Here is a 72,089-nt window from a genome sequence, read left to right as displayed (position 1 = left end):
GATTGTTTGGGGAAGCAAATATGAGTGATCAACCCAAAGATTTTCCTTTAAAGTAAACTATCTCCACATTCAAGTGAAGTTTACCTTCCTCTCTTCTTGGGTGCTGGGGAGACATGAGTCCTAATGACATCCTGTTAGCTCTGAACCAAGCCAACTTGAAGACTACAGTTAGGTGGCCCATTATGTCTACTTGCTAAAGCTCATCTGGAAAGGTAATGACAGCACCTATCTTCTTCCAACTATGCCTCACTGTGTTACTTCTCTTTGGTTAGGAGAGCATAGACAATGTTCAGGATAAATAACCGTTAGGGAAAACTGTGCGGCTGCAAAACCCTTGCTTAGTCACCCGGATGCATTATCTATAAACTGTCAGGAAGTTACATGCTTGGAAATATATGAGCCAGGAACCAAATCTGACCATGTCCTGGTTCTGTCATTCACTAGCCATGAAGCTGAGGCCAGTTTCTTTTCCTCTAAAGCCCTCAGTATCTTCACCTGCAAAATGGAGGTTTTTACCATTGTAAAAACATACATTCAAGTTCATATCCTCTCTTGAATTGCAAAACTTTTCTGAATATCTTCATTGTAAATTTTTCTTAAAAGAGAATTCATAGCTTTCATATGACTCTCAAATTTGGGGATTGTGACTTTAGACTTAAACTCCAGAATCTGGACTTTTCATTCTCTCACTACATCAACAAATGTTTTGGAAATTTATAGACAATAACAGAGTCCCATTTTTTCCCCATGTATAATGTTGAATATGTTTTTTAAAGAAAAATTTCTTTAATTCTCTTAAAGTTTTATTAGTGCTTGGTCCTTTTTGGTAAGTTTTCTGGGGGGAGTGGGTTATAGGGAAAGTCAGGGTGCTTGGGTAGCAGGGAAAGTCCAACTGTGCCTTGTAGGGGAGTGGCATCTGACTGACTCCTTCACAGCACTCAGTGAGAATGTGAGGCTGAAATCAAAGATAGTTAGGAGGGCCCCAGATTTCCAGAATGCTTGTGAATGAGTGGGGTTTTTTTTTTTTAAAGTGGAAACCTTCAGCAAAAACTCAGATGGGTGCTGTGTTGTCCTTTACCCTTCTGGTAATGGGTAGCCCAGGGTGAATTCTGTGCACATGAAATCCGGTGTCTTAAGAACATGCTCAGTGATATTTGCAGCTCTGATCACAGCATCTGCTCCAGAGCTGAGAGATATATCATGAGAGTTGGGTCAGGGTTTTTCTGCTGAAATCTTTACCTAGGTATGGCCAAACCAGCCAACTCTAGGAAAGAGGATATCTTTTATTTGTAATTTTATAACTTTCCAAAAGGGGGTAGATACTTATAGAATCACCCTAATTTTATCTTTTCTCCTGAAGCTCCTCCTTATTACTGGCTATAAGACTAGGGGGTGGGGTGGGGAAGGAGGTGAGAGAGAACACGAAAGAGCACACTCACTTATCAAGAGGTTTGGACCATGGCCGATTTGAAATATTACTAACCTTGCATTTTCAAATTTGATGCACAACAACCAAGATGCTAATACTTTCCTTAGTTTAGAAAAAAAATCCTTTCACCCATCTCTTCTAGCCGAAGATTAGGAAAGAGGCTTTAAGAAGATTTAAAAAAAAAAACCCAACTTCTGAGCAGCGGAAAAAATGGTTTGTGATTCAGGGGCTTCGGGCAATTCATCATGGAAATTGGGTTTCTTAGCAGACATCGTGTGAATCCTTTCGTCCCTGTCAACTTTTTAATACATTACATTGAGAATGTAAATCGTGTTGGTGAGGGGGAGCGGAGAAAAAAAGAGAGCAAGAGAAAAGAGAAAGCTTCCTTATTTTGGATTTAGAAGGGAGGAAGCATGAGGCCTGTAATTCATATTAACTAAATAATAAAAAAAAACCTGTATAAATATATAGATGCAGGCATATCTGGGGAAGAAGTGGGGAGAAGTGAGTGAGACAGAGTAAAATTGAAACCATTTTATCCTCTTTAAGGGTCTTTAATGGGTGCTCCTTATAATTTATTTCCTTTAGTTTTTATTGATTTAGATTTGTTTCTTTAGCTATATGAATCAACTTATTCCCCTCCCCTGCTCCCAAAGCAGAGGACAAAGGCTTGAGGTCAGGGGTTTCATAATTGGAGAAAAGAGGAAAAAAAAGAACAGAATTATTGGGGGTCATTAGCATCATTAATAGGGAATATTGCTGAGAGAGCTGGAGCTTCTGCCCTATTTCTGTCACCATCAGGACTGGCAGAGCCCTTGGTTGGCCTCCTTACTACACAAGTGTTGTCCAACTTCATTGCTTATTCTGAAGGTGTTTCATTCCCTCTAACTCAGTGGTTCACATCCACTCAGGGCTGTTGGTGGATAAGATTAACAGATACATTGCTTGCTGGCTCTATAGAATGTTCTTCTGTCTTTCCCTCAGTATAATTTGCAATCATTTTGGTCCCCATATGTGTTGGTCACTAAAATTCATTGTGGAAGTCCTTTTGTGTTCTTAGTTTTCCTGGGTGATGACATGACTGTTTGGTCTTCTGGAGGCTGAGGAAGATTCAGTCCAATAAATTTCTTCTATGGATGCAAAGGTTCAGCAATATAGTCCAACCAGAGTGGGAACTGGGGTCTTCTAGGGCCATTTCCCTATTGGCATTCCTGGCAAGGGGAGAGATGAGAGAAAGGAGGTGAAGTTTGATTCTGTGGCTTCTTTCTTTCTATGTTCCCATCAGCAGTTCAGTCTCATACATATAGGCAATCATGCATTATTTAGTCAGAAGTCTAGTCAACTCTTGAAATAGGGTTGAAGATTAGTTTCCTGTTGATTGTGTTGTATATAATCAGGTAGGAAGATGGGGTAGAGGCCTGGAATCTCACTTTTGATTTAGACCTCACACGTTTCAACTAATATTCCTTTGCCTCTTACCACTGAAAAAAAGGCAAAAAAAAAAAAAAAAAAAAAAAAAAGTTCTTCCCAGAAACCCGTAAAGAATCCTATAGGGTGACTTATCAGAAACTTGTGAAAAGGAGTGGTACCACCTCCTTTGTTGATGTTCAGGGATCATAATAGAATTAAATGGAGACTTTTAATCATTCTTATGTGTATGAAAATGGACTGATGTTTGAATTTACTTTACAAAGTTAATTTAGATTTCATTTTTATTGGTATAATATAGTTACATATTACTAAATAGTGGAAAAAAGTCTCCTACATATCCCCCAGTCCCTCTCCATTCTTGAAAATGTTTCTTATATGTAAAGATGTGATTATTCTCATCTTTCTTCATTAATCCATTTTGCACAGTATCTACTCACTCCTGTTTTGGTAGTTGAAGACCTAGCTCTCTTAATTTGCTCCGTCTATCACCACCCCTCACCCTTCCAAAATAGCTATAACATATTTTATAACATATAGCAGTATGTTATGATGAATATGTAGATACTGTTCACAGCTGAGCAAAGTAGGGTGCCAATGCTATTGGTTCCTCTGTCCTCTTTTTTCATTCATTATTTTATTTGTTTTAAAAAATTCAAGTATAATTAACATACAGTGTTATATTAGTTTCAAGTATGCAATATAATGATTCAACACTTTTATACATTACTCAGTGTTTATCACAATAAGTGTACTCTTAACCCCGTTCACCTATTTACTCCTCCCTCCTCCCCTCTGGCAACCACCAGTTCTCTATATTGAGGAGTATGTTCTTTTGTTTTTCTCTGTTTTACTTTGTTCATTTGTTTTCTTTTTTCTTAAAAATTTTTTTTATTTTAATGTTTATTTTTGAGAGAGAGAGAGAGAGAGAGAGAGCAAGCTCCAGCGGGGGAGGGGCAGAGAGAGAGGGAGACACAGAATCTGAAGCAGGCTCCGGGTTCTGAGCTGTCAGCACAGCCCGACAATGGGGCTCGAACCCACAAGTTGTGAGATCATGACCTGAGCCAAAGTCAGACACGTAACCAACTGAGCCACCCAGGCACCCCTTTTTGTTTTGTTTTGTTTTGTTTTGTTTAGTAAATTCTATACACCTCAACTTAATAAAGTCCATATATGAAAAACCCTTGTATTCAGTGGTGAAAAACTGAGAGATTTTCCCCTAAGGTCAGGGATAAGGCAAGGATGTCCACTCTCACCACTTTTATTCAACATAGTACTAGAAACCCTAGCCATAGCAGTCAGACAGCAAAAAGAAATAAAAGACATCCAAATTGGCAAAGAAGAAGTAAAACTTTCACTATCTGCAGATGACATGAAAGTATATATAGAAAACCCTCGACTTCACCCAAATGATAGATGAATTCAGTAAAGTTGCAGCATACAAAATTAATATACAGAATTTGTTACATTCCTTATACACTAATAATGAAGTAGCTGAAAGGGAAATTAAGGAAACAATTCCACTTATAATTGCACCAAAAAGAATGAAATGCCTAGGAGTAAACCTAACCAAGGAGGTGAAAGACATGTACTCTGAAAACTATAAAATGCTGATGAAAGAAATTGAAGATAACACAAGCAAATGGAAAGATATCCCATGCTCATGGATTGGGAAATCCTCAGTCCACTCTTCTGCTCAATCAGGACTCAAGTCTGCTGAAGGAGACTGTTTTGGGATTTTTATTTCCCCTTACTCCTGGGCTGGATCCCCTCTTCTCTGGATCTCCATGTCTTACCTTTTTGGTTTTATATTTTGGTTTCCTCCTGTAATTAGCCGAAACATATTCTCTAGTAGCTTTCTAAGAGAAATTGTTTAAATGAGAAAAAAAATTGGGAGCTCTGTGTCTGACAGTTCTATCTTACCCTTGTGATTCATTGATAATTTAGTTATTTATAGAATTCTATGTTGAAGACCTTTCCCTTCAGATTTTGAACACATTGCCCCACTGTTCTCTAGCATCTAGTTGTGTGGTTGGGAAGTAGGATGTCTTTTGAATTTATTCTTCTGAGTGTGATTTTTCTTTTTTTAAGGATGTTCCATTTAACCCAGTATTCTAAAATGTCATGATGAGGTGTGCTCTTTATTCACTCATTGTACTGGGTCCCCAGTGGACTGTTTTAATCTGGAAACTCAAGTCCTTCATTTCTTATATACTTTCTCTGAAAATATCTTCTGTTGTTTTTATTTTGTTCTGTCTGGATATCCTGTCTGGATATACTTCTCAAGTTTTCTTATTAGTTCTCTTTTAAATTCTTTATCTTTTGCTCTATTTTCTGGTAGAGTTTCTTGATTTTATATCTATTCTTGTGCTGATTTTTAAATTTTTGTTGTCATATAATTCCCCCCTGCTGCCACCCCCCCCCCCCGCCAAACCCTCACTAGTTCTTTGTCTCTTCATAACTTTTATGTCTATGAGATTACTTTTTTCAAGTTTTCATTTGTGCCAGTGCTGTTATTATTTTAGTTTGGAGGTTTTTGTTTTTCTCTGCCCAGAGCTGTAATGAAAAACAAACATACAACAACAACAACAAACCCTGACATTGGAGACCTTTTTATTCAATACAAATAATTCAAGGCTTCACATGAAAAACTTAAAAACTGTCACAGTTTTCAGTCTAAAAGCATTCTACATACCCTCCCTCCATACGACTCCAACTGGGAAAGTGAATATGGGAGAGAAGGAACCCATGAAGGAGAAAAGTAAGGGAAGAAGGGATTGTGTTAGCTCCCAGCAGCAGCCATCCAGAATAGCATCTTGATTTCATAAACACCATTTTAGCATAAATTATCTCATTTTTAGCTTGTCAATTTGGATAATCTTGGCCCCAGAATGGATTCAGGGGGTCTTAAATGATCTGGTTTGGCTCTTCACGGATTCTGAATTTGCAGATAATTGCCACAGCTCTTTTGGCTGGGTAAACTTGTTATCAGTTGCCTTTTTAAAAGTCAGCCCTAAAATAATCATTCCTGTGAGCAAAACCCATTACAAACCTTAAGTTTGGAGCATAAACACATTTCAGGCTAGGGAACAAATGTGTAAGATTTCATCATTGCTACATCAGGAAAGGCTTGTGAGAAGTTGGACATGCATCAGGAGAGTCCCTGTGGGGCTGAGCCTTAGGCCTGGGCTGGTGATCAGACACTCTCAGGGGGCTCTGAAGTGGAGCCACTGAGTGACACTCGTGTGCCACACCCTGTGCCTGCTGGGCAGAGATGCAGTGACCTTATGAGTCACCATCAGCTCAAGGGCATCCCTGTCCTATCTGCCACAGTATTGCCCCAAGTCAATTCCTTCCTGTGCCAGTCAGCCCCATCCTCTTTGGCAGGGACCCTCATTTATAAGAGAAGAACCTCAAGATCGGACTGAAAAAGCAGTTAGTTGGTTAGTGGAAAACAGTGGCCAAACAGGCTGGATAGAGCCTGGGTTCTGGCTCCTGTCACTGACCTTAGGCAATTCAACTGCTCTAATACCCTACGAGAGGGGTGTTAATACCTGTTCAGTGCCTGTGTTATAAAAAACTTTATAAGTTTATATGTATTTAACATTTACATTATAAAAATATTAATGTATTTTTATATAAAAGGACCATATTAATTGTTATTTTCACAGGACAATTATAGGAGTCTCCATTCTGGTTCTCACTTCTAAGCATTATACTATAAAACATTTATAATACTTACAAATGTAAATTATTATGTCAAGATGGGAATGGGCCTAATCCCATACCAAAATTTGATTTCTTGAGTCTTAAGGCTACCTAGAATATGTGTAATTAATATGTATATCAAACTTTTGAAGTCAACTTAATTTCTTATGCTAAAGTTTATGTCCATGTTTTTGGCTTTGGCCCCAGTATTTGTGGGCAATGGGTAATTTCTCATACCTTAGTATAACTTGATTTGAATGTAAAGGCAGCCCATGTTATTGTCTTTATGCTTTTCTCTGAGAGGAGATGAGGTATTTCTTGTGTTCCCTATGTTTATCATTTAGTAGCATCTGAGAGAGATCCCACCAGCTCCCTCTCTCATTCTTAATGCAACTCTTCCAGAACCCCACCTTCACCCCTTCCTCATGGCCATTAGCCTTCAATCTTCCAAAATACTCTGAGAAGATGATCCATTTCTTACCTCTCAGGGAAACAGGGGCCTCCAAGAGGAAATTCCCTCAACTCCCCTCCCATCTGCAAAGGTCCCAGGGAGGAGCAGTGAGGAGGCAACATGATGGAATGGACTAGAGAAGGGAGGTCACACAGTAAAGACTGTGGTTACAACTCAGTGTGATAGGAACCTTTGGGAAGTTCTGAGCAGAGAAGTGCCATATTCCAACTCATGTTTTATCAAATCACACTGGCTGTTCTGCTGAGACCCGAACTGGTAGGAGATCAGAGGCAGAAACAGTGGATCCCTTAGGAGGCTAATACAATAATCCAGCTGGGCTATGGTGGTGGATATCTCTAGCATAGTCCATATATCCACCTGCTCACTGCACATGTCCACTTGAATGTCCCACAGATAACTCAAAACACCATATCCCAAACAAGACTGTTCCTGAAACTGCGCTGTTTTGTGTTGCCTGTTTCAGAGGGGGGAGGCTTTGTTCTCTGGGTTCCCTGGATGCATCTTTAGTTCCTTCCCCTTAACTCTTACATCTGGTTAGCAACAAGATCTGTTGGCTTCCATTTCCTAGATAACATTCAGTTCTGCTCCTTTCTATTCTCATGGCCACTCCCTTAAGTCTTTTCACAGGACAACTGTAGGAGTCTCTATTCTGCTTTCCTCATTTCCAATCTCAGACTGCCATCTGCTCCAGTCCATCCTCCAGGCTTTCACCTGAGTGATCTTTATATAATCTGAAAGTAACTGAGTTTTCAGGCTCCATCAAATGCCAACCTTGCAGTGAAACTCTTCTTTGCATATTGTCACATCTGCTCCCCAAAGGCAAGCCTTCTGAAAGCCTTGATGGACAATATAACATTTACAGGAGATTTCATGGGGAGGCGGGGAGAGGGTTACGTCACACTTAGCTGAGCAAATATTCCTGAAATCCTGTAAACACCTAGGTCTGTTGCAACATTCCTTTCCCAATCTGTAGCAGCTGTCTCAAATACCCTCTAAGCTGGTAACAAATAAAAGCTAACTTAAAAACCAGAGCACAAGCATGGTCCCTTTCCCAACTCAATCCTCCCACCTAACCTGCAGATAAGCTGTGTCTCTGCATCACAAATCTGATCAGCTCAAAACAAAACAAAATACTTTGCAGTTTTCCTTTTGCCCTATGGGTAAATACCCAACAGCCTGGCTCAGGAGATCCTGTCTGGCCTGCTCTGCCCTTTCCTCTTGTTCCCTACACACCAGAAGTCCTGGGTGAGGAAGCACCTAAATCCCCAGAAGCAAGCCAAGTTCTCCCTAGTCTATACCCTATGTGTTGCTGCTATTTTCCCAGAACGTTCTTTCCCCCTGCTTGTTCTTCAAAACTCTGTTCAGGTATCCTCTCATCCAGTATGTCTTTTTCTCCCCCTGCCTGGGTTAGGGTCTGTACTATTGTCTTCGACCTGTACTTGTGGGTTGTTTTAGCTCCTTCATGAGCTGTGTGAGAAGTAGTGTCACCCTCATTCCTGGGACCTCTGCACCTGGCACAGGACAGGCCACAGATTGAGTGAATTACTGATATGGTCCCCTAGTGGTTGATGATAGCTCATCCAGGAGTCTAGCCCCTGACATACTCAAACAAAGACGCTTTTCTAAAGGGGCTTAAATGGCCCCACATTTTAAAAAGTCCTTAATGTCATTGTAAACAGTGAAGCGTAGTTTGCTCCATTAGCAACTTGTGACAGTGTGGTGGGCAGAAATGCAAAACCAGAAGTGACTGGTTTGTGAAGTTGCAACTATTGACCCCAGCAAGGAAAGGTGTGGACTAAGGCAGCCAGTCTCAGTGCTGCTGAGAATTCTGGTTCTGATGTGGAATGCCTGGTAATACAGGAGCTGTGATGATTTGGGGTCATGTGTTTTGAGAGGAAGTGATGATTTTAAAGTATTGATTTGTGATTGTGAAACTATGTGTATTATGATTGTCGTTTCCTTAGTCAGTATAATAGAGAGCAAAATCAGGAGACAGCATCTAGAAAATGACGTTATTGAATTGGCTTTTCTTCCCTATTATTTTGGTCTTTTAGAGTCAAGACTTTGTAACTCCGGAAATATTATTGATTAAGAACAGGTTGGGTCCCAGACATTTTTGGTAAATATCTCTCCAATATATGGCAAATGTGGGGACTGATGAAACCTCAGGATGTGAACAGTTGCTGGATCCACTGAAGGCTATTGTATTCTGGAGAGGAAATACTTGGTGAGAAAATACACCATAATTCTTAATAGCCTCTCTGCAGATTTCTTGTCTCTCCAAATTATTCCTACTTTAGTTTCCTCCTTTCATCTTCCTTATAACCGTATCCTCTCAGAACCAGCTACATAATTTGTGGGGCCCTGAGCAAGTGAAAATGTGGAGTCCCTTGTTCAAAAATTAAGAATTTCAAGATGGCCACAGCAAAGCCTGGCACCCTTCTAAGCCTGGCACCCTTCTAAGCACAGGGCCCTGGTGACTCCACAAGTTGCATGTCCCTGAAGCCAGCCCTGCCCTCAATCATTCCATACATTTACGAAAGAATTTTATATGTCCGGCTCTGTGCTCAGCACTGGAGATTGAATAGGAATGAGACACGGTCCTGCTCTCTAATAATAATAATAACAATAAATATAGTGATGAGAATGGCAATGAGGACAAAACTAGCAAACATTTATTGAGCACTTATGTATTAGGTACTGCACTAAGTGCTTTATATGAATCACCTCTGTTATTCTCCACACTGTTTTATAGATGTGGAAACTGACTGAGAGGCTAAGTGACCATTTTTTTTCCTTCTATTTCTAGGAATTTGTTTAACTTAGGTTATCCAATTTGTTAGCATACTATTATTCATAGTATTCTCATAATTTTTTTTTATTTCTATATGATCAATAGTAATGCTACCTCTTTCATTTATTTTTTTTTAAAATGTTTATTTAAATTCCGGTTAGTTAACATACCATGTAATACTAGTTTCAGGTGTACAAGTTAGTGATTCAGTGCTTACATACAATGCCCAGTGCTCATTACAAGTGCACTCCTTATAATCCCCATCACCTGTTTCACCCATCCTCCCACCTATCTCCCTTCTGGTAACCCTCAGCTTGTTCTCTGTAGTTAAGAGTCTGTTTCTTGGTTTTTCTTCTTTCTCTCTTTTCCCCCGCTATACTTGTTTGTTTTGTTTCTTAAATTCCACATATGTGTGAAATCACATGGTATTTGTCTTTCTCTGACTGATGTGTTTTGCTTAGCATAATACTCTGTAGCTCCATCCATGTTGTTGCAAATGGCAAGATTTCATTCTTTTTTGTGGTTGGATAATATTCTTGTGTGTGTGTGTGTGTGTGTGTGTGTGTGTGTGTGTGTGTATTTCACATCTTCTTTACCCATTTATCATTTGAAAGATACAGGCTATTTCCATAGTTTGGCTATTGTAGATAATGCTGCTATAAACATTGGGGTGCATGTATCCCTTTAAATTAGTATTTTTGTATTTTGTGTTTTGTATATTAGTATTTTGTACCTAGTAGTGCAGTTAGTGGATCATAGGTAGTTCTATTTTTAACTCTTTGAGGACTCTCTATACTGTTTTCCAGAGAGGCTGTACCAGTTTGCATTCCCACCAGCAGTGCAAGAGGGTTCCCATTTCTCCACATCCTCACCAACACCTGTTGTTTCTTGTGTTGTTGGTTTTAGCCATTCTGACAGGTGCAAGGTGATAGTTCATTGTAGTTTTGATTTGTATTTCCATGATGATCGGTGATGTTGAGTATCTTTTCATGTGTCAGTTTGCTGTCTGTACATCTTCTTTGGAAAAGTGTCTGTTCATGTCTTCTGCCCATTTGTTGATTGTTTCCTTCGCTGTGCACAAGTGTTTTATTTTGATGAAGTGTCAATAGGTTATTTTTGCTTTTGTTTCCCTTGCCTCAGGAGGTATATTTAGTAAGATATACCGATGTCAACTGCCTGTGTTCTCCTCTAGGATTTTTATGGTTTCAGGTCTCCCAGTATTTAATCCATTTTGAGTTTATTTTTGTGTGTGGTGTAAGAAAGTGGTCCAGCTTCATTCTTCTGCATGTTGCTGTTCAGTTTTCCCAACACCATTTGTTGAAGAGACTTTTTCCCATTGGATATTCTTCCCTGCTTTGTCAAAGATTAATTGATCATACAGTTGTGAGTTCATTTCTGGATTTTCTGTTCTGTTCTATTGATCTATGTGTCTATTTTTGTGCCAGTACCACACTGTTTAAATTACTGCAGCTTTGTAATATAACTTGCAGTCTAGAATTGTGATACCTCAAAAAAAAAAAAAAAAAAAAAAGAAAGAAAGAAAGGAAGAAAGAAAAGAAAAGCTTTCTTTTTCTTTTTCAAGTTTGCTTTGGCTATTTGGGGTCTTTTGTGGTTTCATACAAATTTTAGGATTGTTCTAGCTGTTGGTGGTATTTTGATAAGGATTGCATTAAATGTATGGATTGCTTTGGGTAGTGTAGACATTTTAACAATATTTGTTCTTCCAATCCATGAACATGGAATGTCTTTCTGTTTCTTTGTGTCTTCTTCAGTTTCTTTCATCAGGGTTTTATACTTTTCAGAATACAGGTCTTTCACTTCTTTGGTTAAGTTTACTCCTTGGTATCTTATGGATTCTGGTGCAATAATAAATGGTATTGATTCCTTAATTTCTCTTTCTGCTGCTTTATTATTAATCTATAGAAATGTAATAGATTTTTGTACGTTGCTTTTGTATCCTGTGACTTTACTGAATTCGTGTATCACTTCTAGCAATTTTTTGTCCTGCAGTCCTTCAGGTTTTTTTTTTTTTTTATATATATATATATATAGTTATCATGTCATCTGCAAATAATGAAAGTTTGGCTTATGGGATGCCTTTTATTTCTTTTTGTTGTCTGATTGCTATGACTAGGACTTCCATAATAATAATAATAATTGAATAATTATTATTCAATAATAGTGGTGAGAGTGGACATCTCTCTCTTCTTGCTGACTGTAGCGGAAAAGCTTTTAGGTTTTCCCATTATGGATGATATTAACTGTGGATTTTTCATGTATGGCCTTTATTATGTTGAGGTATGTTCCCTGTAAGCTTACCTTGTTGAAGGTTTTTATCATGAACGGATTTTGTACTTTGTCAAATGCTTTTTCTTCACTTATTGAAATGATCATATGATTCTTATCCTTTCTTTTATTATTGCGTTGTATCACATGGGTTGATTTGCAAATGTTGAACAACTCTTGCATCCCAATTGGTCATTGTGGATGATTCTTTTAGTGTATTGTTGGATTTGGTTTGCTGGTATTTTGTTGAGGATTTTTGCATCTATGTTGATCAGGGATACTCGCCTGTAGTTCTCTGTTTTAGTGGAGTCTTTATCTGGTTTTGGTATCAGGGCAATGCTAGCCTTATAGAATGAATTTGGAAGTTTCCCTTCCTTTTCTATTTTTTTTGGAATAATTTGAGAATAAGTATTAACTCTTCTTTAAATGTTTGTTTGGTAGAGTTTGCCTGCAAAGTCACCTGGCCTTGGACTTTGGTTTGTTGGGAGAATTTTTATTACTGATTCAGTTTCCTTGCTGGTTATTGGTCTGTTCAAGTTTTCTATTTCTTCCTGTTTCAGTTTTGGTAGTTTATATATTTCTAGGGACTTATCCATTTCTTTCAGTTTGTCCAATTTGTTGGCTGTAGATTTTCATAATAAATTACCTGTTTTATGTTAGCAATTTGGCAGTGGAGTTGGGTCTTAAACCCAGGCCTGTCTCTCTTCTAGAGTTTTGGCCTTTATTCCCTTCCCTTGCCTTCACCTAAACTTTCCCTTCACTCTGGTTATCTGGATTTCCCTGGAGGATTCTGGATATTTTCTTTTGAGGGTGTCCTCTTTCATTTATAGCTCTCTGCTTCAGAGAACACCTGGCCTGGTCAACGTTAATGCCTTGCAGCTACTACCCCTGGTCCCATGTGTTGCCCTTTTTCAGATTCTGGGTGCTTTGTAACTGTGGCTTTACCAGGTTGAGTCTGAGAATAGCTGTTGCATCATTCACACCATTCACATCATCTTAGGATCTTTTCTTAAGCCATGCCCAAACTTCTTAAAAACTCTATCTACGTTCAGAGTCTGGTGAAGTCCAGCTGATGCATGCTCCCAGCACTGTGCCTTCTGGTCCCTATTCATCCCCCCATTCTTTCTTGCACACTCCCAGAATGTGTCTGTGTGAAGAGATTGCTTTACATTTATACTGTAAAATCCATGTTTAAATGTTGGGACAAAATATTCCATGGTAAGAGATACAGATGCTTTATAAAAGATTTTTGGGAACCACTTATGTCAGAAACAGCTTAAAACATGTAGGTTGTGTGGGTGGCAAAGAATGCAAATTTCAAATAATACCTATCCAGCAGCTACTGTGGGAAACACCTAACTGGAGGGAAGATGTCTCTAGGAGTTGAGAAGAAAGCTACTTTCATTGAAGAATAGCATGAGTCATGGAATTTTCACACTTCAGCAGCATAATTTTTCCTCTTTCTCTGCTTCTGCCAAATGAAAGAAAGAGAAGAAGAATGAGAGGGAAGTAGAGAGGACACAATTCTCCATCCTTCTGATGGTTCCTTCTCATGGCTGACAAAGAAGCCTCAATTGCAGAGAAGTTACCAGCAACTATAGGACCTGGATTAGAGAGGCATTTGATGTTACACTGTTCTATATTCTTAGGGATGTTTCCCAGGCCTTAATGGGACTTGACACCATGGTAAAATATAAGGTGAATTATAAAGGGGCTGCCAGTATATCTTCTGTGGTTGTAGCTTTACCACCCCTTCCTCAAGTGTAGTCACCTGGTTTTACCTAAGGACTCTGTGCTGCTTATACCCTTGGCTTTGTCCACCCGCAACAGGAAGTATATAAGAACCTTCAGGTTAGGTCATACATTTTCTTTATGATCTTCTTGGTCTGTGCATCTTCTGTGTGATGACCAACAGTTCTGACTTGCTGCCTGTTTTGATCTCCTGCTTGTTCCTTAATCCCTGCTGGACATATCTGGATCTCTATTTGCTTTGACCTCCAGTGCTCATTGCAGTGCCAAGGGTCAGGCTCTGCCTTAGTCAATGGCAGAGTTGACCCAGAAATGCACTGGAAGACATTGGAATTGATTTATTAACTATTTTAAGCAATGATCATGCCACCAATATGTGCTATATTCAGCTCTTCATTATGTGTACTTAAATAAAGGAGAATGGAAAATTTGTTGTCCAGTTCTTGATCTCAGTAAGACTTGTGATAAAAGTACCCTACTAGAGGATGTTAAGAGGCCAAAGACCAGCCTTTTGAATAATTCATTACACAACCAGTATTTGGAAATGTGGTTGACATTGTTTTCACCTCCTGTCCAAGACACTTCCTCCACATACCCCTTCCAGCCAGTGCTTTCTTCTATGTTCTTCATGTCTTCAGTCTTTCCTCTATTGTATACCCACAGGTCAGAGTAACTAAAATACTTTACCCCCAATTATCCCTCATGAACATCAGCTTCTGGATGTCCCTGCTTAAGGGATGGGGCTGAGCTTTCCAGGCTGTGACCAGGCCTTGTTGTGTGTCCAAATAGATGCAATTTCTGGTATAGACACCCAGGCCCCAAGAGCTTCAAGGAACCTCAGGATTTCACTAGGTCCTGCTGTTTGTTCTTCTGCATCCATGGGCTCCAAGACTTTTTTTTTTTTTTTTAACAGAATGAAGCCCAGGAGGTTGAGTGACTTGTTCAGTTGAGCAGGGCACGGTATGGGCAGGGCTTGGAGGTTCTCTCCAAAGGAGGCTCAATGCTCACACATCACAAATTCATAGTTACTAGGGTGTCTGTGTTCTCCTACATTCAGTGCTTTGGGACTTACCATCAGGATTCTGCCTCTGGCAAATGCCATCAACAGATGAAAGGGGTCCCATTTGTCCTGACGTCAATCTCAAAGCATTAGGAATACTCTGAAGGTGCCAGCTTTCTTCATGAGATCTGTGGAATCTCTTGGAGTCACTGCTGTGGTCTGGCCAGTTGTATTCACCTACCATAACATATAAATTCTACCACTCCTACCTTCCTGCCTTGGTTCTGCAATTACTGTTTGTGGTCCAAATGTCTATTCTCAACTCAGCAAATTCAGATCTGACAGGTCTGGCTCAAGCTCTACCTGAGAATGTCTCCCCAAACAGGTTAGGCTGCACTGTTTACTCCTAGCTCCAAATTCCTGTAGCATATTAGTCTGTGCTGTAGGATCAATATGCTGGGTGAGAGGGTTCTGGGGGAGCAAAGGAAAGGGCCACTAGTTTCCTTCTGCTGCTGTAACAAATTACTACAAACTTAGAAGCTTAAAACAACACAAATTTATTCTATTAGAGTTCTGGAGGTTGAAATTCTAAAATCTAGGTAGTGCCAGGGCAGGAGGCCTCAGTGGAGAACCTATTTCCAGTTTGGAGGCCACCTGTAGAGGGAATCCTGAATTTGATGAATTTTTCCTTCCAAAGAGTTGAGTTTTATGTTTATTTTATTTTTGTTTTATTTTATTTTTGAGAGAGAGAGCGAGAGAGAGCGAGCGCTAGTGGGGGCGGGGCAGAGAGAGAAGGAGACAGAGAAACTGAAGTAGGCTCCAGGCTCTGAGCTGCCAGCAGGGAGTCTGATGCAGGGCTCAAACTTACTGACGGTAAGATCACGACCTGAGCAGAAGTCGGACACCCAACTGACTGAGCCACCCAGGTGCCCCCAAAGAGTTGAGTTTTAAATTGGAAGTCAGTAGTACCTTGAACTGACAGGTGTAATTTTTCCCTCCTGAATAAAGTAGGAAGTAGGCTCAGAATCCAGGTTAAAATATAGATTAATGAAGGAGGTTACAGGATTATATGCCTGATTTCCTTTATTGTTGTGACTTTGAAAAAAATCTGCTACGTGCATACTTTCAAACTGCCCTTTAGAGAGATTGTACTAATTAGTGCTTTCGGTAGTTATAAGTACCTCTTTTTATTGGACCCTTGGCAATAATAACCACTGTTATTTTTTGAAACTTAAGAGGGGAAAGTGATACTTCATTGTTGCTATAATTAGCATTTACTGAATTACAAGTAAAGTTAAATCTTTCTTTCATAGATATTTGAAATATTTTTGAGTATGATGTGTATTTCCTAGGTTCTCTTCTCTGTTTCTAGAAAACTTCGTTTATGTCTTTGTTAATGTCAGGAGGACTCGTTTTCCAAATTCTGCTCTCTTCCTCTTCCTTGGCAATAGGATCATAGCACTGCACACAGGTGCCGCCGTGAACTACATTTCCCAGGTTCCTTACAAATAGATGTGGAGATGTGGTTAACCTCTCTCCAATGCATGTGAGTGGAAGTGATATGTGCCACGTCCAAGTCTGGTCCATGAGAGCTCCCATAGAACAGCAACCAGAATATCATGGCAGCCACATAATGAAGATGGTGGACTCTCTTGTCAGTATGGTGGGGGACCCTGTGTCTGGGACTATTGCACAAGCAAGATTTAGCTTCCATTTTATTTGAGCCATTGCAGTTTACTTTGCCTTACACAGTGCTAACACATTTGCATCTTTTATTTATTATTTATTTTAAATCAAGTTCTTTTACCTCATTGAACTGTGAATAGAGTCCTGGTTTAGTCATTTTTGTAGCCCTATGGCACAGAGTAGGTTTTCAATAAATATAAATGAAATTAAATGAGTGAATGAATGAGTTGAATGTTTACTTGAAAAGACTCTTGCTGCTTCTCCTAGTTCAGTTCTCAGAGACATTGTTTGTTCTATTACCAAGGAAAAAATGGGACACCACACATGTGAATTATGTGTTAATACTCAAGCCGATTCCAGGACATATTTCCATATTTGTAAAATGTGATCTATTTTCTTATCTGGTAAGTCAGAAATCACAAGCTGCTTATTGTATAGTTTCCTGACTTCCCACGTGATGAAGAAGAAAATAGGTATGGAATAATTGTTTATTGTGGTATGACCATTACCACTTCAAACTGAGTTCATGTGAAACTTTAGGCCACCTGTCTGGAGAAGAGTAATTTTTTATCCCACACTAGAAGTTAAATGGGCCCACTGAGATCCAAAAAGCTTAACAAATCCTCTGCTTTGTCACAGTGAAGACCTTTGCCTAGTGCAAGGTCTTATCCTGCAGATTGCTTGGGGCCAGAAGATAGCCTGGTTAATCTAAACTGCTCCTACATTCCTACAGTGTTCACTGAACTGGGTTTTTTGTCTGTGAATAAAATGGACCAGATTTGGGTTGGTTGCCATGGTGACTGTATCAAGAGCCTCTGGGCTCTCTATCTTCCTCTGCTGACAGCTCCCATGCAATGAACCCCCTGTGGGGCGTGGGTGCCTCCATCTACAACCTTATAGAATTACCTACCTAGGAATGTAAAGTTTATTATAAAGAGACTGGCCAGTTTGTAAGAGAAACAAGTCCCTGGTTGCCCCTTTTGGGACTGGCTGTTTGATTGTACGTGGCTTGCCTACATTATGACCTTAGGAACTCTCATTAATTAGGATTTCCAATGGAAATCCCTCTGGACCAGGGATGGTGGCCTTTAACCCCCCTCATCTTCTTTAGCCAGGACCAAAGCTTTCTGAGTTCGGAATTTGTTATTCCTGAGTAGGTTTGGAATTATAATTCTAGCTACATGGAGGCAAATTCCTTCTTCTTGAACTTGAAGGCAACATTTCTGCATCTGTCCCAGGGTAAGAAATATGGCTTGGTTCATTGGCTCCTTTCCAGGGTCAACCTGCTACTTACCAAAGACATTCTGAAGGGGCATCTGGAGCTCTTGGCTCAACCTTCTTGCCCTGATGGATGGCCTCACTCAAAGTGATGGTCTAAGGAAGGTGGAATTGACACTGCTTATCTAGGTTAAAGTGTCAAAAGCAACCTATTTCCTTTTCCAAATAATAGCCTTGTTTCTATATACCTGAATATCTATATAGCATTAATTAAATAGTGACCATTTATGGGCCACAGGCTATCTCAAATTCAATTCTCTTTTGCACCTGGAACCCCAAACTTTGTATGTTCAAGACTATAAACCTGGCCACATCTGGTCTGGATCACTTCAGTAACAACCTAACTGGTTCATCCAGGTCCACTCTTACCCCTCCAATCCATTCTCCACTTAGCAGCCAGAGGGGCTTCTTAAAATTCATGTCTGATCATGTAACAGACTGGAAGCCTCCCAGTGACTTCCTCTGCTCTTGGTATAAGGATGTGGCTGGCAGGGCCCTGACTGCCTTCACAGTTTGTGTTGCACACTATCCCTTTGTTTTCTGTGCTGCCGCCACACCAGCCTGCTTTTGCTTAATCCCTGCACTGGGTTCACTTCTGCCACAGGATCTTTACCCAGGCTTCCCCCTGCTTGGTTTCTCTTCTTCTTTCTTCATCGCCTTGGCTTTTAGACATCTTTCAGATCTCAGCCTAAGTGCTACTTTTTTGGGAGGATGCCTTTCCTGACTCCCTAGACCAGGCCAGGTTTCCCTATTAGGTGCTCTCATGGCATTAAGGGATACATGTTTCCTTCACAGCACTCTGTAGGTAATTACACATGAATTTGTGTGATTATTTCCTTGCTAGACTATGAGGTCCACAAGAACAGGGTCTGGCTCTGCGGTTGTTCATCATTATATCTCTGTACCTTGCCAGGAATACAGAGGAGCTCAATAAATGTTTATTGAGTGAATGCATGAATCCTTATAATCTGTGGAAAAGTATGGATTATTATGGTTATTTTACAGATGAACAAATTTAGGGCAAAATCTCTCAATATCTACTGATGGCTCATTAAAAGTTCCCAAAAGTTTAAAATCTGATGTTAAATCCCAAGGACTAATGCTTAATAATTGCTATTTCCATTCCGTGTGTGAGATTCAGAGAGATTCAGAGGAATTCAGGGGTCTCTGAAATGCAGTCATAGCTGCTGCCAGAGATTGGGAGCATTTGGAAATATGCAGAAGGAGGACATCAGAGCTTATGGAGGTCTAACCTTCTACTCTTGAAAGCATACATTTCAACCTGACACCTCTAACCCAATCCAGCATCTCATTATGTAAATACATCTCCCTCATTCATCTGTATCCTCCAGTCCTGCCAACTCAAAAATTTCTGGTGAGGGCAGGTAACCCTCCTCTGACATCCCATGGTGGACTGTGGTTATTGCTGTTTGCGTCCTTCGTGGTGTGTTCATTACAATTAATTTTTCGTGATGTTTTTAATTGTTTTTGTGACTCTCCTATTCTGCAAACTTCCCTTTTCACACTCACATCTCTGTGACTCAGCTCCTGGCATCCAGTGCCTGGCATGGATTTTAGTGGTTCTTTACCCCAGCTGCACATCAGAATTGCACAGGTGATTGTTAATGCATCGCAGTGCCTGAGCTCTGAGTCCATTGCTTTGGGGTAGGGCCCAGACCTCAGCAATTTTTCAGATCTTGCAGATGATTGTGATGTGTAGCCAAGTTTGTGACTATCTGGGTTAGTTGCTCAACAAACATTTATTGAAGTAAACTAACTAGAATCATCTTTCTCTGAGTGTATATGAATGAATATATGGATGTGGGGAGTGTTGGGTCTAGGGAAGAATTGATTTCGGCACTGGCAAACCTCTGTGCTATTCTTTTCTCTTCCAGTGAACCTTGTGGATTCTGAGGATCTGGATAGACTTGAGGGGTTGGAGGGCTTCCAGGGACAAAGATGAGGGATGTCATGATTGTTCACAGAGACCTATTCCCCAGCTCCAATTCTGGGCTGAGCACAGGGGAGCAAGTCAGCAATTTATCTGCTTTCTACTGCCAAATGTAGTAACAAGAACATTTTTTTTTCCTGATTCTGCATGCGATTTGGAGGTCCAAGTCAATTAAATTTGTTAGGTTTTGCAGCTGATGCATTGATTTTTAAAATTCACTTATTAATTCATTTACTCCCTCAATAAGTATTGATTGATTATGGGTGTAACATAATGCCAGCTCTGTGGTTCACATGAAGGAAATGTGATACAGGTGCCCTGAGGAGCTTAAAATGTAGCTGGGTAGATAGTATATGCACATATACAGCAGCTATACATTTTACCATTAAGAGGGCAGGCTTTGAGCCAGGCAACCTGGTTGATTGCGTGTCCCGCTATTTATTAGTTGTGGACCCTGGGAACGTTACTTTACCTCTCTAAGCCTTAGTTTCTTCATATGAACATTTATCTTCTGTGAATGATAATGAAAACTGTATCATAGGGGTGCTGTGAGGATTAAATGAGGTCATTCTTGTAAAGCAGTTAGCATAGTGACTGGCACATAGTAAAAATTCAAGTAAGTGTTATTAGCTGCTATTATAGGAAAGATAGCCACCTGGGTTAGCTAGTGAGCAGGATTGCGAATAAAAGATATACAGGAACTTAGAGAAGGTAGAGATCAATGTGGTTGTGGGGAGATGGGAAAGAAAGTCTCAGGAAGGTAGAAACTGAGCTGATTTGGAGGATGGGTGTGATCTGGAACTGTGGCAGTGGTGAGAAGCAAAGACATGCTGGGTGTGTGGGGCGGGGGAGGGTGGGAGGTCTGGCTAGGGGTGAGAGCACTTGCTATTTGAAATGTGGCAAAACAGTTCATTATTGGCCTGCACCCTCACCTCTGCTCCAGAAATGCTTGGGAGGCTGATATATTAATTGGTTATACCCGCTAGTCCCCTTCTAACCCCATATTCAGCAAGTGTGGTGATTTATCGTTATGGACCAAACGTTCCAAAATGCCAGTTGCAGAGCTGGGAAGGCTAAATTTAGCATAACAGTCCTGGGTGTTTAGAACTTCAAGTGAAATTCTAGATTCTGAGATCAGGTTAAGACCACTTTGGCCCTTTAACTGCAGTTAACATTTCCCTTGAAAAATTCCAACCTTTAAAAGCCTCTATTTGACAACTAGCTTGCCAATATTTATGTTCCACTCCATTAGCATCACCAGGGCTGACTCTCCACTTTCAAAGATATGCATTCGGCTGGAAGAAATCACTGCTGTTTGCTCATTTCACAATGCTCATACAAATATAGGTGCGCGCACGCGTGCGTACACACACACACACACACACACACACACACACACACACACAACATGCCCCTGGTCTATGTGTATATGTATTTGGTCCTCTGGGAAAGTTGTCCTGAATGTCTTCTCTGTGTTTGACTTCATCTGTCCTTATTTCCTTTAAGTCTTTCTTTTTCTTTATTGGCTATGAGTCTTCTGGAGAACTGAATGGCAATGTATTCTTATGCTCTAATATTTGGTTCAAAGGTTAATTATTTTAAATACATTTTGCTATCATAAGATCCCTAATAAGTATCCCATGGATTTCGGGGTTAGGACTGCTAGAATTGCCTTGTGCCTCAGAGATACGGACATGGACTTTGAGGACTATGAAGGAAAAGAAAACAATAAGAACTTCATTTTAACCCAGATCCATAGACTGTTGATAAAAAAAAGTCCACTCTAAGAAACGGGAACCTTCTTGGACTGTTGTTGGGAATGCAAACTGTTGCAGCCACTCTGGAAAACAGTGTGGAGGTTCCTCAAAAAATTAAAAATAGATATACCCTATGACCCAGCAATAGCACTGCTAGGAATTTACCCAAGGGATACAGGAGTGCTGATGCATAGGGGCACTTGCACCCCAATTTTATGGCAGCACTTTCAACAACAGCCAAATTATGGAAAGAGCCTAAATGTCAATCAAGTGACGAATGGATAAACAAGATGTGGTTTACATACACAATGGAATACTACTTGGCATTGAGGAAGAATGAAATATGGTCTTTTGCAGCAACGTGGATGGAACTGGAGAGTGTTATGCTAAGTGAAATAAGTCATACAGAGAAAGACAGATACCATATGTTTTCACTCTTAAGTGGATCCTGAGAAACGTAATAGAAGACCAGCAGGGAGGAGAAGGGGGAAAAAAGTTATAGAGAGGGAAGGAGGCAAACCATAAGAACCTCTTAAATACTGAGAACAAACTGAGGGTTGATGGGGGGTGGGGGAGAGGGGAAAGTGGGTGATGGGCATTGAGGAGGGCACCTGTTGGGATGAGCACTGGGTGTTGTATGGGAAAAAAATCACTGACCTAGTGAAATGTATATTTTTCTGATGGGCTCTGAATTAGTAGAAAGAGCAAACCCAAAGTCATATTTGGTGGCATATGGTGACATTGGTGACATTTGGTGACATTGTCCACTATATTACGATATGCCACCAAATATGATTTTGGGTTTGCTCTTTCTACTAATTCAGAGCCCATCAGAAAATATGCATTTCACTAGGTCAGTGATTTTTTTGAAGTTTATTTATTTATTTATTTTGCGGGGGGGGGGGGAGGGCGAGTGGGGAGGGACAGAGAGGGGGAGAGATAGAACCCCAAGCAGGCTCTGTGCTAACAACACAGAGCCCAATGTGGGGCTCAGCCTCACAAACCAAACCATGAGGTCATGACCTGAGTCAAAATCAAGGGTCAGACACTTAACCAACTGAGATACCCAGGTGCCTCACTAGGTCATTGATTCTTGATCCTTTTTAGGGGTATATGTGAATGGGTGGGTAGTCTGCAGGAATGTGATAGAAGCTATAGATGCCTTCTCCAGAAAAATGCACATAAACATGTTACACACGTTTTCCGCATACGGTTTATTTTGCTGCATTGCAAACATATCTTTCACATAGTTAGAATGTTAAAGCAATACTTAAAAAGTCTTTGTGATCCTCTTAATCTCAATTTGCATGCAAAAATTTATAGCCATTTCCTGAAAAACCTTAGTAAGTCATAATGTGCAAATAAAAATAAAATGTAATTTAGTTCAAAAGTGAGTTTCATAAGGGGCACCTGGGTGGCTCAGTCGGTTCAGCGTCCAACTTTGGCTCAGGTCATGATCTCTCAGTTCTTGTGTTTGAGCCTCACTTTGGGCTCACAGCTGTCAGCCTGTTAGGGCAGAGCCTGCTTCAGATCTTCTGTCTTCCTTTCTTTGCCCCTCCCCCACTTGCGCTCTTCCCGAAATAAATAAATATTTAAAAAAGTGAGTTTCATAAGATTGCTGTTGCTTGGTTAGAACAAGAGATTAAAATTATAGAGTGTTTTTTTTTTTACATGATAATGCAAATATCTTTCACATCCAATCAGTTTAGACTTGTCGCTTTAGTAGTAACAAAGAGCAAATTCTACTTACTGTAGTATTTGCTAACAGAAGAGTTAGAGTTTTCGGAGGTTATTCTGATGGATGAGGATAGGCTTACATCAAGGAATACAAAATTCTCTAAAAACACTTTGAGTTGAAATCATGTAATACTATTTTATTTGTCTTCAATTTAATGAGATCAACTTTGTCAATGCCTGAATCATTAATGTTGTCTTTGTCATATGAAAGAATCAGGACCATGCATTTTAATTTTAAAGTCACCCAACAGAAATATTCTTCAAGGTTTTTTTGTCTGCCCATTGGAACCTGCACAAGAACCAGCAAAGCCTTTTCAATCTTGGCTCTGACTTCCAGATGCCCTTTCTCCAACAATTCAAGGAGCACACAGCTGTCTTTCTCCAGACACTTCTCCACAATGGTAGCCTGGTCAGGAGACTAAGTTTTTTCAACAGCATCCGTAATGGAATCTGCTGGACCTTGAGTCAAGAGTTATGGCTCATTCAGGTGGTCCAAGATGTCACTCAAGTCCCTCAAGTCATGAGTGGAACTCTTTGTCAAATCAGTCCGAGAATGGACTTTTCTAGTCATTTAAGCAAGGTAAAACTTTCTGCCTGAAGTTAATTAATTGCTTCAACACCTGTACTTTAGAAAGCCAGTGAACTCCAGCATTTCTTTCTTTTTTAAATTGAAGTGTAATTGATATATGATATTACACTTGACTCTTGAACAACATGGGGGCTGTGGGGTGCTGACCCCTGTGCAGTTGAAAATCTGTGTATAACTTTTGACTTCCTGAAAACTTAGTTACTAATAACCTACTATTGACTGGAAGCCTTATGTTAATAACAGAAACTGTTGATTAACACATATTTTATATGTTATATGTATTATACATATATACACATAACATGTTGTATGTATATATATATATAATACATATAACATGTCATATGTATTATATATTATATTCTTACAATGAAGTTACCTAGAATGAAGAAAATGTTATTAAGAAAGTTACAAGGAAGAGGAAGTTACATTTATAGTACTTTACTATAAAAAATCCTTGTATAAATGGACCTTTGCAGTTTAAACCCATGTTCAAGGGTCAAATGTTTATTAGTTTCAGGTGTACAGCATAGTGATTTGACATTTGTATGCACTGTGAAACAACCACCACAATAAATCTAGTTACCATCTGTCATCATACAAAGTTAACACAATGTTATTAACTACATTTACCATGCTGTACATTATATCCCATTGACTTATTTGTTTTATAACTGGAAATTTGTACCTCTTGACCCCTTTCACCCATTTCATCCCTCCCAACCCCACTCCCTCTGGCAATTGCTAATCTGTTCTCTGTATCTATGAGTCTAGGTTTTATTATGTTTTGTTTGTTTTGTGTTTTGTAGATTCCACATGTAAGCGAAATCGTACGGTATTTGTCTTTCTTTGTCTCACAAAGTTCACTTAGCATAACAGCCTCTAGATCCATTCATGTTGTTGCAAATGAAAAGATTTCATTCTATTTCATTGGCTGACCGGTATTCCATTGTATGTATATACCACATCTTCTTCATCCATTCATCCATTGATGGACACCTAGGTTGTTTCCATATCATGGCTATTATAAATAATGCTGCAATGAACATAGAGATGCATATCTTTTCCTATTAGTGTTTTTGTTTTCTTCAGACAGAAACCCAGTAGTGGAATTGCTGATCACATGGTAGTCCCATTTTAAATTTTTTTGAGGAAACTCCATACTCTTTTTCATAATGACAGCCAATTTAAACCTCCACCAACAGTGTACAGGGGTGCCCTTTTCTCCATATTCTCGCTACCATTTGTCTCTTTTCTTTTTGATAGTAAACATTGTAACAGGTGTAAGATGATATTTCATTGTAGTTTTCGTTTGCATTTCCCTGATGATTAGTGATATTGACCAGCTTTTCACCTGCTTGTTGGCCATATGTACATCTTTGGAAGAATGTGTATTCAGATCCTCTTTCCATTTTTAAATGGGATTTTTTTTTATTATTGAGTTTTATGAGTTCTTTATATATTTTGAATACTAACCCCTTATTGAATATATGATTTGCAAATATCTTCTCCCATTTATCAGGTTGCCTTTTCATTTTGTTGATGGTTTCCTTGAATGTGTAGAAACTTTTTGGTTTGATGTAGCCCCATTTGTTAATTTTGGTTTTTGTTTCCCATGCTTTTGGAATCAGGTTAAAAAAAATCACCAAAATCAATGTAAAGGAGCTTACTGTCTATGTTTTCTTCTAAGGTTGTATGGTTTCAGGTCTTATGATTAAGTCTTCAATCCATTTGGAGTTGATTTTTATAGATAGTGTAACATAGTGGTCAAGTTACACCAGCACTTTTGCTGGAGCTGTCCAATTTTCCCAGCACGATTTACTAAAGAGATTGTTCTTTCCCCATTGTATATTCTTGCCTCCTTTTTAAAAAATTAATTGACCATATATATATTGGCTTACTTTTGTGTTCTCTATCCTATTCCATTGATCTTTGTGTTTGTTTGTGTGCCACTACCATATTATTTTGATTACTGTAGCTTTGTAGTATAGTTTGAAATCAAGGAGCATGATACCTCTGGCTTTGCTCTCCCTTCTCAAGATTGTTTTGGCTATTCAGGGGTTTTTGAGGTTACATATACATTTTAGAATTATTTTATCTAGTTCAGTGAAAAATGCTGCTGAAATTTTGATAGGTATTACATAGAATCTCTAGATTGTTTTTTTTAATATGAAATTTATTGTCAAATTGGTTTCCATACAACACCCAGTGCTCATCCCAACAGGTGCTCTCCTCAATGCCCATCACCCACTTTCCCCTCCCTCCCACCCCCCATCAACCCTCAGTTTGTTCTCAGTATTTAAGAGTCTTTTATGGCTTGGCTCCCTCCCTCTTTAACTTTTTTTTTCCCCTCCCCTCCCCCATGGTCTTCTGTTAAGTTTCTCAGGATCCACACAAGAGTGAAAACATATGGTATCTGTCTTTCTCTGTATGACTTATTTCACTTAGCATAACACTCTCCAGTTCCATCCACGTTACTGCAAAAGACCATATTTCATTCTTCCTCAATGCCAAGTAGTATTCCATTGTGTATGTAAACCACATCTTGTTTATCCATTCATCACTTGACGGACATTTAGGCTCTTTCCATAATTTGGCTATTGTTGAAAGTGCTGCTATAAACATTGGGGTACAAGTGCCCCTATGCATCAGCGTTCCTGTATCCCTTGGGTAAATTCCTAGCAGTGCTATTGCTGGGTCATAGGGTATATCTATTTTTAATTTTTTGAGGAACCTCCACACTGTTTTCCAGAGTGGCTGCAACAGTTTGCATTCCCAAAAACAGTGCAAGAGGGTTCCCGTTTCTCCACATCCTCTCCAGCATCTGTAGTCTCCTGATTTGTTCATTTTAGCCACTCTGACTGGCGTGAGGTTATATCTCGGTGTGGTTTTGATTTGTATTTCCCTGATGAGGAGTGACGTTGAGCATCTTTTCATGTGCCTGTTGGCCATCTGGATGTCTTCTTTAGAGAAGTGTCTATTCATGTTTTCTGCCCATTTCTTCACTGGATTATTTGTTTTTCGGGTGTGGAGTTTGGTGAGTTCTTTATAGATTTTGGATACTGGCCCTTTGTCCGATATGTCATTTGCAAACATCTTTTCCCATTCCATCAGTTGCCTTTTAGTTTTGTTGATTGTTTCCTTTGCAGTGCAGAAGCTTTTTATCTTCATGAGATCCCAATAGTTCATTTTTGCTTTTAATTCCCTTGCCTTTGGAGATGTGTCAAGTAAGAAATTGCTGTGGCTGAGGTCAGAGAGGTTTTTTCCTGCTTTCTCCTCTAGGGTTTTGATGGTTTCCTGTCTCACGTTCAGGTCCTTTATCCATTTTGAGTTTATTTGTGTTAATGGTTTAAGAAAGTGGTCTAGTTTCGTTCTTCTGCATGTTGCTGTCCAGTTCTCCCAGCACCATTTGTTAAAGAGACTGTCTTTTTTCCATTGGATATTCTTTCCTGCTTTGTCAAAGATTAGTTGGCCACACTTTTATGGGTCCAATTCTGGAGTCTCTGTTCTATTCCCTTGGTCTATGTGTCTGTTTTTGTGCCAATACCATGCTGTCTTGATGATTACAGCTTTGTAGTACAGGTTAAAGCCTGGGATTGTGATGCCTCCTGCTTTGGTCTTCTTCTTCAAAATTACTTTGGCTATTCGGTGTCTTTTGTGGTTCCATACAAATTTTAGGATTACTTGTTCTAGCTTCGAGAAGAATGCTGGTGTAATTTTGATTGGGATTGCATTGAATGTGTAGATAGCTTTGGGTAATATTGACATTTTAACAATATTTATTCTTCCAATCCATAAGCACGGAATGTTTTTCCATTTCTTTGTGTCTTCTTCAATTTCCTTCATAAGCTTTCTATAGTTTTCAGCATACAGACCTTTGACATCTTTGGTTAGGCTTATTCCTAGGTATTTTATGATTCTTGGTGTAGTTGTCAATGGGATGAGTTTCTTCATTTGTCTTTCTGTTACTTCATTGTTAGTGTATAAGAATGCAACTGAATTCTGTACATTAATTTTGTATCCTGAGACTTTGCTGAATTCATGTATCAGTTCTAGCAGACTTTTGGTGGAGTCTGTCGGGTTTTCCATGTATAATATCATGTCATCTGCAAAAAGTGAAAACTTGACTTCATCTTTGCCAATTTTGATGCCTTTGATTTCCTTTTGTTGTCTGATTGCTGTTGCTAGAACTTCCAACACTATGTTAAACAACAGCAGTGAGAGTGGACATCCCTGTCATGTTCCTGATCTCAGGGGGAAAGCTCTCAGTTTTTCCCCATTGAGGATGATATTAGCTGTGGGCTTTTCATAAATGGCTTTTATGATGTTTAACTATGTTCCTTCTATCCCAATTTTCTCGGGGCAGGGTTTTATTAAGAAAGATGCTGAATTTTGTCAAATGCCTTTTCTGCATCGATTGACAGGATCATATGGTTCTTATCTTTTCTTTTATTAATGTGATGTATCACACTGATTGATTTGCGAATGTTGAACCAGCCCTGCAGCCCAGGAATGAATTCTATTTGATCATGGTGAATAATTCTTTTTATATGGTGTTGAATTCGATTTGCTAGTATCTTGTTGAGAATTTTTGTATCCACATTCATCAGGGATATTGGCCTGTAGTTCTCTTTTTTTGCTGGGTCTCTGTCTGGTTTAGGAAGCAAAGTAATGCTGGCTTAATAGAATGAGTCTGGAAGTTTTCCTTCCCTTTCTATTTTTTGAACAGCTGGAGAAGGATAGGTATTATCTCTGCTTTAAATATCTGGTAGAATTCCCCAGGGAAGCCATCTGGTCCTGGACTCTTATTTGTTGGGAGATTTTTGATAACTGATTCAATTTCTTCGCTGGTTATGGGTCTGTTCAAGTTTTCTATTTCTTCCTGTTTGAGTTTTGGAAGTGTGTGGTGTTAGGAATTTGTCCATTTCTTCCAGGTTGTCCAGTTTGTTGGCATATAATTTTTCACAGTATTCCCTGATAATTGCTTGTATTTCTGAGGGATTGGTTGTAATAATTCCATTTTTATTCATGATTTTATCTATTTGGGTTATCTCCCTTTTCTTTTTGAGAAGCCTGGCTAGAGGTTTATCAATTTTGTCTGTTTTTTCAAAAAACCAACTCTTGGTTTCATTGATCTGCTCTATAGTTTTTTTTAGATTTTGTATTGTTTATTTCTGTTCTGATCTTTATTATTTCTCTTCTTCTGCTGGGTTCAGGGTGCCTTTGCTGTTCTGCTTCTATTTCCTTTAGGTGTGCTGTTAAGATTTTGTGTTTGGGATTTTTTCTCGTTTCTTGAGATAGGCCTGGATTGCAATGTATTTTCCTCTCAGGACTGCCTTTGCTGCATCCCAAAGCGTTTGGATTGTTGTATTTTTGTTTTCGTTTGTTTTTATATATTTTTAAATTTATTCTCTAATTGCCTGGTTGACCCATTCATTCTTTAGTAGGGTGTTCTTTAACCTCCATGCTTTTGGAGGTTTTCCAGACTTTTTCCTGTGGTTGATTTCAAGTTTCATAGCATTGTGGTCTGAAAGTGTGCATGGTATGATCTCAATTCTTTTATAGTTATGAATGGCTGTTTTGTGACCCAGTATGTGATCTATCTTGGAGAATGTTCCATGTGCACTCAAGAAGAAAGCATATTCTGTTGCTTTGGGATGCAGAGTTCTAAATATATCTGTCAGGTCCATCTGATCCAATGTATCATTCAAGGCCCTTGTTTCTTTATTGACCGTGTGTCTAGATGACCTATCCATTGCTGTAAGTGGGGTATTAAAGTCCCCTGCAATTATCACATTCTTATCAACAAGGTTGCTTATGTTTGTGATTGTTTTATATATTTGGGGACTCCTGTATTCGGTGCATAAACATTTATAATTGTTAGCTCTTCCTGATGGATTGGCCCTGTAATTATTATATAATGCCCTTCTTCATCTCTTGTTACAGCCTTTAAGTTAAAGTCTAGTTTGTCTGATATAAGTATGGCTACTCCAGCTTTCTTTTGACTTCCAGTAGCATGATAGATAGTTCTCCATCCCCTCACTTTCAATCTGAAGGTGTCCTCAGGTCTAAAATGAGTCTCTTGTAGACAGCAAATAGATGGGTCTTGTTTTTTTATCCATTCTGATACCCTGTGTCTTTTGGTTGGAGCATTTAGTGCATTTACATTCAGTGTTATTATAGAAAGATATGGATTTAGAGTCATTGTGATGTTTTGTAGGTTTCATGCTTGTAATGATGTCTCTGGTTCTTTGTGATCCTTGCAACATTTCACTCACAGAATCCCTCTTGGGATCTCTTGTAGGGCTGGTTTAGTGGTGGTGAATTCCTTCAGTTTTTGTTTGGGAAAACCTTTATCTCTCCTTCTATTCTGAATGACAGACTTGCTGGATAAAGGATTCTTGGCTGCATATTTTTTCTGTTCATCACATTGAAGATTTCCTGCCATTCCTTTCTGGCCTGCCAAGTTTTAGTAGATAGGTCTGCCACTCGTCTTATGGGTCTCCCTTTAAAAGTTAGAGCGTGTTTATCCCTAGCTGCTTTCAGAATTTTCTCTTTATCCTTGTATCTTGCCAGTTTTACTATGATATGTCATGTAGAAGGTCGATTCAAGTTATGTCTGAAGGGAGTTCTCTGTGCCTCTTGGATTTCAATGCCTTTTTCCTTCCCCAGATCAGGGAAGCTCACAGCTATGATTTGTTCAAGTACACCTTCAGCCCCTTTCTCTCTCTCTTCTTCTGGAATTCCTATGATACAGATATTGTTCCATTTGATTGCATCACTTAGTTCTCTAATTCTCCCCTCATACTGCTGGATTTTTTTATCTCTCTTTTTCTCAGCTTCCTCTTTTTCCATAATTTTATCTTCTAATTCACCTATTCTCTCCTCTGCCTCTTCAATCCGAGCTGTGGTCACCTCCATTTTATTTTGCACCCCATTTGTAGCATTTTTTAGCTCTTCATGACTATTTCTTAGTCCTTTGATCTCTGTAGCTATAGATTCTCTGCTGTCCTCTATGCTTTTTTCATCCCAGCAATTAATTTTGTGACTATTTTTCTAAATTCTTGTTCTGTTATATTGCTTAAGTTGTTTTTGATCAATTCGTTAGCTGTTGCTACTTCCTGGAGTTTCTTTTGAGGAGATTTCTTCCGTTTTGTCATTTTGGATAGTCCCTGAGGTAGCTCCAAACTGCAGGGCACTTCCCCTGTGCTGTCTGGAGTAACTTGTGTTGGTGGGCGGGGCTGCAGTCAGACCCAAAGTCTGCCCCCAGCCCACCGCTGGGGCCACAGTCAGACTGGTGTTTATTTTATCTTCCCGTCTCCCAGGGGCAGGACTCACTGTGGAGTGGTGTGGCACCTCTCTGGGCTACTTGCACACTGCCAGGCTTGTGGTGCTGTTTCAATGGGATCTGGTGTATTAGCCAGGGTGGATCTGCAAGGTGCACAGGGGCGCGAGGGGCAGGCTTAGCTTGCTTTGCCTTTGTTGTCCCCTGTGGGAGGGGCCCTGCAGCACTGGGAGGGAGGCACGCCCGTCAGAGGGATGGATCCACAGAAGCACAGTGTTGGGTGCTTGCATAGTGCAAGCAAGTTCAGTGACAGGAACTGGTTCCCTTTGGAATTTTGCCTGGGGGATGGGAGAGTAAAATGGCACCGGCCAGCGCCTTTGTTCCTCTCTACTGAGCTGAGCTCTGTCTTCCAGGGCTCAACAGCTCTCCGTCCTGGCTTTCTCTTGCCCTCCCCACTCTCTGAGAGCAGAGCTGTTGACTTTTAACATTCCAGATGTTAAGTCCTGCTGGCTGTCAGAACTCATGGAGTCCTGCCCCTCTGCTTTTGCAAGCCAGACTTTGGGGGCTCTGCCTTGCTGGGCGGGCTGCCCCTCCACCGCCCTGGCTCCCTCCTGCCAGTCCATGTACCATGCATCACCTCTCTGCCCTTCCTACTCTCTTCTGTGGGCCTCTTGTCTACACTTGGCTCTGGAGAGTCCGTTCTGCTAGTTTTCTGGCAGTTTTCTGGGTTATTTAAGCAGATGTGGGTGGAATCTAAGTGATCAGCAGGACGAGGTGAGCCCAGCATCCTCCCATGCTGCCATCTTCCCAGGTCTCTCTCAAACTATTCCCTAGATTTTTTTTGGTAGCATGGACATTTTAACTATATTTGTTCTTCCAGTCCATGAGCATGGAATATCTTTCCATGTATTTGTTTCTTCTTCAATTTCTTTCATCAGTGTCTTATAGTTTATATGATGTACAGGTCTTTCACGTCTGTGGTTACATTTATTCCTAGGTATTTCATTCTTTTTGTTGCAGTTGTAAATGAGGCTATTTTCTTGATTTCTCTGATAGCTTGTTATTAGTGTAGAAATACAATAGACTTTTGTATATTAATTTTGTGTCCTGCAATTTTTCTGAATTCTCTGATTAGTTCTAACAGGTTTTTTTTTTTTTCATTTTTGTTTTTTTGTTGGAGTCTTTTGGGATTTCTGTATATAGCATCATGCCATTTGCAAATGACAGTTTAACTTCTTCCATTTTAATTTGCATGACTTTTATTTCTTTTTCTTGCCTAATTGCTGTATCTAGGAATTCTAGGACTATGTTGAAAAAAATGGTGAGAGTGAGCATCCTTGTCTTATTCTTGATCTTAAAGGGAAAGCGTTTAGCTTTTTTCTGTTGATCATAATATTAGCTGTGTCTTTGTCATAAATGGCCTTTGTTATGTTGAGGTACATTCTGTCTGTATCCACTTTGTTGAGAATTTTTATCATAAATGTGTGTTGAATTTTATCAACTGCTTGTCCTATATCTTTTGAGATGTTCCTGATTTTTATATTTCATTTTGCTAGTGTGTATCATGTTGATTGATTTGCAGATGTTGAAACATCTTTTCATCCCTGGAATAAATCCCAGTTCATCATGGTGTATGATTCTTTTAATGTATTGGTGAAATTTGTTTGCTAATATTTTGTTGAGGAGTTTTGCATCTATGTTCATAAGGGGTATTGGCCTGTGATTTTTCTTTTGTGGTCCTTGTTTCGTTTTAGTATCAGAGTAATGCTGGCCTCATAAAATGAGTTAAAAAAAATTTTTTTTTAGCGTTTTTATTTTTGAGACAGAGAGAGACAAAGCATGAACGGGGGAGGGTCAGAGAGAGCGAGACACAGAATCCGAAACAGGCTCCAGGCTCTGAGCTGTCAGCACAGAGTCCGACGCGGGGCTTGAACTCACGGACTGTGAGATCATGACCTGAGCCGAAGTCGGCTGCTTAACCGACTGAGCCACCCAGGTGCCCCAAAATGTGTTTAGATGTATCCCATCCTCTTCAATTTTTTGGAAAGGTTTGAGAAGGAGAGGTATTAAATCTTTGCATTTTTGATAGAATCCAGCAGTGAAGCCATTTGATCCTGGATGTTAGGAGATTTTTGATTACTGATTCAATTCCTTATTTGCAATAGATCTATTTCTTCCTGATTCAGTCTTGGAAGGTTGTAAGTTTCTAGGAATTTATCCAGTTGTTCCAGGTTATCAAATATGTTTGCATATAATGGTTCATAGTAGTCTCTTATGATCCTTTATATTTCTCTGGTATCAGTTGTAACTTCCCCCTTTCATTTCTGATTTTATTTACTTGAGTCCCTTTTCTTTTTTTCTTGGTGAAGCTAGCTGAATGTTTGTATATTTTGTTTATCTTTTCAAGAGACAACTGTTCATTTTATTTATCTTTTCAAAGAAAAATATCTTCATTTTATTGATCTTTCTTTTGTCTTTTTAGTCTCTATTTCATTTATATCTGCTCTGATATACTAACTTAGGGTTTCATTTGTTCTTCTTTTTCTAGTTCCTTTATGTATAAAGTTAAGTTATTTATTTGAGATTTCTCTTGTTTCTTGAGGTAGGCCTATGTTACTATGAACTTTTCTCTTTGAACCACTTTTGCTGTATCCCATGGATTTTGGTATATAATATTTATGTTTTCATTTGTTTCTAGGTATTTTTTTTTTTAATTTCTCCTTTGATTTCTTCTGTGACTCAGTAGTTGTTCAGGGACATGTTTAATATCCATGTAATTGTCATTTTTCAGTTACATTTTTTTAAAATATTTATTTAATTTTGAGAGAGAGAAAGAGGACAAGGAGGGGAGGGGCAGAGAGAGAGGGAGACACAGAATCTGATGCAGGCTTCAGGCTCTGCGCTGTCAGCACAGAATGTGACACAGGACTCAAACTCAAAAACCATGAGATCATGACCTGAGCTGAAGTGGGATGCTCAACTGACAGCCATCCATGTGCCCCACCAGTTTTTTTTTTTCTTATAATTGATTTCTAGTTTCATACTGATATGGGCAGAAGGGTGCTTGATACAATTTTAATCTTCTTGAATTCTTGAGACTTGTTTTGTGACCTAACACATGATCTATCCTGGAGACGTTCTATGTGTACTCGAAATGAGTGTGTGTTCTGCTGCTTTTGGATGGAATGCTCTGTATATGCCTATTAAATCCATTTGTTCTAATATGTTATTTAAGGTTGATGTTTCCTTATTTATTTTCTGCCTGTACAATTGATCCAATGAGGTAAATGGGGTGTTAAAATCTTCTACTGGTATTATATTGCTGTAAGTTTCTCCCTTTATATCTGTTTATATTTGATTTATATATTTTGGTGTTTCTATGTTGGATGCGTGTATATTTATAAATGTTATATCTTTTTCTGGATTGATCCTCTCTTTTATTACACGCTTTGTTTTAAGCTCTATTTTGTCTGATATAGGTAGCTATACTGGCTTTCTTTTCATTTCCATTTACATGGGATATCTTTTTCTGTCTATTTACTTTAGATTTCTTCACCCATGAAGTGAGTTTCTTATAGGTGGTATATGTGTGTCTTTTGTTTGTTTATCTATTCAGCCACTCTATGTCTTTTGAGAATTTAGTACATTTACACTTAAAGTAATTGTTGATAGGTATGTACTTGTTGCATTTGTTAATTGTTTTCTGGCTTTGTTTTAGTTTCTCTCTGTTCCTTTCTTTTTCTCTTTTTTCTCTTTCAATTTAATGACTTTCTTTAGTGCTATGTTTAGATTCTTTTCTTATTTTCCCCTGTGTGTATATTATAAGGTTTTGCTTTGCGGTCACTGTGAAGTTCCCATATATCATCTTAACATAACATAATAGTCTATGTTAAGTAGATTGTAACTTCTATAGTTGAACATATTCCAAAGTTCTAAATTTTCACTGCTCCCCAATTTTGTGTTTTTGATGTCATATTTTATAGCTTTTAATTTTATGTTTCCCTTAACTAATTATTATAATTTTAGTTAATTATATTACTTTTGTCTTTTAACGTTCATAGTAGCTTTAGAAGTGACTAATCCACATCTTACTATATATTTACCTTTTTCCAGGGAGGTTTTCATTTTTATATATTTTCTTGTTATTTGTTAGTACCATTTTTTTTCCATTTTAAAGAAGTTCCTTTAATATTTCTTTCAAGACAAGTTTAGTATTAATGAACTCCTTTAGATTTTGCTTGTATAGAAAGCTCTATGTCTTCTTCAATTCTTAATGATAACCTTGTTGGGTAGAATATTATTGGTTGGACATTTTTTTCCTTTCGGCACTTTAAATGTCATGCCATTCCCTTCTGGTCTGTAAAGTTTCTGCTGAAAAATCTGCTGATAGCCTTGTATGGTTTCCTTGTATGTAACACTTTGTTTTTCTCTTGCTTCTTGTAAGAGTCTCTCTTTAACTTTTGACATTTTAATTATAATGTGTCTTGGTGCAGTTCTCTTTAGGTTTATCTTGTTTGGAATTCTGGGTTTCCTGGTCCTGGATGTCTGTTAAGGAAATTTTCATTTATCCCTTCTTCAAATAAGTTTTCTGCTTCTTTCTCTCTCTCTCTTTCTCTGGGACCCCTATAATGCAAATATTGTTTCACTTGTTGGCCCAGAAGTCCCTTAAGCTATCTACTTTTTAAAAATATTTTTTTCTTTGATCCATTCTTCTACTTTATCCAGTCTGTTCTTGAACCCCTCTAGTGTATTTTTCAGTTCAATTATTGTATTCTTCAGCTCTGTGACTTCTGTTTGGTATTTGTATTTTCTTTTTCTTTGTTGAAGTTCTCACTGTGTTCATTGATTCTTCTCCTGAGTTTGGTGAGCTCTTTATGACCATTACTTTGAATTCTTTATCAGGTAGATTACTTATCTCTGTATCAATAAGGTCTTTTTCTGAGGTTTCCACTTGCTCTTTTATTTGGAACATATTTCTCTGTTTCCACATTTTGCTTCACTATTCTCATTTTGCTGCACTATCTGTGTTGTTTCTATATATTAAGCAAAGCAGCTACCTCTCTCAGTCATGAAGGGGTGGCTTTGTGTAGGTGGTGATCCTTCTTGTTCAACCTTGTCCTAATTCTTGGTTGCCTGTCAAACCTTTGTGATTGTCTAAACTATCTGATTTATTTTTGACATGTTCCCATTATTGAGGGTGTGCCAAGACCTGTCAGTGATCCAAGGGGAGGAATCTCATTTAGCACCTAGTTTCTGGATGATTGGAAGCCAGACCTTCAGGCAGCAGCTTTTAAAGTATGCAAATATATACAGTCCTGTTGGGCTGCATTTGTAATCCCTGCTGGGCTCCAGACCAGGAGTTCTGAAGATGTTCCCTGGGTGATAGTTGTAAAAACTATCCCTTTCTGGGATAGTGTAAAAATCCATTTCTGGGAAGTTTTGCTGAGCTGTTATGAAGTCAAGAGGGTATATCAGGATGGTGTTGCCCTTCTTATGTTCTCTGAGAGTGCTTCCATAGCCTCTAGATATGTGGGAAGTCTGAAGCCTAAACCTTAAGCTAAAGTTCAAGGCTAAGTAAATAGGCCGTTTTTCACAGGAAGACTGAGGTTGTATCTCAGCCTGCTGTCTGTGCACTACTCTGGGGGTAGTTACATGCCAGGAACTGTCTTTCCAATTTCTATGTTCCTGTGGAGTTCAGGAACCAAGCCCCTTTGGCCTCAAGGACTAGGTGATCATGGAGTGCCCCCTGTGTCGACTGTATGTACCTGCTGGGTTTAGCTATACAGCTGCAGAATATAGAGGTCTGGGCACACTCACTGGCTTCAGAAAGACAGCGGGAAAATGTCTTGACTGCATGCACTTTCAGGCTTTAAGAATGCAACAGGAGAGTGCCTTGTTTGTGCATGTATACCAGCTTTAGGCTGGTAGTAGAATGCCACAACCCCTTATGCTTGCCAGCCCCAGTCAGGGAGTAGGGGAGTGTCACAAACCCCATGATTGCTGACTTTATCTAGGGAGTAGAAGAACTCCATGATCACTGGTGCTTATCTGCCCAAGCTAGGGAGGGGGAGAAATACAACCACCCATGCTCAATGGTTTTATCAAGGTGACTGCTCACCCCCTCCTGTCTTAGCAGGGCAGGGAGGATGCCATACTGGAGCTCGCTCACCTGTGCTAGCCAGGTAGGCAGAGTGTAGAAAGTTGTCATCTGCCAGTGCTTCTGTCTTTAGGGAGAGTTTCAACTGCCTGTCTTGCAGATACTTTTAGATCAGCAAATAAATTTCCTTCACATGTAGTCCAGGCACTTTTCAAATTGCTGTTTTTTCACCTGGTCTTGGGGCAAGTGAGACTACATACAAACTCTTTAAAATGGGAATCTCTGTTTCTTATAACATTTTGAGTCCTTGGATTTTAGTCCCATTTGTTTTCTAAGCCAGATGTTTTCAGGGCTCATCTTTCTGGTGCAGATCCCAGGGGTTGGGGTGCCTGATGTGGGGCATCAGTGAGGGACTGACTCACTCTTCTGGGAGAAGCACTGGACTAGTGAGATCACTCCCTATTGTGCATTGCTGCCTTGGGAGTGGGGTTTTGGTGAGATTGTGTCTCTGCCTCTTCTACTCATCTCGATGTGGTCTTTTTATATTTTATTTGGAGAAGCAGTTCACCTAATTTTCAGATCTGTTTCATAGAGAAATGATCCCTACGTATCTATAGATTTGGTGTGTCTGTGGAAGGTGAGTTCCTATATGCCATCTTGTGGCAGTCCCAGCGTTTATTTCTTGACAAATTAATTGATAAAGCATGATTCAAGATCCTGACTCTGTTGTGTCCATCACATTTGGGATTAAACACAAGGAAACACAGTTTCTTCAACTTTATTTTCTTTGATGTTTTCCAACCCAAGTCAGGTCATGTACTTAGAATTGATGCTCACAATTACATTGGAAGCTTACATCTAGAAATATGTATCAGTAGGAAGGCACTTTGATGATGATGACTATTTGCTACCTGATGAAGTATAGTAATATCCCATGTTGCTTTACACTTGTGAGGTAGGAAAGAATTCCCTAGAAACAGAATTTGACAGGGGCGCCTAGGTGGCTTAGTTGGTTGAGTGTCTGACTTTAGTTCAGGTTATGGTCTCACGATTGGTGAGTTCGAGCCCCACATTGGGTGCTGTGCTGACAGCTCAGAGCCTAGAACCTGCTTTGGATTCTCTGTCTCCCTTTCTCTCTCTGGCCCTCCCCGGCTCATGCTCTGTCTCTCAAAAATAAACATTAAAAAATTTAAAAAACCCACAAAATTTGACAAAAATTAATTTTTTTCCACAGAGACAAGATTCATACTATTTGGAAGGAGTGTAAATATGGTAAGTCTCTCCTCCACTTCACTGATTCCTTGAAATCCATTTAAAGACCCATGAACCCTTAAATCTAGAAAAGACCGTTTCGCTGAAACAAATTGTGAAAAGGTTGAAACTGTAACAAGAGAGGAAGTATATTCTTCCATTATTGTTTGAATAAAATCCAGAAATTCACTTATAGCCCCAAAAGTCAGTGATTTGGTCCATCTTGGGCCATTCTGCTACCAATAAGGCTGCCATAGAAATATAGCATACTTCTGTAAAGCATTTTCTAGGCTTATCTTACCCAGACTAAATGGGGTACTCCTTGAGGGGAGGAACAATTTTTTTTTTCATACTTTAAGGATTAATATTTTGTGTAGTACTTGGCACATAGTGAGCTCCTCTAAATGCTTGAGGAGTAACCATCAGATGTTCTCAAATTAATCATTTAATAATATAGTTTAAATACTGCTAAGAATAGAGCTCATCACCAGTACTTGATACATTTGACATTTATAAACTGTGCTTGCCTGTGGCCTTTTGTCTAGTATTAATTAGTTTTACCATTTTTGATATATTAAGATTCTGTTATAAGGGCCCCAGTCCCTCTTAGGAAAGATAGCCAGGGTTAATCATATAGGATGCCTCATAAGGAGATAGCTGTAAAATGTGCTTGTGTTTCTGCCAGGCTGCCAGGTTCCACAGTGGGAGGGGGCTTGCCCAGTCCAGAATAGATGAGGAGGAGCTTTTGATGATCAGTTCCCTGATTACTACTGAGATACTTATTGTTCAAGCCCTTGTGTTTCCCTGAAGGCAGGTGTCTCAGCTGCTCCTATGCTACACTCAGTTGAGAGTGCTCTCCATAGAAACACTACAGTCCTGGACAACCTCTTTTAGCTCTACTAGGAGGCGAGGCCAGGTTCTAACACCAGGGGCAGGCACCTGGGCTGAGGCTTTCAGCGATGCTCCTTACTCCCAGTGGAGGCCTCTGCCTTCAAGGTCTGCTGGGGAAAAGGATCATCCAAACTGGAAAGGCTCCTTCCTGAGACTTATTTCTCTCTGTGTCTGACTGTTAACATTTCATGGAATAGTTTACAAGTTTACTACAATATCTTTTCATCAATTTCTTAATAGCAATCATGTCAACCTCTTAACCTAAAGAAAAAACTTGAAAAGATATGACTTTTATAATATAATCTTTATTTTTTAAATGTTTATTTATTCTTGAGAGAGAGAGAGAGAGAGACAGAGACAGAGCATGAGTGGGGGAGGGTCAGAGATGGAGGGAGACAGAGAATCCAACCCAGGCTCCAGGCTCCGAGCTGTCAGTACAGAGCCTGACATGGGGCTTGAACCCACGGACCATGAGATCATGACCTGAGCTGAAGTCAGCCGCTTAACCCACTGAGCTACCCAGGCACCCTGAAAAGATATGACTTTTAGAAAATGTTCTCAGGGAGCACCCAGTCCTAGCCCCAATTTTTAGTGGGTACTTTGGCTGGTTTACCAGTCCCCCAACGCAGGAACAATAGCTTTTTTATCCTCACACCCTAGAGAGTGAGGGAGCATAATCTCTTCAAAGAGTTTTGGCTTTCAACAAGAGCTAGGAAGAGGGCCTTTTCAGGTAACTTCAACTTTCTGCCTTGTAACACAAGTACCCATGAGACAAAGGAACACAAAAATAGTCTTCTTTGCGGAATGAGGGAAGAAAGAGACAATGAGAACATACTAATAGTTTCCTAGTTATTCTGCCACACGCTCTTGTTGCATATCCTTAGTTGGATATCAGAGACTCCCAAAAGTCTAGGATTTCAGGAATCACTCAGTGTTAGATCCATACTATACATCTTGACAGTCAGGATTATTAGTAAGTACCTTTCTTTTTCCTACAGCTTGAAGTATGCTTGGATTAAGTAATGTTAGAAGTATTTTCCTTCTATTTGAAATACTACTAAAGAAAAACATGTAGACGCATTTAGGTGGCTCAGTCAGTTAAGCGTTTGACTCTTGATTTTGGCTCAGGTCATGATTAACAGTTGGTGAGATGGAGCCCTGTGTCAGGCTCTGCACCCACAGCATGGAGCTTGCTTGGGATTCTCTCTCTCCTTCTCTGTCTGTCCCTCCCCTAACCCCACCCTTTCTCTATCTCAAAATAAATAAATAAACATAAAAAAATAAAAATGTACAATATCAATGGAAAGGCAGATGCTAACTTCCCTAAAATGTAACTTCTAGAATCCTGCCTGTTTTATTCTAATTTTAGTTACCAAATAGTTGACACTATTCTGTATCATAATTCTAAACTTTCATTCAAAATATAATCAGAGATTTCATTCTTTTAAAAAGTAAGTCAAGCTGGCTGTATTTAAACTAGAAAGGGATTAGCTGTTTTTTAATAATTTTATTATAGTCACGTGTTTGAAAGGATACACTTTTCTCTCTAATTTCCACTAATTCCTAGGGGATTGATTGCTTTAACTGTCAGAAGCAAGATGTTGGCTTCAGACTGCAGCCCATGACACAATGTATCTTGTAGGGTTATTGCTTTTATTTAGTTTGCTCATCTGATGAGAGCACACAGAGAAAGCAGAGGTGAGCTCATGAGGAAGGGAAAGAGCAGCTGCAGGAATAGAAGATGGCATTGCTCATGTTGGGAGCAGATCACACCAGAGTGATCTCAGCACCCTTGGCCATCTCTGTCAGGCCATTGTGATTAAGGGAATATACATTTCATGGGAATCCGAGGGACAAACTTCAAACAGTGCAACATAGAAACACTAATTTTCACTTTATGTACAAAGTGTGAAGGAATACAACTCCCCCTAAATGAACAGCAGCAACAACGGAAACCAAAGTACTCATCACACAAAGAACAAACAAAACACCAAAATGGTAAAGATTAGAACAGAAATAAAAATAGAGACTAAAAATACAATAGAACAGATCAGTGAAATCAGGAGCTGGTTCTTTGAAAAGAACAATGAAGTTGATAACCTTTTAGCTAGGTTCATGAAAAAAAGAGAGAGAGAGGGCTCAAAATCAGAAATGAAAGAGGAGAAATAACAATCAACAACACCACAGAATACAAAGGATTATGAGAGCATATTATGAAAAATTATATGTTAACAAATTGGACAACATAGAAGAAGTAGATAGATAAATATCTAGAAATATATAGCTGTCTAAAACTGAATCAGGAAGAAATAGAACATTTGAATAGACTGATTACCAGCAATGAAATTGAATCAACAATCAAAAAACTCCCAACACACAAAAGTCCAGGACCAGATGGTTTCACAGGTAAATTCTACCAAAGATTTAAAGAAGATTTGATACCCATTCTTCTCAGACTATTCCAAAAAAATAGAAGAGGAAGGAAAGCTTCCAGATTCTTTCTATGAGGCTAGCATTATCCTGATACCAAAACCAGGTAAAGACACAGCAGAAAAGAACTACAAGCCAGTTTCTCTGATGAAAATAGATGCAAAAATCCTCAACAAATACTAGCAAAATGAATTCAACAGTACATTAAAAAAATTACCACAATCAAGTGGGAATTATTCCTGGGTTGCAAAGTGGTTCAGTATAAACAAATTCAATCAACATAATACATCACATCAACAAAGTAAGGATAAAAACCATATGATCATTTCAATAGATGCAGAGAAAGCATTTGAAGAAGTACAACATTCATTCATGACAAAAACCCTTAACAAAGTAGTTTAGAGGGAATATACCTCAACATAATAAAGGCCATATATGAAAACCCACAGTGAACATCATACCCAATGGTAAAAAAAAGAGCCTTTCCCTTAAGGTCAGGAACAAGACAAGGACGTCCACTCTCACCACTTTTATTCAACATAGTACTGAAAGTCCTAGTCACAGCAATCAGATGACAAAAAGGAGTAAAAAGCAGCCACATTTGTAAAGAAGAAGTCAAACATTCACTCTTTGCAGATGACATGATACTGTATATAGAAAACCTGAAAGACTTCACCAAAAGTTTGCTATAACTGATACACAAATTTAGTAAAGTCACAGGATACAAAATCAACAAAGAGAACCAGGTTGCATTTCTATACCCTAATAATGAAGTAGCAGAAAGAGAAATTAAGGAATCAGTCCCATTTACAATTGCACCAAAATCCATAAGTTACCTAGGAATACACTTAACCAAAGAGATGAAAGACCTGTACTCTGAAAACTATAAAACACTGATGAAAGAAATTGAAGAAGACACAAAGAAATGGAAAAACTTTCCATGCTCATGGATCGAAAGAACAAATACTATTAAAATGTTTATACTACCCAAAGCAATCTACATGTTTAATGCAATCCCCATCAAAATACCACTAACATTTTTCAGAGCTGGAAAAAACTTGTATGGAATCACAAAAGACCCAGAATAGCCAAAGCAACCTTGAAAAAGCAAAGCAAAGCTGAAGATACTACAATTCCTAACTTCAAGTTATGTTACAAAGCTATAGTGATCAGAACAGTATGGTACTGGCACTAAAACGGACACATATAGATCAATAGAACAGAATAGAACACCCATAAATGAACCCATGGTTGCATGGTCAATTAATCTTCAACAAAGCAGGAAAGAATATGCAATGGGAAAAAGATGGAGTCTTCAATAAATGGTGTTGGGAAAACCAAACAGCAGTATGCAAAAGAATGAAATTGGACCACTTTCTTATACCATACATAAATGTAAATTCAGAATGGATTAATGGCTTAACTGTGAGACCTGAAACCATAAAAATCCTAGAAGAGAGAACAGGCAATAATTTCTCTGACATTGGCCATAGCAACATTTTCTAGATACATCTCCTGAGGCAAAGGAAACAAAAGCAAAAATAAACCATTGGGACTACATGAAAGTAAAAAGATTCTGCACAGCAAAAGAAATAACCAAACTAAAAGACAACCTACTGAATGGGAGAAGATATTTGCAAATGAAATATCTGATAAAAGGTTAGTGTCCAGAATACATAAAGAACTTATATACCTCAACACCCAAAAAACAAATAATCCAGTTAAAAGTGGACAGAAGACATTTCTTCAAAGAAGACATGCTGGTGACCAACAGACACATGAAACGATGCTCAACATTATTCATCATCAGAGGAATGTAAATCAAAACGATGATGAAATATCACCTCACAGTGGTCAGAATGGCTAAAATCTAAAACAAAAGAAGCAATGAGTGTTGGCAAGGATGTGGAGAAAATGGAACTCTCCCACTGTTAATGGGAATGCAAAGGTGCTGTGGAAAACAGTATGGAGGTTCCATAAAAAATTAAAAATAGAATTACCATATGATCCAGTAATTATACAACAGGGTATTTACCTAAAAAACCCAAAAACACTAATTCAAAAGGATACATACACCCCTGTGTTTAATGCAGCATTATTTACAATAACCAAATTATGGAAGTAGCCCAAGTGTCCATTGATAGATGAATGGATAAAGAAGAGGTAGTGTGTGTATGGGTGTGTATATGTGCATGTACAGATACATATAATGGAATATTATGCAGCCCTAAATATGAATGAAATATTGCCATTTGCAATGACATGGATGGAGCTCAAGAGTATGATGCTAAGCAAAGTAGGTCAGAGAAAAACAAATGCCACGTAATTTCGCTCACATGTGAAACTTATAAAACAAAACAAATGAATAATGAAAAAAAGGGAAAAACCAAGAAACAGACTCTTAACTATGGAGAACCGATGGTTACCAGAGGAGAAGTGGGTTGAGGAATGGGTGAAATAAGAGTAGGGGATTTAAAGTACACTTATCTTGATGAGCACTGAGTGATATGTAGAATTGCTGAATCACTATATTTTACCCCTGACAATAATTTAACACTATATGTTAACTATACTGGAATTAAAATTAAAATTAAAACAATGGTCACATCAAAAAAACAAATAAACAAAAAATAAAGTACTCATCCCAGACTTGGAGGACCCATGAAGTGAGAAATGTGTTTTTGTTGCTATCACATCGTGGTGCCACTGTAGCTGATCTGTGGCATCTGCATTTTGTGGCCCTTCTGTTGCTTTCAAGCACCTGAACTTCTGTGAATAATTTTTGGTGGCTGTTGTCCTGTTGTTTTAACATCCACCTGTTATAATTTAGCAAAGTCATCTAAGCATTCATTAGGTGATGTTTGTACAAGTGATGAAAAACTTACCAGAAAGATCAATAACTTTGAAATAGAAGTCAGAAGTGATGAAATACTATAAGGAAGCCTCACAACTGCCATGATATGCTATTAATGTAAGAACAAGCCCTCTGCAAAATATTAGAGCTAATGCTAAGAAAATAAAAAGCTGCATTAGAACACATTATTCTACAATGTTTGTAGATTTATGCACTCCTAGGATACATTCCCCATTTAACTTTTATTTCTAAGAAGAATTAGTCTTGAATTATAGGAGGACTTCAAGAGCTCATCTATAGCATAAACCTGACAACCTGTGTTTGTTTACTGTCCTTCCTTTCTCCTATTATGTGGCTTCATTACTCATTCCACTGCCCAGCAGGGTACCTGAAATACTCCAGGGGCTTGGTCAAGGTTTGTGGGAAATAGCTAAGATGTAGGGAGTATTTTTTTTTTTTTTATGTCCAGAAACTAGTTAGTACTTTACATGCATTATCTCCATTATTACTTGTACAGCTCTAAACAGTAATCATTATTATCCATAATTTTACATATGAGGAAATCAGATTCAGAGATGTTAAATAACATGGCCAAGATTATACAACTAGTGACTGGTAGAGCCAGGTCTAAACCAGTGTGACTAACTTATATTGCTTCTCTAACAAATTACAGGGGGAAATTACTATAATTAAGACCGTAACTGACTTCTACAGCAGAAGTGATTCCTGGATACTTTCAAGCATCCTTTGGGCAGCTAACTGGGTGTATGCTTTTTTCTAATCAGTTGATGAACAAAGGTAGACCTGGGGTAGACCTGGTAGGGCTGGAGAGAAATGTAATCTATACCAGTGCTTCTCAAAATGTAGTCTCCAGACTAGCAACATCAGCATCACTTGAGATTCTGATACATGGTCAAGTTTGAGAGCTACTGACCTACCCAATAGAAAAGTACGATATTTGGATACGGAATTCCTCATGGCAGTTGGGGAGAAAGGCAGTGAGGAATGAAACATGTTAGAGTTGAGAGTGGAGAGAGAGAGAGATCTGAATCTGGAGAGATTCAGGTCTCTGTATGGCCTGAGGTGGCTAGGATGGGTGCCTGAAAGAAATAAGGCTGTCTGAAATTTAATTTCTAGTTCTGCTGTGTAAATCACCTTAGTATGCTCAAACACACAATAATGTGATTCACAGACCAAGACTTATGTGACATTTTTTGTAAACATCAGAGTAAGCTTACGTCTATTAACTTCGGAGAGATGACCTGCTGACAGAACTAATTCAGCAAAAACAGAAGCATAGAGCAGGAGACTATGAGAAAGAAGGTTGTATGGAACTTTACAAAAATCTTAGGGAGGACATTGGGACCACTCTTCCCTGGTTTTTAAAGGTTGATCCTAGAGAATGAGCAGGTGAGGTTCTGGTCCTTGTATTGCTGGGGCTGGGACATGTTCTGGTGCCAGAGTGCTGACTCCTAACTCTCAGGATTAACTAATTAGTATTGAAGTATGGAGTGTCAACATTTATATAATCTCTAGTGATTGATAGGCCTATTGGTCTGGTTATCTAATGTTGCAAAATGAACTACTCTAAAACTGAGTGGCTTAAAACAAGGCCACTCAAGCAAAACGTTTATTTTGCTCCTGAATCTGCAAGTGGGACAAAGTTTGGCAGGAATAGCTTTTTTCTTCTCCACTTGGAATCAGTTGGGGTATCTTGAAGAAATGGGCTGGGATCATTTGAAGTCTCGCTTACTCGTGTGTCTGGCTGCTGATGCTGGCTATTGACCAGATCTTAGCTGGGTCTGTTGTCCAGAACACCTACATATGGCCTCTCCAAGTAGTGTGAGCTTCCTTACAACATGGTTGGATTCTAAGATTGAAAATCCTGGATAGAGAGAGCCAGAAAGAAGCCATATTGCCTTCTATGACCTTTTCTTAGAAATCATGTGGTGTCATTTCTGCCAGATATTCTATTATTGAGACTGTCATAATGGCTTCCCTAATTTCAAGGAGAAGGAAAGTCTTCATTTCTTGATGGGGGAATGGCATAGTTCAAGAAGATTATATGGAACAAATAATATTTATAAGGTCATGGGGCTAGGTGGGAGGAAATACAACCCTTTCATCTCAAGAGAGAGTGCCTTTCAAGGAGGCTCAAGCTCTGTGCAGATTGCAGGTAGGTGGGGGTGGGGGAATGTGGTGGCTCCACTTTTCTCAGTCTACATCTGAGAAATCTAAAAGAAATCTAAAAATCTCAGACTGGCTGAACTGCCACATTGGGTCATTCTGCACTCACAGGTTGTCATGGCTAAAAAGATATGAGCGTTTATTGCAGACCAGATATGGGTGTCACAGGAGAGACTTTTGGTAGGAGGTTGCTTTATGTCCTGTATTCTAGGATGGGTAGGGTGATGGCCCTCAACATACAGAGGTTGGAAATGGATAACCATATATATGGGGCTACAGTCAGTGTCAGTGACAAAGTAGAAGAGACAGGGGCTCTTCTGTTTCCAGAAGCTTTTTTTGAGACATTCACGCACGTGCGCACACGCACACGCACACACACACAAGAAAGGAGCTAAGCTTGTTTCTTTTTTAATTTTATTTATTTATTTATTTATTTATTGTTATTTTTTAAAAGTTTAAATCCAAGTTAGTAGACACATAATGTAATAATGATTTTGGGAGTAGAATTTAGTGATTCGTCACTTACATATAAGTCCCAGTGCTTATCCCAACAAGTGCTCTCCTTAGTGCCCATCACCCATTTAGCCCATCCTCCTACACAACACCCCTCCAGCACCCTCAGTTTGTTTTCTGTATTTAAGAGTCACTTATATCTTTAAGAGCCCTCTCTCTATTTTTTAAATTTATTTTTTATTTATTTTTATTTTTTTTTTATGCAGTTTTTAATCCATATATTTTTAAAATTTACATCCAAGTTAGTTAGGATATAATGCAACAATGATTTCAGGAGTAGATTCTTTAATGCCTCATACCTGTTTAGCCCATCCCCCCCTCCCACAACACCTCCAGTAACTCTCTATTTGTTCTCCATATTTAAGAGTCTCTTATGTTTCACCCCCTCCCTGTTTTTATATTATTTTTGCTTCCTTCCCTTATTTTCATCTTTCTTTTGTATCTTACAGTCCTCATATGAGTGAAGCCATATGATATTTGTCTTTCTCTAACTGACTAATTTTATTTAGCATAATACCCTCTAATTCCATCCACGTAGTTGCAAATGGCAAGATTTTATTCTTTTTGATGGCCTAGTAACACTCCATTGTATGTGTGTGTGTGTGTGTGTGTGTGTGTATTCTACACACACACACACACACACACACACCACATCCTCTTTATCCATTCATCTATCGACGGACATTTGGGCTTTTTCCGTACTTTGGCTATTGTCAGTAGTGCTGCTGTAAATGTTGGGGTACATGTGCCCCTTCAAAACAGCATACTTGTATCCCTTGGATAAATACCTAGTAGTGCAATTGCTTGGTCATAGGGTAGTTCTATTTTTAATTTTTGAGGAAACTCCATACTGTTTTCCAGAGTGGTTACACCAGTTTGCATTCCCACCAACAGTGCAAAAGAAATCCTCTTTCTCCACATCCTCTCCAACATCTGTTGTTGCCTGAGTTGTTAATGTTTACCATTCTGACAGGTGTGAGGTGGTATCTCATTGTGGTTTTGATTTGTATTTCCCTGATGATGAGTGACGTTGAGCATTTTTTCATGTGTCAGTTGGCCATCTGGATGTCTTCCTTGGAGAAGTGTCTATTCATGTCTTTTGCCCATTTCTTCACTGGATTATTTGTTTTTTGGGTGTTGAGTTGGATAAGGTCTTTATACATTTTGGATACTAACCCTTTATCTGATATGTCATTTCCAAGTATCTTCTCCCATTCTGTCGGTTGCCTTTTAGTTTTGCTGATTGTTTTCTTCACTCTGCAGAAGCTTTTTATTTTGATGAGGTCCCAGTAGGTCATTTTTGCTTTTCTTTCCCTTGCTTCTGGAGATGTGTTGAGTAAGAAGTTTCTGCATCATGGTCAAAGAGGTTTTTGCCTGCTTTCTCCTCCAGGATTTTGATGGCTTCCTGTTTTATGTTCAGGTCTTTCATCCACTTGAGTTTCTTTTTGTGTATGGTGTAAGAAAGTGATCCAGGTTCATTTTTCCGCATGTCGCTGTCCAGTTTTCCCAGCACCACTTGCTGAAGAGCCTGTGTTTATTCCATTGGATATTCTTTTCTGCTTTGTCAAAGATTAGTTGTCCATACATTTGTGGGTCCATTTCTGGGTTCTGTATTCTGTTCCATTGATCTGAGTGTCTGTTTTGGTGCCAGTACCAAACTGTCTTGATGATTACAGCTTTGTAATACAGCTTGAAGTCCGGGATTGTGATGCCTCCTGCTTTGGTTTTCTTTTTCAAGATTGCTTTGGCTATTCAGGGTGTTTTCTGGTTCCATACAAATTTTAGGATTGTTTGTTCTAGCTCTGTGAAGAATGCTGGTGTTATTTTGATATGTATAGCATTGAATATGTAAATTGCTTAGGGTAGTATTGACATTTTAACAATATTTGTTCTTCCTATCCAGGAGCATGGAATATTTTTCCATTTTTTTGGTGTCTTTTCAGTTTCTTTCATAAGCTTTCTATAGTTTTCAGTGGATAGATTTTTCACCTTTTTGGTTAGATTTTTCCTAGGTATTTTATGGGTTTTGGTGCAATTGTAAATGGGATTGATTTCTTGATTTCTCTTTCTGCTGCTTAATTGTTGGTGTATAGGAATGCAACTGACTTCTGTGCATTGATTTTATATCCTGCAACTTTGCTGAATTCATGGATCAGTTCTAGCAGTTTTTTGGTGGGATCTTTTGGGTTTTCCATATAAAGTATCATGTCATCTGCAAGAGTGAAAGTTTGACCTCCTCCTGGCCGATGGGATGCCTTTTATTTCTTTGTGTTGTCTGATAGCTGAGGCTAAGACTTCTAATACTATGTAGAATAACAGTCGTGAGAGTGGACATCCCTGTCTTGTTCCTGACCTTAGGGGGAAAGCTCTCAGTTTTTCCCCATTGAGGATGATATTAGTGTTGGGTCTTTCATATATAGCTTTTATGATCTTGAAGTATGATCCTTCTATCTCTACTTTCTTGAGGGTTTTTATCAAGAAACGATGCTGTATTTTGTCGCATCCTTTCTCTGCATCTGTTGAGAGGATCATGTTGCTCTTGTCCTTTCTTTTATTGATGTGATGAATCACATTGATTGTTTTGCAGATATTGAACCAGCCCTGCCTCCCAGGTATAAATCCCACTTGGTTGTGGTGAATAATATTTTTAATGTATTGTTGGATCCAGTTGGCTAATATCTTGTTGAGGATTTTTGCATCCATGTTCATCACGGAAATTGGTCTATAGTTCTCCTTTTTAGTGGGGTCTTTGTGTGGTTTTGGAATCAAGGTAATGCTGGCTTCATAGAAAGAGTTTGGAAGTTTTCCTTCCATTTCTATTGTTTGGAACAGCTTCAAGAGAATAGGTTTAACTCTTCTTCAAATTTTTGGTAGAATTCCCCTGGAAAGTCATCTGGCCCTGGACTCATGTTTTTTTGGGAGATTTTTAATTACTAATTTGATTTCTTTACTGGTTATGGGTCTGTTCGAGTTTTGTTTCTTCCTGTTTCAGTTTTGATTGTTTATATATTTCTAGGAATTTGTCCATTTCTCCAAGATTTCCCATTTTATTGGCGTGTAATTGCTCATAATATTCTCTTATTATTGTTTGTATTTCTGCTGTGTTGGTTGTGATCTCTTCTCTTTCAATCTTGATTTTATTTATTTGGGTCCTTTGCTTTTGCTTTTTGATCAAACTGGCTAGTGGGTTATCAATTTTGTTAACTCTTTCAAAGAACCAGCTTCTGGTTTCATTGATCTGTTTTACTGTGGTTTTTTTTGTTTTTTGTTTTAGATAGCATTGATTTCTGCTCTAATCTTTATTGTTTCCTGTCTTCTGCTGGTTTGGGGTTTTATTTGCTGTTCCTTTTCCAGCTCTTAAGGTGTAAGGTTATGTTGAGTATCTGAGACCTTTCTTCCTTCGTTAGGAAGAACTGGATTGCTATAACTTCCCTCTTAAGCCCAGCTGTGCTTTGTCAACCCAGGTTTTGGGCTGTGGTGTTATCATTTTCATTGGCTTCCATGTACTATTTAATTTCCTCTTTAACTTCTTGGTTAGCCCATTCATTTTTTTGTGGGATGTTCTTTAGTATCCAAGTATTTGTTATCTTTCCACATTTTTTCTTGTGTTTGATTTCGAGTTTCATAGCACTGTGGTTTGAAAATATGCATGGTATGATCTTGATCTTTTGGTACTTGTTGAAGGCTGATTTGTGTCCCAGTACATGATCTATTCTGGAGAATGTTCCATGTACACTGGAGAAGAATGTGTATTCCTCTGCTTTAGGATGTAATGTTCTGAATATATCTGTTAAGTCCATGTGGTCCAGTGTGTCATTCAAAGCCATTGTTTCCTTGTTGATGTTCTGTTTACATGGTCTGTCCATTGCTGTAAGTGGGGTGAAGTCCCCCACTGTCATGGTATTATTATTAATGAGTTTCTTTATGTTTGTGATTAATTGATTTATATATTTGGGTTATACCAAATTTGGAGCATGTTTACAATTATTAGGTCTTCTTGGTGGATAGACCCATTAATTATGATATAACGCCCTTCTTCATCTCTCGTTACAGTCTTTATTTTAAAGTCTAGATTGTCTGTTATAAGTATGGTTATTCTGGCTTTCTTTTGTCAACCATTAGTAGGATAGATGGTTCTCCATTCCCCTTCTTTCAATCTGAAGGTGTCAGTAGGTCTAATGTGGTTCTCTTGTAAACAGCATATAGATAGATCTTGTTTTCTTATCCATTCTATTACCCTGTGTCTTTTGGTTGCAGCATTTAGTCCATTCACGTTTAAAGTGAGTACTGAAAGATATCAATTTATTGCCATTATGTTGCTTGTAGAGTTGGAGTTTATGGTAGTGTTCTCTGGTCTTTTCTAGTCTTTGTTGCCCTTGGTCTTTATTTATTTATTTTTTTCATCTTTTCTCCTCTCAGAGAGTCCCCCTTAAAATTTCTTGCAGGGCTGGTTTAGTGGTAACAAACTCCTTTAATTTTTGTTTGTCTGGGAAACTTTTAATCTCTCCTTCTATTTTGAATGACAGCCTTTCTGGATAAAGAATTCTTGGCTGCATATTTTTCCAATTCAGCACATTGAATATATCCTGCCACTCCTTTCTGGCCTGCCAAGTTTCTGTGGATAGATCTGCTGCAAACCTGATCTGTTTTCCCTTGTAGGTTAGGGACTTTTTTTCCCTTGCTGCTTTCAGGATTCTTTCCTTGCCTGAGTATTTTGTGAATTTGACTATGATATGCCTTGTTGATGGTTGGTTTTTGTTGAATCTAATGGGAGTGCTCTGTGCTTCCTGGATTTTGATGTCTGTGTCTTTCCCCAGGTTAGGAGAGTTTTCCACTATGATTTGCTCACATAACCCTTCTATCCCTTGTCCTCTCTCTTCATGTTGTGGGGTCCCTATGATTCTGATGTTATTCCTTTTTAATGAGTCACTGATTTCTCTAATTCTTAAATCATGCTCTTTTGCCTTAGTCTCCCTCTTTTTTCTGCTTCATTATTCTCTATAAGTTTGTCCTCTATATCGCTGATTCACTGTTCTGTGTCCTCCACCCTTGCTGCTGTGGTTTTCATTCGAGATTGTAGCTCAGTTATAGCATTTTTTATTTCATGCTGACTAGTTTTTACTTCTTTTATCTCCACAGAATGGGATTCTAATCTATTTTTAACCCCAGCTAGTATTCCTATAATCGTGATTCTAAATTCTTAGACATCTTGCTGGTATCTGTGTTGATTAAGTTCCTGGCTGTTATTTCTTCCTGCTCTTTCTTTTGGTTTGAAGTCCTTTGTTTCATCATTTTGAAGGAAGAAAAGGATTTAATAAGGTAAAAAAATTAAAATAAAAAAAATTAAAAGGAACGCACACAAAAATCAAATTAGTGATGCTAGATCTTAGGTGTGTTTTGGTCTGGTTGTTGAAAGGAGCTTGATAGATTAGAGAAAAAAGGGGAGAGAAAAACAAAAAAGGAAAATGTTTGAAAATTTGAAAAAATGAATACAATGAAATAGAATAAAATGAAATGGAAGTAAAATAGAATTTGAAGAATTTACAAAAAAAGTAAAAAATGTAGAAAAAATTAAATATATTTAATAAAAATTGAAAATAAAAATGAATTTTTTCTCTTTCTGTATTTAAGAAAAAGAAAAGAAATGAAAAACAAAAAATTGAATAGATGGACAAGAGAACAGATTGAAATACGATTGAAATTACATCATTTTCCCCTAGAAGTCAAACTCTGAAGCACTTTATAGTCTGTAAAGTAAGCGGGCGGAGAGACTTATGGTGTTCCTGAAGAGCAAGATTGGCCCATTTGGGTGGGGCTTAGTGTAATGGCTTCTTTTCCAGTAGATGGTGCTGCTTAGCTTACTGGGGTGGATTGTTGTGGTGCTTGTAGGTGTGTATGCACATGAGCGGGAGGAGTGAAAATGGTGTCACCCAGGTACCCAGTATCTAGTATCAGAATTCTTCTTCCCCATTAGTAATCAAGCACCCATTTTTTGTCTCCAGCTTCTGTCCACTCTCTGCTTTTACACTATCTGTGACCAGGCCATCAGGTTGCTTGGTGGTACCTCCCTCCTCAGTTTTTTCTCAGATGTGGCTGTGTGTCCCAACTCCTCAATTCTGAGGGACTGAGGCTTTGACCCACTCATATCCTCTGAGGGAGGGTCTCAATGAGCAATGGCTGGGTGCCAGCCACACTCAGGAACGTTTACAGGACTGTTCTGCTGCCCATGCCCAGAGACTGAGGCTGGGTGCCAGCCCACCCCAGAAAAAGTTCACGCTATCATGTAGCAGCAGCATTTCAGGGATTATGGTAAGTCACAACACATCTGGCACCAGGCTTCCCCCTTAACATCCTTTTTCCAGCACCAGCAAATATGTTTGTGCTCTGGGGTCTGTTGGCACCTTTGCTTGTGGGGTGGCTGCACAGCTTCCACCAAATGTCCTCACAGCAGGGGAGCCGCCTCTTCCCGTGTGGCTGAAGACCCCCTGACATCATCCTCTGCTCCTGGTGATTTGCCCTTCCCACCAGAGCACCACCAGGTATTGAACTGCAGAGTTTCAGACTCTGCGCCCCCCCCCCCCGCCCCCCGGTTTATAGACTCTTAATGGAATTTAAACCCTCTCCTTTCTCCTTTTTCCCTTTTTTGTTCAGTCTCTGTGGCTGTTACCACTTTTCCACTTTCTCTCCAGCTGCTTTTGGCGAGGGGTGCTTTTCCCATACTCTCCCCCCATCTCAGTCCTCTCTTAACAAGCACAAACAGCTTCCTGCTCTCCACGGCTTGTCTCTCACCCAGCTCACCTCTCTGTGCTGTGTACCTGCTGTGTTCTGTGGTTCAGGTTGTGCAGATTGTTGTGTTAATCCTCAAATCAGTTTTCTAGGTGTGCAGGATGATTTAGTGTTGATCTGGCTGTATTTCATGGACATGAGATGCCAAAAAAACTTCCATGTTGTTTTGCCATCATGGCCCCTTGGGAACAAATTCCTGAGAAGAGCTGGTTCAACAGGTCTCCATCTTCAGCTGGATGACTTGTGAAGCGCCACAACAGCAGGGCCTGGAACCCAGGCATCCAGGTTGGATACCAACTCAACAGACCTCATTCCCGTGCTGCAGAGCACACACCTTCATGTCATGGCGCTCACGGTATACATCAGCTGGGGCTCTCTTTTTATCTTATTTTGCTTTCCTTCCCCTATGTTCTTCTGTTTTGTTTCTGAAACTCCACTTCTGAGTGAAATCATATGATATTTGTCTTTCTCTGCCTGACTTATTTTACTTAGTGTAATACACTCTAATTCCTTCCATGTTGTTGCAAATGGTAAGATTCCATTCTTTTTCATTGCAAAGTAATATTCATATATATTCATAATATTCTCATATATATATATATATATATATATATATATATATATATACCACATCTTCTTTATCCATTAGTTAGTTGATGGACATTTGGGACCTTTCCATAATTTTGCTGTTATCAATAGTGCTGTTATAAACATTAGGGTGTATGTACCCTTGAATCAGCATTTTGGTATACTTTGGATAAATACCTAGTATTGCAATTTCCAGGTCAAAGGGTAGTTTTATTTTTTATTTTTTTAGGAAACTCCTTACTGTTTCCAGAGTGGCTGTAGCAGTTTGCATTCCCCAACAGTGAAAGGAAGTAAACTTGTTTCTTAGCTGAAGAGATTTTGAGCAGAATCTGTGTGTGAGGTCATAGGAGACCAGGAGGGAAGGGAGGTCCTGAGAACATGAGCCTATGGAATCCATGGAGACTGTGGGAAGGGCTTTCGGTTTCCAAAGGCAATTGGTCATGTTAATTTTGCCGAAATCTCAAGGGATAGAGAGGCCCCAGCTGACTACATTTCAAGAGAAAGTGTTCAATGTCAGTAACATGGTGGATTAGTGTACTTAAACTCTGGTGGAGAATTTGTCTTGAAATGTTTACACCTATTGTTTCCTCAGATTAGACTAACTTTTATTGAATGTCTGTTTGTTCTGGGTACTCTGTGAGGTCTTTTTTGTTGTTTTATTTGATATTCATAGTAGCCTTATGAAGAAATGGCTGCAAGTATCTTCTTTGTGTAGATGAGGCAATGGACTCACCCAGAGTCAGAGAGCTGGAATGTGCTGGATTCAAAATGAGGTCCTCAGATTTCCAGTATGAAGCCATTTCTTATAAATGTGATTTTAGTTGTTGGACACCTATGAGAGAGAGGGAGGGTAGGTGGGTAGATGCCCAGTGATAAAAATGAACACAAATTTAGAATAATTTGAAGTGGATGGGTTTGTCTAGAAATGATGAAGAGAGGGGCGCCTGGGTGGCGCAGTCGGTTAAGTGTCCGACTTCAGCCAGGTCATGATCTCGCGGTCCGTGAGTTCGAGCCCCGCGTCAGGCTCTGGGCTGATGGCTCGGAGCCTGGAGCCTGTTTCCGATTCTGTGTCTCCCTCTCTCTCTGCCCCTCCCCCGTTCATGCTCTGTCTCTCTCTGTCCCAAAAATAAATAAAAAACGTTGAAAAAAAAAAAAATTAAAAAAAAAAAAAAAGAAATGATGAAGAGAGAAAACTAGAGGATGAAAGGCAAGGGAAAAGAGGCGGGGAGAGAGAGAGGGTCTGGGTACTGACTCTACTGTCCTGTTTGCCCTTCACGCTGTAACAGTATATATCAACATGCTGATTGGTAGACTGCTCCATATCAGGGATATGGCCAAAAGATTTCATGTGCTTCCCTGGAGAGTTGTGTTGAGAAAGATTCAGAGGCTCAGTTCTGGCTCGGTGCTAAAGTTCTGTGATAATTGAGCGGTGTCTGCCACAGGTAAGGGAAATGGAAGTGGAGGCAAAAATGATGCTTATTTGTCACTTCTGAATATAACAAACAACCTTGCTTCTTAGGTTTCCTTTCTCCAAACAAATTTAGCTTCATGTTCTTTTACCTTTCACCCAGAAATCTTTGTAGCCTTTTGGGCACTTTTTTTTATACAGTCTCATATCCACATCAAGGTCTTCATGCACGTTTGTAAGCAAGAATGACATATTAATCTGTTTCTTGGTGGTGGTGGGGCACTTAAATGAAGAAACAGAAAGCAGACCCATCCTCCTCCTTGTGCTCATTTTGGCCACTCTCACCATTGCTGGCCTTCACCATATGTCCTTCTCTTACCTTCTGAAAAGTATGGTGCAGAGCTTCTTTATTTCTTAAAGTACATTGACACTTACTTGATTTTGAGAATTTTAAAGAATTTTTCAAAATCCCTTACAGTGACTGGAAATACCCTGGGGTGTTGCAAGTTCAGAGTTGGGGATTACTGTGGAAAAGCCAAAGCTATGCCTATGTTCATAATAACCAATGGAAAAGTGCTGCTCTGGTTGTTTTGTCTGTTGAATAGCTGATGGCGGTTATTTTTGCATCAGATGGAATAAGTGGATCAGACAGATAGCACACACACAACAGATGGTGCTTGTATTTACATGACACCAAAATATATTTGTCTTAAAGACAACATCCTGGAACAATAGAATTGAGCCTGACTTGTTTTATATTTTCCGCTGATTTGACTGTTTAGATCAGCCTCAGTGAGGCAGCTTAGAGTGCTGGGAAGAACGTGGGCTTGGAGCAGACAGAGCTGGATTGGAATCTTGGTTCTGTTCCTTGTGAGCCCTGTGACTTGGTGTCCTAGTTTGGAAGATGAGATCAATGGCATAATGATACTAATTTTCACTTTGTGTACTTGAGAGTTAGCAGGAAAAATGTATACAGAACTGTGTACTGCATATTCAATAAATGCTTGTCCTTCCTTTTTTATCCTTCCCTCTCAGCAAAAGCTGAGAAGTGTGATGGTGGTTAGTGGCTACCATAATTGCAGATGCGAGAAATAGACTTCCTAAAATCCAGACACCAGTGGAGGACAGAAGGTGCCTGGAGGCAGAGGAAATTCCTGGAAACACAGCTAATTATCCCTCATTCCAGTGAGTCTGGGAGTCTGGGTAAGGCATGGGGCAGAATACCTCTAGGTTTTAAATCTACTCCTCTACAGAGGGAAGGCTGCCTCTTTCCTCAGATTGAGGAAGGACAAAAATAAAGAAGGGGGACCAGATTGTATGAACCAAGGTGAAGACAAAACTTGGGGCAGGAAGGAAAGCCATCAGCTTCAGTTTCTCCACCTTCTTTATGAAGAAGAAAATAGCAGGCTCTTTGGGAGTACAAGTCCAGAAAGAATGTATATCTTCCTGTAGGCCTAAGGAGAAGGAAAAGCTGGAGATCCCAAAGATCTGATTGGCGAAGAAGCCATTTTTGTGGTTTAAGTAAGGTAGCAAAGGTAAGTGAAGGTGTAGTGGTTGCAAGTTGCCAGTTATGGCTGCCAGTTTCAGTCTCAAAATCATGAATGATTCTTGTATCTGTATGATAATTCTTAACTCAATGTGTGTGTGTGTGTGTGTGTGTGTGTGTGTGTCTTAGATCCTGTTTTAGTTTCCCAGGGTTGCTGTAACAAAGTACCAGAAATAATTGGGTGACTCAAAATAACAGAAATCTTAACAGTTCTGGAGGTTAGAAGTGTAAGATCAAGGTGTCAGCAGAGCCATACTTTTTATGAAACTTTTAAGGGACGATTCTTCCTTGCCTTTTCTTAGCTTCTGGTGATTTTCTGGTGATCCTTAGTGTTCCTTGGCTTGCAACTGTGTCATTCTCTACTTCTCTTGTCACACAGCATTCTCTCTGTGTGTCTGTGTGTCTCTTCTTACAAAGACATCAGTCACATTGCATTAGGGCCCATTCTAGTGATCTCATCTTAATTTCATTACACTTGCAAAGAGCCTATGTATCCAAAGAAAGTCACATTCACAGGTACCAGGGGTTAGGACTACAGTGGATCTTTTTTTTGGGGGGGGGCACAATTCACCAGTAACAGGCCCCTTTGGGAGTCTAATGAAATCTGTGTCTTCTCTATAGGAAAATGCACATGTGTACAGAGTACAGCATTTTGCAGGTGATTTTAGAGAGTTCACAGACTTGTGAAGCCTGTGTGGACTCTCTAGGACTTTCTACTCAAAGTGTGATCCCACAGCATAAGCATAACCTGGGAGCTTTTTAGAAATGCACAATCTCAGGCCCCAACCTTGATCTGCTGTATCAAAATCTACATTTTGATGTAATTCCTCAAGCAATTTGTAGGCGTATCACAGTTTGATAAATACTGCAGCCCCCAGATGAGGCACCAGTCTTCTCCCTCTCTTTCTCTTATCCCACGTCTGGTTTCTCGTTGGTAGTATCAGGCTCACCTGCTCAAATATTGTCCCCAACCATTTAACACATCTGCTCCCACTGCAGCCAGCTCAGTATTCTCTCCATGCTTTAGGTAGACCATACCCATTCTCTCTTTCCTTGCTTGGAACACCTTGTCATCAGTAGCAAATATTCCTCAGCACCTGTTTGAGACAAAGCAGAATGTTATCATTTATTCTACAAACTTAGATAGAGCAACTGTTGTGTGCTAGGCCCTGTATAAGGAAGGAAAAGCCGTGGTCCTGTCTCTGAAAGAGCTCCCTAGCTGGCTGCTTCTCCTCTCTGCTTATGTTAATCTGCCTGTCCACACCAAGGACCATCCCAACTCTTCCTGAGCACCCTCCTTGGAACTGTAGCAGCCATCTTTTTACCTTTTTTTGGTCACCGTCAAGAGAAGCACTGTTTGAAGTTGCTAGCAATTTTGTTCTAACAGTCATCAGTTCATTCTTGGGGTAGACTGTTCATTTGGGAAAAATCTCTAGAGTGGGTCTTTTTAGTACACAAATGCAAGTCAATTTGCTGAATTTACTAAATATACAAGTTTATCTTTTAAACTGATTTTAGGAATTTTTTTCTCAAATACATTTAATGAATGTGAATTTTTTGAATATAGTTTATGAATATTTTTCTTTTTCCTAAATAGATTCAATTAAGATAGTTTTTCTCAATTGTCCATCCAACTGCCTTTTCTCTTTCTGCATTTGATTCCCTTGCCCTATACCTTTTCTTTGTTTTCCCATATCACTCACTTTCTTCTCGCACAGTGTAGCATTTATTATATTTATTATCCTATGAAGGCAAGAATATTTTGTTCATTGCTGTTTTTCAAGTTCCTAGATTAAGCCCTGGCTTATAAAATTTACCTAGTAATATTGTTGAGTAAATGGATATATACTTTTTCTGAATATAACTAAAATTTATGGATTTCATATAAAATTTTCTTAGGATGTATTTATTTATTTTATATATTATTCTAATATATAAGTCATTTTACTATTGATAACATTTTCATATTTATAGGTTGTTTTACAAATTTCATCAAATCACCAGCTCACTGAATTTACCAAATGACAAATGCACTGATTCATAAGGACTTTTTACTATGAAGTTTACAGCAATTTGAGATGGTTTTAGCAACTTTGGAAAAAGTTATAACTTATAGCTTTTCATTTATCTTTCTAACAGTGTTTAAGAAGTGTTACTTCTATTTGTATCTGCCCCAGTTGGGGGGAGTTGGGGCAGAAGGAGGGGCTCTTCTACAGGAGAAGGTTAGCAGGGGTGAGTTGGTGCCCAACCCAGCACGGGCTGCTGACCCTGGGGGAGTCGGGGCTGCAGGTCAAACTGAGGTTGAGGTGGGTATGGGTAGTGGAAGATGGGACACAGAGATAGAAAGCTGAGGACAGATGACAGTCTGAAGACACTGGGTCATGGCTCCCAACAGCCTCTTCAGTCCTGCCAATTATTCCAACACAGATTTTTCAAATTTGCTTTCTGTGAATTGACCTAGACCACTCATTGTTATGGAGGGAAACTGAATTCTCCAAAAAGCTGATTATAGTTGCTGCAGTCCAAGTTGTTAGGTGCCCTAATTATTAATGCAAATTGGGTAGAATGTGCATGAGGACATGCTCTTGAACCTTTAGAGAAATGCTTTTTATCCCTTTCTAAATGAATATACATTTTAGATTGTTCTATTGGATCCCATACCTAATGCTATTTAGCTTGACTGGATCACACTCTATTAAGTATGCTGCCTCTGTGTCTGGGCCATGTGTGGGGTTTCCCCTTAAGGGAATAAATGTTCCTCCATGGAAGTTCCTCTTGGGCTTGGAAAAGGGGAATTTTTGTCTTCCTTGGGGATAGGGAGAGTGGGGCACTGGAGGAGGAAGAGCTGGAGATTTCTAGGGGTGTCTGTTCTAGTACTTGATGTGTAAGAACTAGTCGGGACCGCTGAGGCTGATTTGTCCTAGTGAGCCCCAGGGTTACTTCTTATTATAGCAGTGGAAGAGCTTGTGTCCCTGTTTGGATGGAATTGGGGCAAGAGAATTGTGATGGATAGAGAAGCCACCAAGTGTGTTGTGAGGAAACTGCAGAGTTAGTGAACACCAGTGGGTGAGAGCAGTGTTATCTGTCAGGGGCAACAGATGAGCATGGAGGACAGATCTAGGGAACATGTGAGTCCTCCCTGGGGCTGGGCAATAGTGGCAGCTGAGACTGAAGAGGCACCTTGTCATCATGCCACAGCCTAGGAAGTGATATGCCAGGAGGAGGACTCAAGATGGACTCCAGGGCTCATGTAATAATTTATTTATTATATCAGACAATGTCTTTAAAGAATAGAAACATACAGAGATGATATTATGATAAGTAGGGTGAGATCTGTGATGGCACCCTTGCACTTGGCTATGTAATTCTTTTTTTTTATTTTTTTTATTTTAAAAAAGTTTTTATTTAAATTCCAGTGAGTAATATTCATTTCAGGAGTAGAATTCAGTACTCCCACCCTTACATGCAACGTCCATTGCACATCAAAAAGTGCACTCTTTAATCCCCACCCCATATATAACCATTCGTGCCACCCTTCCCCCCTCTGGTAACCACCAGTTTTTCTTTTTTTGGGGGGTGGTTTTATTTTTTTATTTATTATTATTTTTTTAATATATGAAATTTATTGTCAAATTGGTTTCCATACAACACCCAGTGCTCATCCCAAAAGGTGCCCTCCTCAATACCCATCACCCACCCTCCCCTCCCTCCCACCCCCCCATCAACCCTCAGTTTGTTCTCAGTTTTTAACAGTGTCTTATGCTTTATCTCTCTCCCACTCTAACCTCTTTTTTTTTTTCCTTCCCCTCCCCCATGGGTTTCTTTTAAGTTTCTCATTGGCTATGTAATTCTTGAGAGACAATGATGATGGGGAGCACTAGACCTCTGAATTCAGAGACTACCTCCATCACTCACTAAGCTTTACTTTGCTCAGCTGTACTTAACTAGTGTTGTTGTGAAAATTAGATGTAATTAAATTAAATATTGTGAAGCTTTTGAAGCAGTTTCTGGTCTCTGCAAAGCCTCAATATATATTGGTCATTATTTAAAAAAATTTTTTTTAATGTTTATTTATGTTTGACAGAGACAGAGACAGAATGTGAGTGGGTTAGGGGCATAGAGAAAGGGAGACACAGAATCTGAAGCAAGTTCCAGGCTCTGAGCTGTTAGCGCAGAGCCTGATGTGGGGCTTGAACTCATGAGCTGTGAGATCATGACCTGAGCTGAAGTCGGATGCTCAACTGACTGAGCCACCCAGGCATCCGTATATTGGTCATTATTACTGTTACTACTCTTTCTAGATTTTCCTTGTAAAAAACAGCATGAGTTTTAGAAACAAACTGCTTCAACAACATATACAGTAAAACCTTGGATTGTGAGTAACTTGTTCTGCGAGTGTTCCACAAGATGAGCAAACATTTCTAATACAATTCAATTCAATTGTAATTCAGTTTTAACTTGATAAATGAGCAACATCTTGCAATACAAGTAGTATGTGATGCTCAATGTTGCATGATCACAACTGAGCCAATGGATCCTCCCTCTCTCTCTCTCTCTCTCTGTCTCTCTCTCTCTTTCTCTCTCTCTTTCTCTCTGTGGGATTGTGTGTGATTGTCTCCCATGCTTGGATGCTCGGTTTCAGGCCATGGTGTTTGGCAGAAATCAGTGATTTTTCAGAACATTGGAAGGTGCCCACAACTGGCACTAGTGTATTTTTTGTCATTTCAAAGCACCTATGTCCAGTCCTTTGCTTTTCCATACAAGAGTAAACTTAGGCATGCTTTGCTTCATTCTAGGTCAGGCTACCTGCTGATATAGACCCTTCCTCTGCTGCCTTATTGCCAGTTATATTACATATAGTATATGGCAAGAGTTGACTAATGCTGTGTTGTAGTCAGCATCTGTTAGTGATAGTGGAAGTTGTGCTACACAACAACCCTCCTCTCTCTTGTCTCCTTCACACCAGCCATGAAGGTTTTCAAAGTAAGTGCAGGTTGATTTGTTTATTTTTCTTTATATTTTGTATTTTATTTATTATTTTGTATTATATTACAGTATTATCATTTTTATATGAATATTTTTGGGTTGTGGAATGATCATCTGAGTTTTCATTATTTCTTATAGGGAAATTTACTTTGGTATACAAGTACTTTGGATTACAAGCATGTTTCCAGAACGAATTATGCTTGCAAACCAAGGTTTTACTATATTTCATTAGGTTTTCATGGGAGCCTATGAAGTAGGATGAAAGAATTGACAGAGAAACACATCTAAATCTATTTTCCTCTGGGGAGCCTTTCAGTAAACTTCCCCCCATCACCCCCAGGAAGTGTTAACAATCCTCCCTGGGATCCACAAGAAACCCATGAGTCCTAGATCACATTTAGGGATATGATTCTCATAAATATACACTTCTCTGCCAGACTGGGACTATCTGAAGACTTTTATGGAGCCTGGATCAGATCCTATTAATTTTATATTATCCCCAGCATCTATACTAAGCTTCATCATATTTATTTAGTGAATACATAAATAAACAGACTTTTAAATTCTTACTCCTGATTAAGATCATATTATAACACAGAAAGGAGAAAAATTAACTGAGGTTTTTCAAATATTACTCAAAGTCTTACCTGTTCTTTCTGAATGTGTAGCTAAATCTGCCTTCCAGAGCCTTACCCTGTACTGCTCTAGTTTTAAAGAAGTGCTTTCCTGGAGGCTGACTTGGAAGGCCTGGGCTGATTCCCCAACCTGTAATAAAGTGTATGTATAAAGATAGCAGTGTTGTCATACAATTTAATTAGTACATCATTCAGACATTTGGACCAATGCCTGGCTCTTTTTTTGTATGTTCATTTAGCTTTTAGTCTAACTCCCACATGAAATAAACAAAAAGGCTAATTGCTTTTGGATTTAGCACTGGGTGAAATACCTGGATTCATTATGTGAATCATATTTTATAGGTGGATTAAGGGTTATATTGGTAAATGAAAAATTCTAGGATGACAGCTGTAATACTTAAAGCAAGGCAATTGAAAGGTTTCGTCTCCCAGAGGTAGCATATGGCTCCATCTGACATGTTCCTAGTTTTCATAGCAGCCTAAATGTTTGCACGTTGATGAGAACATTGTCTCAGGATGGTAAGATTTTATATCTCCTTACTATGTAACAGTGGTATGCTGGTAAATGTTTAAGAACCAGCTCTTCAGGAAAAAGGAAAAAGTACAGATTTGTAGTGTTTACCAATTTCCAAGGTGTCAATATTCCCACCATAGTTTATTTCAGACCACTAATGAGGAGTTGGGAAGAAAGGCACATAATTGGCTCTTTTTCAGCCCATTTGAGCTGCTTTTTTTGCTGGTGATAAAAGGTGGAGGTGGACCCGGAGCTCAAAGCCTGAGTAGATTTTCCAGTAGTTTCTGCAGATGTCTGATGGGGGCAGGCAGGAAGACGTGGCTTCCTTATCTTGAGTATATCTAGGGTCAGCAGAAGAGGATGTCCCTCTCCAACTCCCTGGAGAGTGAGGGAGGCAGATGAAAGAAACTTCCCTCCATCTTGCATTTTCACCTGTGCTTCAGGCAGCTTGGTTAGGACATGCACATAGCCTTTATTGTCAGATAGACTGTTTGCTGCCACATATTTTCCACATTCATATAATGAAGGACTGATTGGGGAATTTATAGGGTGTAATGGGTTTTGAAAGCATTTGGCACAGTGCATGGCACTCAGTGAATGGCAGCTGTTACTATCTGGGGACTGAGGTAGTACCTGACGTAGGAAAGAAGATGGGACTTATCCCCAGCCAATGCTCATTGTACCTTTTGTGTGCCAAATGTTCTGCTTAGTGCTGGATTATAGAGAATATTCAGGCCTGGGCTCTGTATTTGGGGGCTGGCTGCATATGGGAGATCTCTGTGGAGTGTGGTTTGGATTAGTCACAGAACCTGCCTGTTTCTCATTTCCCATGACAGTTACTGTGTGATTATTATACTCCAATCAGAGTTTTGGCTCCAGCTGCCTGGCAGCAGATGTACAGACCACCTGGGACAAACAAGAGTTTTTCTTGTGGTCCTCCAGGCATGGCAGGTCCTCCAGGGGGCTAGAAGTTTGAGTCCCTCAGCTATAGAACCAGCACTGTCATCTGGCAGCTTCCCTAACAAATGATTGCTGCATGTGAATTAAGAGTGAAGTTGGGGCCCTACCTAAAGTCTCAAAGAGAATTTGTGAAAATGACAATAACTAGTATGGTTTAGCCCTTATCCTGTGCCAGGCATTGTGCTGAGCACTTTATAGCAATTATTCATTTAGCCCTCACAATACCCCTAAGAGGTTAAGCTTCTTGCTCAAGATCACACTGTAGAGTCAGTGGTGTGATGCTGTTCAGATGGTTTGACTCCCAAATCTAAGCTGTTTACCCCTAAATTATATCATCTCTCCCTCCCCCCCCTTCTCTCAACCTGGAAAATGGACATTATGACTCATATTCCTGATTAACACTGCACAGGCACAAATCATGCATGTCCTTAAGTCCTTCATTCAGCTCTTCTGTCCACTGCCCCAGGAAGCCTGGTCCTGAAAGTGCCTCTCATGGCACCTACTCAGGAAAGGAATTCGGTTAACTCCTCCTTAACCCTATCTGACCATGTCCTGCTATGCCAGTTAAATTCCATGACCTAGTCTCACTCCCACATATTACACTGATGGAATGTGTCTTCCACTGGTTTTACCAAGGGGGTCCATGAATTTGGAGTCCAAAACCCAGCACTGCCCATGATGGAACTGGCTCAGGGCTCAAGTGGATGATTTTCTTGCCAAACATCCAATTGAATTAGCATTTACAAAAATATTGTGACTGAGAAAAACCTAAAGGTTCTATGGGGGAAAACATGTGGGGAGTCATGAATGACTGGGGGCCAGAGGGCAGACTGTGGTAGATATCCTCTAAAATGGCCCTCCCTGACCTCATGTCCTAGTATTTTTGCCCTTCTGCAATCCTCTCTCATCGAATGTGAGCTGGACCTAGTGACTCACTTCTAACCAATACAATCCCTCAGAAATGATGGGATGTCACTTTTGAGGTTGGCTTACGAAAAAGACTGACTTCTAACTCCTAAGTCTCTCTTGCTCTGTCTTAGAGCTCTCACTGTAGGGAGAGCAAGTTGCCATGTTGCAAGTAGCCCTGTGGAGAGGCCCACATAGCAAGGAATTAAGATAGTCCACCATCAGCCATCAAGGGCCTGAGGCCTGTCAATCCCCAAATGAATAAGCTTCAAAGCAGATCCTTCCCCCACAAAACTCCCTCATTCAAACTGGGCTTAGGATGACTGTGGCATAGATATTTCCATAGAATTTCATTTCCTAAAAATGCTAACTTTTACTCATAAGCTAAGGAACCCTTTCTATAATTAGTAACTACTTCAAACCAAAGACTCAAAAAAATTAAATTTTCTTTCAAAGTACTTTTAACAATACCTAGTGGTTGAGGCAGGGCATGACTTATAAATGGTATCTCCTTAGAGCTAAGTTTTTAATGAGTACTGGAACTCAGAAAGCACTACAATTAAACTCCTTTAAACACATTCTAGAATCCAGGCTTGTCAAATAGTATACCTGGCTGTATGACTAATTAATAAAATTATCAAAGTTTCACTGTGTAGAATCAATTTTGCAACAAGCATTCTTTCCAAATTATTATTATTTCTCTCTGTCAAGGTTGATATTAAAAGCTATACCCAAACATTTCATACACCTGGCTGATGGTCCAGCTGACATTTGATCCATATTGGTGATAGATACCCCAGTTCCTTGCCCATTGGGCAGGATATCTTTGAGGTGTGTTGTATCCTGCTTCCACAGATGACCCTGCAGAATTTAGCCCCAGTGGACCACTCTGGTAACCTTTACATGAACATACCCTGTACTGGCTTCTTTCCCCTCCCTGTCTTATTCTCCATATCCCTACCTATCTGCTTCCTGGGACCACTTCCCAAATAAACTACCAGCACTCAAATGTTTTTGAATGCCTGCCTCTGTGGACCTCAACCTAAGACCATATTTAGTGTTGTCCATGGTCCTAGCTCTCTGTAGCAATAACTTTGAGAGCTTACTATGTACCAACCACTGTGCAAACACTTGATTAAGCTGTTGCCTTGTTTACTAACTTGATTTTACTGCTGCCTCAGTTCTGAGGTGTTGGTGAGAAAGCAGAGATGCTCAGCCTGTATAGAATGTAGTTCACTTGGAGAGTCTACCCTTGCCTCCAGCCACAGGGCAGACCCTCATCTTTCTCATTGGAAATGAATAGCCCTGGAAGCCTGAGGTGCCACCAGTGAGAATGCAGTGTAAAGGACAAGGCTTGGCGCTGGGAATTGAGAGTTGGATCTTGTGGTCCAGGATTTGATACTGATCAGTTGTATGTTGAGCATGTCATTAAAATTCCATGAGAACTGGTTTATTCATCTAGAAAGCAAAGAGGCTAGGCAAGGTCAGCTTTTCTAAGATGTGTTCTGTAGAAACAATGGCTTCTCTAGAAATTTTCTGAAATAAAATTCCTTATTTAAAGAAATGTGGGATATGTTCCTTAACAAGTCTCCTCTGGTATATTCATAATACACAGGTAACATGTTCAAGACTATGAGGAGTCTTACATGAAATAAATCTTTTTAACATTGTTTAACTCAGTATTTCCCACACTGTTTTGCCCATAGAATTCCTTTTAGGCACAACATCTATTAATGTCCTGCAGAATTACTGTTAGAAAGAATGGGGATTCCTGGGGCACCTGGATGGCTCAGTCAGTTAAGCATCCAACTTCGGCTCAGGTCATGATCTCATGGCTAGTGAGTTCGAACTCCACATCAGGCTCTGTGCTGACAGCTCAGAGCCTGGAGCCTGCTTCAGAATCTGTGTCTCTGTCTCTCTCTTACCACCTGCTCCTCCCCCCCACCCCCAGTTCACGCTCTGTCTGTCTCTCTCAAAAATAAATAAACATTAAAAAAAAAAAAGAATGGGGATTCCTGGACTCATGGCCAAAGGGCTTTCCACAGCTGCCATTGAATGATTGGAATATTTGTTAAAGATATGAGAAGAGTGCATGATGGTGTAACTAGCAATATGAATTTATGGAAGAATAGTTCTGGGGGGAGACTAAAAACAAGCTTAAGGCCATACTCTAGACTCTGTGGGCACAACTGGTTACTGTGCCTTTCTGAGCACTGTTCTGCTTCTGAGACCAGCAAGGAGGCTTTCAGGTACTTTGTGTAAATGATGGGCTGCGAGGTAAATGGCAGGAGAAGTAGGTGCAGAGTGGTGGTTCTCAGTGTAGAGGCCCGGGAACCCACATTCTCCTTCCCCACTTTGACCAATGGGGATGCAGGTGTGCTGTTTGCTTGTTTCTTGGGTTCTTCTTTTACACGTGTTTCAAGCCTTAAGCTTTCAGAAGAGCCTAATGATATCTGTTATTTTTGCTGGCCTCCAATCCATTCCCCCCATCTTAGTAATAACCCTTCTGTTGTCCTGGGGGAAACTCTCCCCCAACACTCAAGCCATGTATTCAGTCTCACTACCTAACTATAGGGCCACAATATGATACAGCCCCGGGACAGTGGACATATTTCACTCAGGGATCAGCAAGTTAGCCAAGCGGGTCCAATGGGACTCAGTTATGGGACTTTTTTATTTTGGATGTTGGGACAAAAAACTCTTTGTCAGTCCCCAGAATGTGAGCTAGAGATGCCATAGCCTTTACCTGGAGCAGCCAGCCAAAAGAAAAACTCAACACAATGGCAAGAGGATCAGAGGGAGGGGCTGAGGCCTGTACATGGGCCAAGAAACATGCTTAAGCCAATTAAAACTCTTCCACTTATTAAAGAAAAAGAGGTGTGGTCAGTGTTTAGGATTTTTGCTTTTCATGAAGATTGGTCTCTGACTTAAAATGAGGTGTGAACATGAGGCAACTTTGCCAATTTCTTCAAGTATCTAGGGAGTTTTTGTTCCTCTTTTCAGAGCTCAGCGAGAGTCTCAAAATTAAAAAAGAGATTGAGAGGGGTGCCTGGGTGTCTCAGTTGGTTGAATGTCTGAGTCTTGATTTTGGCTCAGGTCATGATCCCAAGGTTGTGGGGTCAAGCCCTGCATCAAACCCTGCATTGGGCTTCACGCTGGGCATAGAACCTGCTTGAGATTCATTCCCTGTCTCTCTCTCTCCCTCTCTCCCCCCCGGCCCCTCTCCCCTGCTTGCATTCTCTCTCTGTATCTCTCTGTCTCTCTCTAAAAATAAAATAAGTCTTGTGAGAGAGAGAGAGAGAGAAAGAGAAAGAGAAAGAGAAGAGAAGAGACCTTCCCATAGGAAAGCTTTCCACTGTGAAGGATATTAAGACCTAAAAGTCAGCACTTTTAGTCTTTTTGGTCACAGTCTTAGCTAGGGCTGCTGTAACAAAGTACATAGACTGAGTGACTTATAAGCAAGCAAAATTTATTTCTTGCAGTTCTGGAGGATGGAAGTCCAAGATCAGGATACCAGAGTGGTGGGGTTCCAGTGAGGGACCTCTTCTGGGTTGCAGACAGCTAACTTCTTATATCCTCAAGTGGTAGAAAGAGTGAGCTAGCTCTCTGGCCTCTTCTTATAAAGGCATTAATTCCATTCATGATGGCCGCAACCTCATGACCGAATTACCTCCCAAAGGCCTCACTTCCAAGCCCTATCACACTGGGGGTTAGATATCAACCTATGAATTTTGGAGGGGGGGCACAGATATTCAGTCCACAACAGTAATTCTTCTTGGAAGTTTAAGCAAGATAGTTTCAGCTGATTTATAAAACTCTAGCTCTCTTAAAAAGTCAGGAAGAAATTAAGACATGATATCTTTGAAATTATTTCTTCTCTTTGCTCCTCATTAAGTTGTTTTCTTCTCTTCTTCATCCACACTTCTGCCCTTATTTTTATTGATGTTGTAAAATTCAACTTTTACCACTAATTAAATCCATTAGGAGTTGAAAAGGCATCCCAGCTGTTGGAGAGATCACAGCTATCTTTTTCTTTTAAACTAGCAGTGTTTTACATTTTAACACTGTTCATTTTAATAATCCACTGTGGATTCACCACTTGTCATATAACAGTACAAGTATTTTCCATTCCTTTGAAAGAGAATTTGACACTTGGGTCATTTCACACTTCTTAGGAGAACAAAAGAGGACTCAGCTTTGACTGCAGCCAGTTGTGTGTATGGGTATGCACATGCACACACACCTGTGTTTGTGTGATCACTTTATTTTCTCTCAGTATAAACAAAAGTGATTGAACTGTTTTAGCCACAAGATTTATCTCTTGATTAAAGTCTGGCAGGACCCTTTACAACACCAAACAAGTTGTTCCATGATCTTCTCAGGTGATTGTAGTGCAACTGGCTACATTAAAAGACAGTATATTGGAATCCAGGTTTTCCCAGCTTGGCTTCCCCAATTCTCCTTAGTCCCTGGGGCTCTCATGCTGTGAGGGGAGGAGGAGCCTGAGGTCAGGCTCTCTCCAGGGCTCCTTCCCTGCATTTAACAGTGTGTTGATGCTGTGTTCTGTCTGGCAGCCAGCTGGAGCCTCCATGGCCCACTGAGTCCAAAAGCCTGGATTATGGACTAGAATTTTCCATATTTTAACACCTAATCCCAAAATGTTTGTTTATCACCAGAGCCTCCATGTTAGTCCCTTTCTCCATTTCTCGTCAGTTGAAAATGAAGTGAACTTTACCCAGGTCACTTTGGCTCAGGCGTCCAGCAGTCTACTCTTCAACTTTCCATCTCTTTCTGGATAACAGCTCAACCCTTTAGCAGGACATTCAAGGTCCTCCTGGACCTGGCCTTTGCATTGTTTCCAACCTTACCCTCATCCCTTCCTCCTATATCTCAGCCATGTCAGATGCCATAAAGGGTCGTAGACTTCTGGCTGCTTAATGCTCTCATCCCTGGATGTCAGGGACTTCTTTCTCATCTGTTAAAATGTCCATTGTGAAGCTACCTTCTCAAGACTACCTTGGGTATATTGGCTGACTTTTCGCCTGTGTGAGTAAATTTCCAAAGCAACTGTTTCTATTAAGATAAATTCATTAGCTAATTAACTCAAATATCTCTTTCTTTAAACTGTCAGCTCCTGTGGAGAGCCACATCTCATTTACCTCTCCATCTTTAACACCTGGCACAATACCTGAACCACATAGGAGCTCAGCAAATATTTGCTGGATGAAGGAATGCAGCAGACAACACTACTGATAGTTCACGTTAGAGAGAAATCACCACGGCCGTGTTCTATGTCTTGACAGGAGTTTTCCTTTTACAGGCATGTACATTTGTCAAAACTCATGGAATGGCAAACTTAAAATTCATGCAATTCACTTTATGTAAATTTCACCTAGGAAAAGGTATTGTAAATAAACCTTGAACTCTGGTTAATGATAAGTGTGCTGAAGTATTTAGGAGGGTAGTATACTGGTGTCTGCAACTTACTTTGAAATGCACAAAGAATGAGATGGATTGGTGAATGGAGAGGGAAGGTGGATAAATGTATAGCAAATATAGCAAACTGCTAATTATAGAGTCTAGATGGTGAGTACATGGGGTGTACATGTCACAATCGGTTAAACTTTTCTACCTGTTTGAAAATACTCATAATAAAATACAAGAAATAAAGAAATCACCAAAAGACATACTTCTTGTTTACTGAGCCATGAAACCCAGGGATTAGTTTTGAAGCAATATTGTATCTAAAGATAACTCAAACATTTACAGGTTAACCAGCTACTTAAAATCCCCAGTGCATGCCTTTTCCATAGTGTGGGAAACTTCCCGCAGCCTCTCAGTCTCCTACCTGCAAAGCTTGCTCTCTATCGTTCATGGCATCTGGTCCTATTAGCTTCATCCTGCCCTTATCCCTGCCTTCTGTGTAAGGAGCAACCCCATAGGCAGGACTTATGGACATACCCCGTTCCCCTGCTGAGACAGCTTCTTACTTCTTTGCTTTTTTTTTTTTTTTTTAAATCTGTTCAGGTGGCTCTTGTCCTTTGTCTTTTAGAATCAAGGAGGGGTAAGAACGTGAGGACAAAAGGTTCATTGCTCTGGACTGCAGTTGCAAAAGGGAAAGTTGGGAGACTTGCACGTGAAAAACATTTACTAGAGGGAATAAATTATCTCTTTCTCCTCAAAAACAGAAGTGAGGAAACTGAAGACAACAAATGCTTTCTTTGGAAAAGGTATATGGTTTCTTTTATCAGTATTTGCTCTTTTTCATTTTATTATTAGCAGAAAATACATTATAAAAAATAAAGCGTCTGAAACCTCTTTCCCTTAAAACACGTGAAATACATATATTTGGCTGTATTTGGGCAGCAATGTTTTGAAAAAAAAAATT

This window comes from Panthera pardus, unplaced genomic scaffold, assembly GCF_024362965.1.
Source record: "Panthera pardus isolate Hobbes unplaced genomic scaffold, ASM2436296v1 HiC_scaffold_16, whole genome shotgun sequence".
Lineage (NCBI taxonomy): Eukaryota > Metazoa > Chordata > Mammalia > Carnivora > Felidae > Panthera > Panthera pardus.
The sequence above is the reverse complement of the archived record's forward strand: the minus strand, read 5'-3'. Positions refer to the sequence as shown.